This window comes from Coptis chinensis, chromosome 1 (genome assembly GCF_015680905.1).
Source record: "Coptis chinensis isolate HL-2020 chromosome 1, ASM1568090v1, whole genome shotgun sequence".
In the NCBI taxonomy this organism is placed as follows: domain Eukaryota; kingdom Viridiplantae; phylum Streptophyta; class Magnoliopsida; order Ranunculales; family Ranunculaceae; genus Coptis; species Coptis chinensis.
The window spans coordinates 84,666,173-84,738,261 of NC_141456.1; the positions used below are offsets into that span (position 1 = coordinate 84,666,173).

Consider the following 72,089-nt stretch of genomic DNA (forward strand, 5'->3'; position numbering starts at 1 on the left):
TTCGGTCAAAGAGGATGAAGAGGGTAAGTTGTACTTGAGATCATGATCAAATAAAGGTTGGGGAAATCTTAACCCCTAGCTTTTTCCAAAAAAAAAAAAAAAGAAGTAAAACACCAATATGACATTGAGAATGACATACAAACCGTCGCCACTTTTTTGGCCAAATTAATTTTTAATTAAATAATTAAAAAACTAACTTGAGGCCCACTTTTAACAAAAAATAATTTTAAAATAAAATTGGGTCATACTATTTACTTGATTTGGTTGCTACCACCTAGAGTTGGGGACGATTTGTGAGTGACTATTCACATTGGTGGAGACAAACTATGGGGATTTGCCTCCACCACCTAGAGATGCTCTTATGTTATTACAAATGACGTAATATAGGTCTATGTCATTCCAAATAATATATGAGTACTTATGTCATTACAACTGCGTACTATAGGTTCATATCATTCCAAATAGCATATTGGTTCTTATGTCATTACAAATGGAGTAATATATATACATGTCATTCCAAATGATATATTAGTACTAATATCATTACAAATGGTGTAATATATGCATATGTCATTCCAAATGATATTTAAATTAGACTTAGTGCTGGAGAAAAGGCTACGTATGTTACTTTAGAAGCCTTAAGAAGTAAAGTGCCAATATGACATTGAGAATGACATACGACATTATGGATATTTTCATTACCAACAATTTAGAGTCATATGAGACCAAACTTGATGTGGCATTGAAACAAGTCGTACTATGTCATTCCAATTATCATAAGAAAGATATGTCTTTCCAACCGTTATAATAACTGCCTAATATGTTATTGTTTTTATCATACTTAACAATATGACAGTAAATATGTCACATATCATTGATGTCAAAAAAAGAAACAAAAATTGTCATAATATATGCATATATACAATTATCTGCCACAAACCATTTTAAAGACTCTGGTACATCAATCATTTACTCGCACAATCAATTATTTACTTTTGCACAATGCAACCTTATACTCTTAGGGGCCATTTGTTTTTGCCTCTTATAAGACCTTGAGGTCTTATAACCTCTTATCAGATTTTGGACATTTTTTTGGTTTGTTTTTTATCTCTTATAAGACGCATTCTACTAGAAATGTTATATAAGAGGCTCAAATTCTATAAATACAAAAATTGGATCTACTTCAATTCTATAAGTCTTATAACTTGAAAAATGACTCAAACACCCTGTCCATATACCCCTAGTCTCATTTCTCTCTTCTTCCATTTTCATTATCTTCTTTTCCAAATAACTCCATTGTCCTAGCCACCACCACCACCACTGCCGCCACTACCACCACCATCATCACCTCCACCACCACTACCACCGTACTATTAAGACTATCACTACTACCACCACCGTGCTATTAAGACCACCACCACTTCCACTACCACCGTGCTATTAAGACCAATATCATCACCTCTACTACCACCACCACCACCACTACCACCGTACTATTAAGACTATCACCGTACACAACCACCACCGTGCTATTAAAACATCAACCACTTCCACTACCACCACCACCACCGTGCTATTAAGACAAATATCATCACCTCCACTACCACCACCACCGCCAATTAAAATAGTTTTCTAAAATTGATATTCTAATTATCAAAATTGACTTGAAACCGAAAATCAACTATACGCTTGTTTCAAATTAATTTATTCAAGTTAAATGTGGTGTAAAGCAGGATTATATTTGTCAAATAACCATCTATAGGATGTCATGTATTTGTTTTTTCTATTTTTACAAGTGCTTATAAGAGGAACTTAAAATGAAAAACAAACCACTTTATAAGACCATCTTATAAGACCCTCTTATAACTTAACCCAAAAAAACAAATAACCCCTTAGATTTGAGTAGACAAACTATTAGGGGGTTGAAAACGACTGAAGATGAACAAAATGTTCCAATTCTAAGTGGAACAATTAAACATATTCCTGCCTTAGTCAAGAAGAAGTGGGGAAGGTGTCGAGCACTGGTACAAAAAAAAAATCTCTTCTTTTCTCTTTTCTCGTTGTAGTTTAAGAAGATAAAGATGCATCATATTGATTGTTCCGTTAAGAAGGATGCACATCAAATAACAATACTTTTCTATGATTCTTCAAGGCACGAACACCAAGTGCAAGTCTGGATATTAAATTCCTTCAGTGGCATGAGAAAGAACATTAAAAAAAAAGTTAGTGAAGAAAGCTATACCAAACTTGGAAAACAAAAACAAAAAAGTTGCAAATTTAACATAATATGACCCCGATAGGATCTTTCGTACGTTCAACAATAGAAAGAAGCTTAGTTTCCTATAGAATCTACATAAAAATAGTATTCAACAACTGATAATAGGATAAGAAGAAATTAAAGTATATCAAAATACAGTGAAAAGGATGCACCACTGTCCTAAAGAATACGAAGCAAGGGATGCTCAACACAGGGAACAAATACTGGAGATGACAATTTTGAAGACAATCCCCACCTTAACCTCTTGGACCATGTCAAACTTCGTATATCAAGAACCTGAAAATGGCCACAGACTGGGAAAAAGTTAAAAAGCGTTGCAAACCAAATTTTCCAACGGTTATTAACCGTTGCAGAGTGACAATTACTAACGATTAAAAAACGTTGCAAACCAAATTTTCCAACGGTTATTAACCATTGCAGAATGACAATTACTAACGGTTAAAAAACGTTGCGTAGTTTGATCTATAACGATTATTGATAGATGCTTTAATATTTATTTTTTTCTTTACACTGGTTTACAACCGTTACTAATGTGTTGATATGGTAAAATATAATTTTTTTCCTGCCCTAAACCTGCACCTGGTTTCATATAGAAGCAAATAAAATTACTAATTTTTCATACCATTTGACAAGTAAAATAAACACAAGCAAACGCCTGAAAAGAAATATTATATTCATTGAACCATATATATAACTTCAAAAAATATTACAAATTTCTATACGATTTTCCAAGCAATCCCGAATCTTCAAAAATGCAATAACAAGCATTAGTGACGATGACTTCACTCGATGACTCCACAAAGTCTATCTAATTCCAAAAAAAACACAAAACAAATAATGAACTTAGAAAAACAATCATACTAATTAAATTCATGCAATTAATTAAATACTTGACCCCCCCCCCCCCCCCCAAAGATAGAGCATTTGTTGTCTACTCCCATATCTCGATGACATAAACAATAATTATATAAAATCGGTGCATAAAAAGAAAACCTTATAGTAACTTGACGAGTTGAGAATTGAGAAAATAGAGAGTGAGGTTTAAGTTTTTACCTTGACGAGGAGCTTGAGGTGAGCATGACTCATCAGATTGGGAAGTAATTCTTTTGGCCTTCTTCCAAAGGCGCTCCCACATGTCGGTAATATCAGTTGATCCAATAGATGTGTTTTGATGGAGACTAGCAATCCTTCTCTGGAAAAAGGAAATTCATCTTAGATAATATTTGTGACTTGTGAGAAAAAAAAAAAAAACTGTTAGTACCTTAATTAGTTCAACAATCATGACATTCTTGTTGATAGCTCTCCCCATAGCTTTAAGAACAATCTCGTTAGACCCTTTATCCTGAAGAAATATAGAAGCACAGTAAGCTTTAACCCATCAATTTCTATCATACATGATACATGTTCATATTCCAGTCATGGTAATAAGATTAAAAGTGTAGCTATACTGGATTAGAAACTTATTAATTATTATATAGTCTAATAAAACATTAAAATCAGACTTGGAGGAGAGTGGTGGCATAAGTAATGTAATTCCTCATGCGTCCTTGAGTAGTAAAGAGCCATTTATTTTATATACTCTGACATAAAGACAAAAAAAAAAGTAGTATTAAATTACACTAATCAAAAGCAACAAAAAGCTTTCTTACTTTGTAGCTGTTTTGTGAGTGAATGAATTGACCTCAGGGAAAGCAGATGGGGTCTCAAAATAAATAGTTCGTATGGGACACTATAGTGTGCAATTTTCCCACTTAAATCCCGTCTAAATAAATAGCAAAAGTTGCCCAAGTCAACTTAAATCCATATCAAGGGGCAATCACTTCCTATGTTACAAGACATCAACAAAAAGAGTTGACACTAAATCGGCAAACAAAGAGATACCTTTCCAAATAAGCGTGGCTGAAAATGGTACACATCTTCACCAGGGATATCAATTGTAACACTTAGCTGCATTACAAAGGAGGTGGAATTATTTTAAGATCTTTTCCTTGAAATAGGGATGACCTAACAAACGAATGAGCATGATATACATGCACAAAACATAGTTTTTGAATGAAAACATACAATTTGTTCACCGAAGTCGACAACCACATATTTTTCTAGTACACCCTTCGCAAATAGTCACAACTACTTCCTCTCTCGGCTTCCGGTAAAATTCATGCCTGCATAACCATATCATTAAGATCAAAATTTTCAAATAAGTCCGAACCATAAAAAGTTCTCTATATTATATAGCCTATAGATAAAACTACACAAGGACAATGATTACGGTAAAATGGGACTATTAAGTACCTAAATTTTGGTTTAGCGGGGAGTTGGATCGCTGATGGGACAAAGTACTGTTTTTTCATGACTTTTTCCATCAGCCAGAATTGGTTGATAATGAAGGAGATGCAGCAATTGGTGCCACATTGCCCATCTGGTTGCTTTGTCGGATCACCAAGTTCCTCGATTAATCATAAGTTGCAAATTAATCTTAAAGATCGATAAAGTGTACATGTAAAAATGAAACATACTAATTATACTCATATGCTTGGACAATTAGATTCTTCACCACTATTTAGGTAGAAGGGTAGATAAATGAGATTCCATTCTATAAGTACCTACAATCGTTGATCACATTCCTTGATTAAATTGGAGAACCGTGCATCACCAGTGCCAAGGAAGCACTGCTTCAAAGGCGACCTTGGCGGTCTGAAACTCCTCTAGCTTTAAACAAAGTCCCTTAAAAAGAAACAAAATCCTTGTAAGATGGAAGTTGTAAATAGGAAAGGTATAAAAGGCAACAATTGAACAATAATATAATAATTAAGAAATCCATATAAGTATCCAGCTCAATTGCTCTGTTTGCATCAGAAACTGCCTCTGTTCAAATTTACACATGCGTTATCAACTAAGATCATCCCACCATTCCACAAGAAAAAATAAAAGGAAATACTTCTGAACAAATAAAAGGAAAAAACCCAATGCAACAGATACTCACAGTAATAACGTAGGAATTATTTAAACAATGCCCTATGACGGTAAGACCGTAAAACACTATTATATGGCAACTTCTCAATAGAGTATCCTTTTAAGTTTCCTAATTAACATTGACCCACACAAAAATAAATAAATTTCCACTACTTCTAACTTGCTTTCAATAACAAATTGCAAACCCTAACACAATGAAGTCAGAAATAAAGTCAAGAACACAACACAAATCATTCTTGATTCCTCTTATTACAACAACACAAAGTGAGAAACATGACATAATCCCACCAAAACAAAACCCTAACTACTGATACTAATAAGTTAAAGTTTTCCTTCAATAAATTCAAACCTTATTAATAAAGAAAACTGATTTCCAAAATAAATAATCCCGTCCGAATCATCAGGTTTTTCCACTTGCAAAATGTAACCAGCCCTAAGAAGATGTAGCAAAACCTGAAAAACCAAGCAATTGCAAATAATCATGTGTAAAGAACCTAAATAGAACTCCTATTCAAACAACAATAAATATTAATCCTGATATTCTTCTATAGATAGAGCATACAGACAATACAATAGGCAACATTCAGAGGAAAAAAAAAAAGATGACATTCACACAACCAAAATATTAACATGTTAGCATAGAATTGCTTGCATCTGTAAAACTAAAACGCACCATACTGAACTCCAAAGGCTTTTCGCAATGCCACAAGTAATATCTGAATGCAAGGGGGCCAACACCTCCAAATATAAATAACTGCAAGATGAGATCGGATGTTTTCCACACAAAAGAGCTTATACCCTAACATAAAAATACCAAATAGAGAGGGCCTACCATTAGCGGACTTCTCTTTTTTCAACTAGTTCACTCTGAATTGACCTGCATTTTGACATATACAAAAGAAAAATAAGGAGCTTTAAGAAGCGAACATAAATACCTCTAGAATATAAAACCGATATGCAATCTGCATATCGAATGTAAGTAGATTTCCAAATACAAATGACTAGTCGCAGATGTTAAGTCTCATGGTGACTCTACATGCATTGATCAAGAAACTCAAAGCATATACCTAGTTTTTTCTGATAAAAGTATTAATAACCATTTAGAATAGAGAAGAGGACTGGTGTTGCTTGAAGTAGAGAAAAAGAGTTGTGGTTAGAATTGAATGAACAACTTTCTATATAGGTTGGAGAATTTTGTAATACCATCACCATCGACTACGGTTTTACTTCAAGTCAAAGAACAAAATCTTGTGAAGTATCACAATCTTAAAAGGCCTCTAGACTAATGTATCACAAAACACAGTCTATATGAAATCCTTCTGCAGTATATTGAAAGAAAATTCAGACTGAAATATCAAGCAACTATTATTTACAGTTTGAGAGTAAATGAAACAAGATTTCACAGATGATACCAAAAATCAATTCTCTGCCCAAAACAGGTCTTGAAAAAGGTTCTCTGCAACCTTTTGTTTTTTGGTAAAAATGCTTAAAGACTTGAGTTGGGGGATCTCGAGTTAACAAGTCGTGATTGAGGATTTCTACCATGCAATATTTAGGATTGCATAGGATTGTTTAAAGACAGTGTCGGTCTCGTATACGGTGGATACAGATATGTTGTCACTCTAGGCATATTGAAGTATCCAGGCACCATAAATCTTAGCAATATTTTAATATCATCAATTAAAATTGTAATAATTCTTTTCTACAAAATAGTTACTTACTTCATTCAAACAACAGCGGTTTGTGATACTACCCAAAAAGAGTGAAGCTTTCTACACAATGGCGGTCCCGGTTGGTCCTCACCAAAGCCAAACCTGAGCTATGGAAGAGACAGAGAAGCATATATTAGATACACAACTTCAAACTTAAGCATGAATCATATGCAACCTTTGTGACCAATAACGGTGTACCGGATAAATAAATTGCATTAAGGATATGTTCCTCAACCTAATGTCTTTTGGAAATGTCGTGAAATACAAGATAATGATATGTTTATGATGGGTGAAGCATAAGCTAGTTTCATTTTTAGTTTAGGATCTAAGATTTAGACATATTAAATACTTCAGTAGTGACACAAAACACACACATATGTAACACAAAAGAAAAAAAAAGATCGTCTTGATCGAAATGAAACTTTGTCAAAATACAAAAGTAATGCCACGATCGGGACTTACAAAATCTCATCACCCACGGTAATAATTGATGCCGTGGAGAGTACTATTCGATCTTGGGTCTATACTATTCAGTCCATTGCTTACAACCGAACACTTCCGTAGCCCGGAGGTGTATACCTTTTGCTCTCCCAAAATTTTCCAATCTTCCATCGGTAGAAGTAGATAAGCAGGTCTAAAGTGATCTCTCTTGCTAGATTCAATCGATGCACAAGAATCTAATTTGGTATCAGATCATATATACTTCGATAGAAGTGTAATCAGAAAACAGAGAAACCATTTATGATTACCTATGTAAATAAATTCGATAAACCGAACAACCACTATATACATTTAAAACAATGAGAGTCGGTTAAAGTTAAATCGTGGTGCTCACACACGGAGAACTTCCGAGGCATTGACTTAGAAAATACTATAAGCCCGGTTAAAAGAGACTTACCCCCGATCATAAAGACTGCAGTATTGAACTTTACATGTCAAAAGAAATGCCCATACATCCTTGTAAGAAAGATAGAATGATGTTAAAACCTTCATAATTTGTCTGAACCCAAGTCACATTGACACAGATACAGAGTGTCTGACGCGGCGATTTATATGAAGTCGGACACAAGGAAAAAAAAACTTCTTACCATGCTTTAGTTACACAACTAATTCTTGGCTAAAGACCTTACAAAGTGCGTCCTTACAAACAATTACTTATGAAAGTAACATATCATGGAGCTGTAACTATGTTAATAGATTATTTTCCTAGTCATTTAGGGTATAGAAGAACCCCTGGTTAAAAACCGTATGCACAACATGTCCATGTGTCCGACACAAACTTTTTTTCTTCTTCCTTTCTTTCTATTTAATAGATTATTCTTTATTCTTTTTTCTTTTCTTTGAATATGAATATGAATTGATGTTCTTAGGTTTGCACTGCACAAACTAGGAAGAAATGTATATGTATCCCTCCGCTCAAGTAATATGAAGTTGTGAACAATGACAAGCTACAGATTTCCCGCACCAACTTTTGAGAGTCTATGTTCACGTGTAAGCTAGTTTAGTTAGAAATAACCTGTATGACCAATCTAAGATTGGATTCACTCTCATGAAAGGTGGCCATCCAGGCGAACTAGGGGAAAACTGTTCTTGGCCAACCTGCACACAGAAAATAAATGCAAAGGACGCCAATTTATCATGTTGATCCCATTAAAGGTGGTTATTCAATGTGAAAATCTAAGCAAAATGCCTATGCAGCTGTGATAAAAATGAAATATTTCTTTTGAGAGAAAAATAAAAGAGTGAAAATAAATGCATTTACCGCATTGGGGTCGCCTATTCTTGTACCAAGAAATATAGCTTTGGTTGGTTTTTCCTTCAGTAGAGCCTCCAAACCCGATTTGAAATCTAAGCGAATAGTTTCTATTTTCAATCCATAACTGGTCGAACAAGTAAAGAGCCATTTATTTTATATACTCTGACATAAAGACAAATCAAAAGCAACAAAAAGCTTTCTTACTTTGTAGCTGTTTCGTGAGTGAATGAATTGATCTCAGGGAAAGCATACGTGGTCTCAAAATAAATAGTTCGTATGGGACACTTTAGTGTGCAATTTTGTATGTTCCCGTCTCAATCATCAGGTTTTCCCACTTGCAAAAAGTAACCAGCCCTAAGAAGATGTAGCAAAACCTGAAAAACCAAGCAATTGCAAAAAATCATGTGTAAAGAGCCTAGTTTATCGTGCATAAATAGAGCTCCTATTCAGACAAGAAATGGGAGAAAAATTACAGTTGAATCTTTCCCTCCATTAAAGCTAAAGGCAACCTCTTCAAACTTGTTAACCTGATAAAGATACTTATCTGAAAATGTCAGTACTTTTACTTTTACTTTTACTTAGACATAAGCCCAATTATGTTGTCCGTTAAAATAAGCACAAATAACGAAATCTAGCTTCAACGATTTGGAATTCACAGGTTTTGAGTTAAATATACCTTGAAATCGTCACGTCATGCTTCTTCAATTCTCTTTCTGAGCTTTTCTCCTTGAAATTATTCAAAGCCGAAATAATCCCTTTCAAATGAGTGACAAAAAAAAATCAAAACCACAAACCAATTCAAAACAAAATAAAAAATTAGTCCAAATCAATTTAAGAAATTATTACTTTGAATAATTTGGATCTGAAAACTCTTCTTCATCTTCTTCTGAGTTAGTGGAGTTGGTGGAGTGTGTGTGTGGGCAGAGAGGGAGGAGACTGGAGAGTGTAGCGGCGGTGAGAGAGAGAGAGAGAGAGGAGAGAAAGTAAAGTTATGTTTTATATTTCAAGATTTTAATTTGCAACACTTCTCAAACGATTTTTAAGCGTTAGCAATTAATTCCTGAAATTCACTGAAATAAAATAACGCTTTATAACATTGCTAACACTATATAAGCGTTGGCAACTTACTAACAGTAAATAACCGTTGCAAAGCAAAAAAAGTCCGTGTTGCAAATATCCTATTATGGTGTAGTATAAGGATCTACTGTAAATTAAAACATGTCACCATTGTGTATTAGTTGGTTATAACAAATTGGGCAAGCTAAGATATCTGTGTTGGAATTGACTTCCTTCTCATTCTAAGGATAACATAATGGCATGTTAAAAGAGAAGGGTAAAAAGGTACAACCAGATAACCTACATGCTTATACACAGTAAAAAAACCTCCAACGTAGACAAAGACATTCATGTGATGCTAATGCCGCATTATGTGTCTACACAAGGTTCTACCAAATCAGATTATTCTTATCACCAACAATCCATATATCAAAGAAGAAGACGAAAAAACAAAAAGAAACTAGGTAGCAAAAAAATTAGGCTATAAGTCTCATATATAGAACGTAACATCGACTAAAAAGTAAGTGACCTTAAGTTTGATACACTTCGAACGCTTTATACATATTCTTGTTCACAAGTCATTGGTACAGAATGGAAAGTTTTAGTCGATGATCAAAGTATCGGCTTGTGTCATAGAGAATCAGAATTGACCTTTCATTGTGCTTATGGTATCACTGTATCAGCCTTTTCATGGTCATTGAGGCTTGTTAGGCATTGACATTTTTCAAACCAATTAAGCTACTCCTAATTATATGAAAACACAAGATTTAGGATGTAAAGGATCCAATTATATGCAAACGTACAGGTAACACTTAAACACTCATATGTACTGTCAACTACCATACTATGTACACTAATTTTTTTTTCCCTGTAATACTTAACAGTTAAAACTTTAAACATTAAGTGAGACTAATTGGTATAACTTCAAATGAACAAACCAAAGGGGTACTGCAAATTGTAAAACAAGACAAAATATCAAAACAAGTCAGATATTGCATTTAAGTTTTGAAAATACCACTATGAACCATTAATAGTGTTAGATAAAACATCGATCTAACACTAAGTAAATCAAGTCACAACACATGAGAGTAAACAAATATAATAAAAAGAAGCACCTTTTATATAAAAGATGCGTCTTTTATCTCATAATCGAAAGTTGGAGAAAACCCATAAGCAAGAACCCCACTTTTTTAAAAACAATTGATGAGTAAATTAGTTACCTTGAGCAGATCGAATGACAAAAGCAATGACAGCTTGTTTAATTTTTGGGATACACTGAGAACATAGATAAAATTTTAATTAGAACCCCAAATCAATTATTGAAAGAGTATGGAAGAGGAACAAGAAGGGGGTAGAACATAAGAAAAACAAGAGAGAGGAAGAGAGGACGACTTACCTAGTAAGGAATCGAAACCTTGGCCTGCGCGGCAACACCACTCCACTGTTTTCTCTTTTTTCCTTTTCATTCACTTGTTATTGATTTCTCCTTTTTAGGGCATCGGGGTTTAGATGAGCGGCTAGATAAAAAATAATCCCACTTAAGTTTTCGTTATTTCCCGCTTAAGTTTTCCTTATATTTTTAGCAAAGTGATTTTTGTTTTTTACAATTTAATTATTTTCCCTTTTTGTTTATCAACTTTGTAATATACACAAGCATTAGAAAATATGAAAGAAACGTTACATAATATTTACCAACGGATACTTGTATTGCTAACAGTTACTAAATGTTGGTCCATTAACTAACGGATGTATATGTGTTGGGTCTTTAGCAAGATGCTAAGGTAGGATTGCATAAGCCCATTACTAACCAAATCAATTCAAAGGCCTGCAACAATCGTGGGCACAAATTATCACTACTTTCCTTTACATCATGTAACTTAACGAACACTCCAGAGTGAGCTTTTAAGAACAATGCGCAACCAATAATCTAATTGATTAAGGAACATAAGTATTAAGGAAAACACAATTTAGTATTAAATAGATCTAGAATATAAGAAACTTTAACAAGTTTCAATTGTGCAACGCCTACACAGAATGGACCCCTGCTAAGTTTGCCCCTACATATGAATTTATAATTGAATTATTTAGCAACCAAGGAAGCAATAAGCTCAAGTGCAAGACAAGTATATGTGGATATATACCATGTCAGGCCATGATACATTGTAAATAATAAACAAACGCATCTTCGACCAATTGAACCTCAAACAATAAGTGAGTTTCTAAAAGACTAGGCTTCATGGAGCAAAAGACAGCAAGGACTTAGAAGTTGTTATAGAAACTCAAGTGCACTTGGCTTGGCTCGAGCTAAATTAGAAAGCAAAGAATTCACCATTTTGACTCGACACGCGGCAATCTTTCAGCCATAAACTTTCAAGATCCTATGGTTGTCCTGATGAGTGATTTTGTATGTCAAACATATATGTCCCGAGAACCCGTTAAAGTGTAAAAAATCCTCGGTAAATAGATATAACTTTGAGTTATCAATTAATCAAAAGTTTTGTATGCATGTAATATTTTCTAACAAGCAAACACACCTAACATGCAGAATTTGGTAAAAAATATAAATAAAAATGAAAAATTAAAGGGCAAAAGGGACTGGAAATGATGCAACTTTCATCTGAACCATGCATATATGGTAATAACTAAACTAGTGCACAGGGAAGCTCATGAACAGGAAATGAGAATCTCTAGTAGCATTGCCGAATCAGATAACAATTTAACAATTCTTTTCAGACTTCCCAAAACATATCAATTGTCTTCCATGACAATAACTTGGACAGTAAAATGCTGAATGTAAAATAGACATTGGTTATACCTTTTGGGAAGCTTTGCGGCTTCTTCACATTTAAGTAACTCTACATACAAGCCATCGATGGCTAATAGTTCCTCATGGGTACCCATTTCAACAAGCTGTCCTTCCTCCATCACGACTATATAGTCAGCATTTCTTATTAGGCTAAGACGTCGAGCTATGATAATAGTTGATCGCCCCAACCTGAGAATATCTAGAGCCTCCTAAACAGCCCCTTCTGCTTCAAAGTCAAGGCCACCAGTTACCTCATCAAGAAGAAGAATAGATGTATTTGAAAGCACTGCTCTGGCAACAGAAAGTTTAATCTTTTGTTCTTCCGTTAATGCCAACCCAGCTCTGCCCACCTAAAATGCATAAAAATAGAGGAATATCAACAAAAGAATAATTCTTCCATTAATAACTTAATACCAAGCATTAAGATACATGACTTTGCTATGATAATAGTCATTGTTTAAGAGCTCCCCACTTAGAGGTTCTGGGGGTGTTCTTTGTGAGAGTTTTCAAGTTTTTTTGGATTGCACTCTTAACAAGACGGGAATATCTATAATTCTAGGACTTCACAAGTTGATACTTTGTATATTGTCAAGATGGAAAATGAGTCGTGGGTTGCATCTTTACTTTTCAAATATAGTTATACAAAAGTTCAATGAATGCCTTTACTTGTATAATTTTCATCAAGGTTGAATAAAATTTGAACAGAAGAAAATATCACATATATTCTACCTGTGTTTCATAGCCCTTCTCAAGGGAGCTGATAAATGTATGTGCATGCGTTGTTTTAGCAGCTTCCTCGATCTGATTGGGCGTGGCAGATCGTCCGTACCCAATGTTATCTCTAATGCTCAAACTTAGTAAAGCAGGCTCCTATGTGACCAGTCTCATTTGGTTTCTTAACCATTCTAGTTTAAGACTCTTAATATTCTCACCATCCAACAGGACTTCTCCTGAAAGCAGGCCAAAATGCATTCAATATCAAATCTGACAGATGATATAGATTAAACATAACTAAAAATTAATAATAATAAAAATTAAATAAATTAAATATTAAATCATTAAAAAAACATGCCAACAGTGTATGAAAAAATGTTCATCCAAATATACCTAATGTAGGATCATAAAACTTCTCCATGAGAGGAACTATACTGCTTTTTCCTGAACCATTGCGACTTACAAGTGCCACAATTTTTTTAGCAGGCACAGTCAAGTAAAACCCACTTCAGATGGGAATTTCAGGATGAGATAGGTATAGAAACTCAAGTGTAGATGAGAACATTAAAAGCAACAGGCTAGCGAGACTTCCAACTCACTCAACATATCTTTTAATATTATTTGCACCAAACATTTTCTGACCACTCATTCTCAACTAGATCTTGCACACATTTATAGACAAAAAAAAAAAAAAAAAAAACACCTAAAATGGAAAATAAAAGGTCAGATCATATGAAATGTTTATAAGAAAATAAGGAAAATTTCACAACTACTCCATCAAGATATAATAACAATGTATTAAAGAGTCACTCATGCAAATGAATAATTTTCTTTTACTCATAAGGATTTCTAAATGTTTGAGGAGAGATTTTATATTATATTTTTCTTGTTATTTTTAACTTTGTCATTATTTTTTTTATCAACTTTTAATTTTCTTGATAACACAGAGACAAACATGCAACCAATTTGAAGTATATGAATGACTAATTCTAGTAAATATGGTCTTGACATTCAAGAGGTAGAAGTTAAGGTTGAGAGAGAAAATCACTGCTGCGGTTCTGTGTTACCCTTTCCCCCCTATGTGAGAAACTTATTCACCCGTTCATGATATTAAACATGAGTGGCTGAGAATCCTATGCACCGATACACCCCGCGCACTATAGCTTTTCTATTGGTATATAATAGAAGACTTTGTGTTGAATGAAGAGACTCTACTAGTACTGAAGCTATTCTATGAGATGAGTTTTAAAGTAATACACTACTAACATTTGTCTATAAAATGCAGAGAGCTCAGAGGTAAAGTTGGAATGTGGAACAAAGTGTGGAACCACCATATTCATCACAAATATGTTTTTACTTCCCAGAAGTATAAAAATCGGACAGAACATGCAAGCCTTGCTGCTAAAAGTATAGGTGTTATTGTGTCAAAATAGCATTGAGTTGAGATGTCCTTGTTACCAACAAGATATGAAGCCTCTTATGGGAATGTAAATTTGCTAATAAAATATGGGATGGCTATTGAAATGGTTCAAGAATCTAGCAATACTTCACCAATTTCAATGAGGCTATATATCCTGAACTAAACAAATGAGTCTATTCACTTAACAACTATGAAAAGCAGTTGTCTTCCATTCAATGGTGGTGCTATGGAAACGTAAGAATTCAATTATTTTTTCAGTAAGAAATTAAACGTTCAATTGAGTTTTGCCAGAGAATGATTTAATCTCTACTAATGAGTAGAGTTTTCCTAGTTAAGGGGCATTCCTACAACTTGCTTATACACCGAGTTATAAGTTAAAGTTTGAGTAATATTAGGACAACTAGTAGAGCACCTACGCTCACAAATACTATCGGTGACCTCCAATCCACTGATAGGTTAAGTTTAAACTCTGATGACGTACTGAGAAAAATTATTGAATTATTGGTTAAGGTATATATCAGTTTAAGATTATAATGTAATTTCGTATTGGTTATCCAAACAACAACAATTAAAGGGATAGTAAACTCGTTCAAGCATCTTAAACATTCAAAGAAGATGATCCTTGTAATATAACCTATTACAAATCCATACTTAAAACAACAGAAACCATCTAAAGAATGGAACATGAAACCATCTAAAGAATGGAACGCTTAAAAGTACCTCAACAAGTAGGAATTAGAAAACTAAAAGGTTGTAGATTTGTAGTACCTCCATCCGTCCTGGCATTAAGGGCTTCCCAGCAAGCAACTCACCCAAAATGCATCCAGCACTCCAGAGGTCAACGCCAACATCATAAAAAGTGGCACCCAATAGGAGCTCAAGGGAGCGGTACCATAGGGTGACAACTCTACTAGTCATGGGATGCCTCTGGTCAGGATCATAAAAGGAAGCCAATCCAAAGTCAGCTATTTTAAGTACTCCTTCATTGTCAATAAGAAGATTTGAACCCTTGATGCCACGATGCAGAACACCTCGGCTGTGACAATGCTCAAGCCCTGAAAGTGACTGCTTCATATAACACTTGACCTGCAACAGAGAATTAAGGATGACCATTCATTCCTATTTCAAGAAAAAGGACAATGTCTTCAAATTTATATGAAAGGTGTCATATATAGACTTTTAGAAGATACCAAGGCAACTTGCGAATTAAAAGCTATGGCATCCTGAGATAAGGACAGTACAATAGTTTCACTCTCCACCACATGTAGATCATCTCTCTACTCCATAGGCATGCGAGTCACTTTTTAGTTCCCTTTCCTTAACAATTTTGGCAACCCTTTTGCTTTTCTTTAAGCGTACTTACGTTTGAATGTTATTGCATTGAATGAGAGACTGAACCCCCCAAAACAAAGTTTTATAATAATATGTTTTCAATTAAACCCTCTCTACCTTTACCACTCAACAAAGTTTTATTCAGCCCCATATGGTTTCGTTTTGCTGCGATTTATACAGCTAAACTTTTATGAAAGGGAGGGTGTTACCTACTTTGTGAAAAAGTGAAATTTCAGCAAGCCATTTGTGTTGAAACATTTAGGGTTAACCACTATGCAATGTCGATAAGGTCATATGAAGAAAGATTTGATTATTGATCCTATTTGGATTCTTATTAGCATCAAATGGATTAGACATATAAAACTTTTAATTACACCAAGAAATCTGTAGGGAGTTGTCACCAATCCGTTTGAAGAAGTATTCGTCAGGCTACGTTACCGTCTGCCGCAGTTCAGGGTATCATTGACCAATCATCGCTTGTTGTGGACTCCTCTTATCTTAGAGGTCAGGGACAGCGTGGAAGAGGTCGTGGTCATGGAGGTCGAGGGGCCTTGATTTCGGTTACTTGTTCTCACTGTGGGCAATTAATCGGACATGAGAAGTCCAGATGTTATCGGCTTTACTACTTGTTCTCACCGTGGGCAATCGGGACATGAGAAGTCTAGGTGCTATCAGCTCATTGGTTATCCAGTTGGTTTCTTTGAAAGATCTCAATCATCATCCTCTGGTAGAGGCCATGGGAAGAGTCCAATAGCTGCAATTGTCGACCTTCCTTCTAGTTCATTGAGTTCTCCAAGTGTGGCTCCTTCGACTATCCCATCTCCTGCTGCGTATAGTCATATATCGGGACAGATACAACATCTTCAGGGCCAACTTGAGGCTATGTTGGGTAATCGGACTGCACCTTCTTTTGGATCTTATACTGCCTCAGCATTTACTACTCATTCAGGTACTCCATCTGCATATCATGCCTCTCCATCCACTTGGGTCATTGACTCAGGTGCCTCAGAACACATGACTGGTGAGTCACATTTTTTTCCGAAAAAGTCTTCTAGTTTATCTATTGCTCCATCTGTTCGTCTTGCTGATGGTTCTTGTACTCCTATTCAGAACTTTGGATGTGTTCCTTTATCCCCGTCTTTATCTCTATCTTCTGTTTTGCACGTTCCTAAACTTGCCTTAAATTTGTTATCTATGAGCAGTTTAACCAAATCCCTTGGTTGCTCCATAACTTTCTTTCCGGATCATTGTGTCTTTCAGGACCTGAGTTCGAAGAAGATTTTTGGAAGGGAGTATGAGCGAGATGGTCTCTATATGTTCGGAGAACCTCCTACAGCTTTGGCTTCTATCACCCCGGTGTTTTCTGATCCCTGTCGAGTTCCTTTTTGTTCTAGGACTCTACATTTATGGCACGCTCGTTTGGGTCATGCCAACTTTCAGCATCTATGTTCTTTACTACCTGTTTTGAGAAACTCATGTCAATCTAACAAATTTCAATGTGTTGTTTGTGAGTTATCCAAACATACTCGTGTATCTTATATCTAGCACATGCATCGATCTGCTTGCCTTTTTGACTTGATACATACTGATGTGTGGGGACCTTCCCCTGTCACTTCTTTTGAAGGATATCGCTACTATATCACTTTTATTGATGACCACTCTCGTTTTACATGGCTTTATTTGTTGAAATCTCGAATTGAGGTTCTTCCTACTTTTCTAAACTTTATGCAAATGATTTAAACCCAATTTGGTGTTACTGTGAGGTCTGTGCGTTCGGATAATGCTAAAGAGTATATATTTGATGATTTTAAACAACATCTTTTAAAAAAGGGAGTCATTCAACAACTTACATGTCCTTATAGTCCAGAACAAAATGGAGTGGCTGAGCAGAAAAATCGCCACCTTATGAATGTTGTTAGATGTCTCCTTCGTGGTATGCATGTCCCTAAACGTTTTTGGAGTATGGCTGTTCTCACATCCACTTTTTTAATTAATCGTACTCCCAGTAGGATTCTTAATGGCCAGGTTCCTTTGCATTTAGTCAGACTTGGTCTTCCTCTTTTTTCTATCGAGCCTCGAGTCTTTGGTTGCATTTGTTTTGTACAAGATCGTACTCCAAAGAGGACGAAGTTAGATGACAAGGCTATTAAGTGCCTTTTTCTTGGTTACTCTACTCAATCTAAGGGTTATCGTTGTTATGAACCTGTCTCACGTCGTATCATTCACTCTAGAGATGTGACGTTTTTTGAGAATATTCCTTATTATACTTCTCCCTCTAATGAGCTGGAACAACCTCTTCTTATTCCACCTGTACTACCTGTTCCTGTTTTTTCTGAGTCTATTGCACACCTACATAGTCACGGCTCTACGAGACAACTATACGGCAAGGTGTACACACGGCAGCCCAACAGATATTATCCCCCGCCACAATCTTCCTCGCCCTCAGGTACTACTCTCCATCCTGATTTAGTACATCCAAATTCTGCTCTTCCTACTCCTCTCATTATTGATGATTTAGAGATTCCAATTGCTAAACACAAAAGGAAGCAGGCATGTGTAACTAAACACCCTCTTGCTCAGTTTGTCTCTTACAGTGGTATTTCTCCTTCCTATTGTGCCTATCTTGCTGCCACTGATTCTATTAGGATTCCACGTCATATTTCTGAGGCATTGGAGCACCCGTCTTGGAGAGCTGCTATGTTTACTGAGATGCAAGCACTTGAGCAGAATCACACATGGGAGATGGCCTTACTTCCAATTGGTAAACGGGTTGTTGGGTGTAAATGGCCGGTTTTTCACAGTGAAATACAAAGAGGATGGTTCTGTAGAGCGATACAAAGCGCGACTAGTAGCGAAGGGCTTCACTCAAACACCTGGAAAAGATTTTGGTGACACATTTGCTCCTGTTGCAAAGCTTTCTTCCGTACGGCTCCTTATTTCCCTCGCTGCACAACATCACTGGTTTCTTCACCAGTTAGATGTAAAGAATGTGTTCCTTCACGGTGACTTGACCGAGGATATTTACATGTCTCAACCTCTGGGTTTTGCCCTTCAGGGGGAGTATTCTGGAAAGGTGTGTCGCCTTCTCAAATCCATATATGGCTTGAAACAGTCTCCAAGAGCATGGTTTCATCGTTTTAGCACGGTTATCTTATCCATGGGATTTATCCAATGTGAGTCGGATCATACATGCTTTATTCATTGAAGTATAGCTAATCTCCATACAATAGTCTTGGTCTATGTAGATGATATTATCATCACTGGTGATGACACCATACACATAGCAAAGATGAAAACAGATTTGGGCAATTTTTTTGATATTAAAGACTTGGGTCCTCTTCGGTACTTTCTTGGCATTGAGGTAGCTCGCTCACGACATGGTATTTCCCTCTCTCAAAGGAAGTACACACTAGACTTGTTGTTTGATACTGGTATGATGGGATGTCGACCCTCTCGCACTCCTATGGATCCAAATCATCGCATCCATGCTGATATTGGTGATATTCTTCCTGATCCAGGCCATTACCAACGTTTAGTGGGTCGTCTTATATATTTGACTAACACTCGACCATATATTACTTTTGCCGTCAGTGTAGTTAGCCAATTCATGCATGCCCCACGATCTACTCATATGGATGCAGTAGATCGGATCTTGAGATATCTTAAGTCCTCTCCAGGACTTGGTTTGTTGATAGAGCTGAAACACACGAGAGCCATTACTCTTACTGGAGTATGTCTCTTTCAAAGAGGACCATAGGTCATAAACAAAATCATAATATAGAAACATCTGAACAATTGGTGTATCCATGGAGTTAAACAACCAGCTAATAACCATACTATTATGCTTCTTCCATTGAGTGTATTTCTTCTCATCTGTAACAGCAGGGCAAGCGTAAGTCCCATCGACTAATCCTTCTGCACCCTTACTAGTTAGATAATGGACAACAGATCTAGACCATGTCTTAAAGTTGATCCCATTCAGCCTCTCTGAGGTTATAGACTGAAGTGTGGTAGTAGCTTGATGACCTTGTACTGAAACATAACTCTCCCCCAATGTATCCATTTCAAATAAATTATCAGAGTCAAAGTGTAAAGGTGGTACCTTTAAAGAAATTAGCTACTTGATCTCATAAAGGCATAACCTTTATGTAGTTCCAAACATTGATCATTGTAGAAAGAAAGAACCCCCAAAGGGGGAAGATGTTGATGGTTTGATTCTTTGGCGGTGGTAAGAGATGGTGGTAGAAGCAAGTTGTTTTTTTTTTTTTTTTTTTTTTTTTTTTTTTTTTTTTTTTTCTGCTCCGATACCAAGTAGAATAGTGAGAATCTTGGGGAAATCTCTAATGAGATAATTCCCTTTTATATAAATCTAAATACCTGAATTACATAATTGCCCTTAGAGGTTATTACAATATTACTAAATACATAAACTCCCTATAGTTCTCACCTAGAGAAGTACCCTTTTTTCTCGTTGAAACCAACATAGGAACAAAGACCTAGAGGGCTACTTGTGAGAACCCCAAACAAACAACTCTAACCAGGCATAAAGAAGTCACACCACCACCAAGAAAGTCAAACTAACTAAGCAAACCAAGAATACGAAAAATATCAACACCTTCTTCTAAAAGACCAGACAATGGCACAATCCAAATCATGGAACCTATTAAAGTCGTAAATGTCCCAACCAGCTAACAAAGAACATTATCAGCAATTCATGGAAGACATAAACTCCCCATAATACTGTTCTTAGCCCTAAAATGGTGGTGCAGAAATCTAGTTTTGGAGTCACAATAACCACTGCAAAAACTGTTAAAAGGCTTGGAATCTTCACTTCAGAAGGCTTGGAAATGGACCAACTACCTCTGGGTGACCAGCATGAAATTCCCACATTGGTGATCACCTTTTTCGTTCGACTGAAGGAAGTCATTTCTTGCCAAAAATCTAAGTATCCGCAAATGGATATTGCACCCCCACTAAATAGAGATCCCCTCCACCCAACAAAAATCCAACCACTAGGTCACTTGTCTTGCTCCCCACTCTTTTTCTTGTCCATCTAGTTTCAGATAATTGTTACGTCCCAGAGGTAAAAATATCTATGTCGAACTAGACTCAGTGTGGTAGGTGAGTGTACGAAATGAATTAAAAATGTGTTAATGACTATTCCTATCATCATATACTTATGAAATTTATGGATAACATATTCCAAATTCGAAATAAAGTGTGTTTGCCTTTCTACTGATAAATAATTGCCTCGCCACTGAAAACTGGTAAATGGCCTTTGCATTTTAATATACTACAGAAGTCAAATCAAATAAGTAAATCAAGTAGACCGAAAACGAAAACAAAATGTTAACACTCAATGGAGCAAAAAAATACATGTGCCTCAGTAAATTTGAACGCAGTCCAGCAAGATCATGCTCCATATATTCAAAAACCAAGATCAAGTTCAGCAAGATCGAGTTCTTCCAACTATCCAATGGTTCTACCATCTAAAGAAGAACAGGAAGAAGAAATTTCTGCATTACTTTACCATCTAAAGAAGAGAAAATTCCCACTATAACTTTCTTATTCTCTAGATGCGCTTCTCGTATGATTTTCTGAAGTGGGACGTGGGAGTATATCTAATTTCTTTTTTTTTTCCGCTAATAATCCGGAGTGAACAACCGGCTGTAAGTTGTTAAATGAGTGGCCCAAAATGTGGGTAGAAATATAGCTCGCGCACTGAAGAAGCCCTCATATATTTTGGAGACGTTGTTTAGAAACTAATCAAAGATGGCACGAAACGAAGAGAAAGCACAATCTATGTTAAATAGATACATAACAGCAAAGAACGAAGAGAATAAGAAACCTAAAGAACGCCGCCCTTTTCTCGCTTCCGAATACCGTGATCTTTATGATGCTGATAAATGGAGGCAGCAGATAATGAGTGAAATTGGACATTCAAAACGAGGGGTTGGGTGAGCATCGACTTTGCGACCTTAATGACGAGATTAATAAGCTTATTAGAGAGAAAGGGCATTGGGAGCGTCGGATTATTGACTTGGGTGGTCAGAATTATACTAGGCATCTGTGAAGATGACTGATTTGGATGGGAATATTGTTGATGTTCCCAATCCTAGTGGTAGAGGTCCTGGGTATGATATTTTCAAAAGGATTGACGCAAGTTATTATGGGTATCATGATGACGAGGATGGGATTATTGAGAAACTTGAAGGACCTGCTGCGGCTGTGAAGGAATGGCAGATGATGGAAAATATCAAGCTAGAGGCTAAGAGAGCGGTTAAGAGTGGGGAAGTTGCTAATGCTGCCAATATATTGTTTGAAGAAGAGGAAGATGTTGTGGAGGAGGAGAGGAAGGCGAAAGAGGAAGAGAACCAAAAAGAGCAAGAGTTTGGTGTACATGTACCACTTCCTGATGAAAGGGAGATTGAGAAGATGGTTTTGGCGAAGAAGAAGTAGGAGCTGGAGTTGTTGAGCAAATACACTAGTGACACTCTCATGGTAGAGCAGAGTGAGGCGAAGGCCATGCTTAATATTCAGCGATAGTTATTCAGTTGATCCATTTCAGGTACTTGCCTGCACTTTAAAGAATATCTTTTTAATAATTTGTTTAGTTGTTTCAGTCATTGTATTGTCTTCATCGCTCAATAATGATCCCGTTGAACAAATTTTGCATTTCGAGAATTAAGAACTATCTTTATCTATCTGTTACATATTTTAATTGCTCTCATTTGTTGCATATGACTTATACTAAGTCCAAACAGAGAAGCTTATACTGTTTCTACTTCTATAGTTTTATAGAAATGAGTTGCTAAGACTACCATGAGGGGGGTATCTGTTTCTTTGTAAAAGTTAAGTGTGCATGAACCTTTTGTAAAAAGTTTGAAGATTTCCTTGCAAACTTCTGGAACAAAACTAAATTAAGGTAGTCTGGAGTTCGGATTGAACATATCTTCTCTTTTTGACCTTTTTCCAGAAAACTATATGTTTTTGAGTTCATAATCTTTTCGACACTCACCATATGTTTGTATCTTGTTAAAAACGATGTGGTTCATCTTCACATTGTCCGGGCTTATAAATATATATCAAAATATCAAACCGACAACAGTTAAAGTGTTCTCGCTCTGTATTTATCTAATGATTGAACTGTTTTGGAAAGCATCAGATCGATAATTGTATCATTTGGTCAAGTCCCTTCGCTCACCTTGGTTTATAATTTTGTGTTTTTAAAAAGGGGTTGCATAAAGTACACAGATTTTAGGATTTTGCTACAAAGAACCATATCCCGCTCTTTACTAGTTGTCCTTCTTTGAAACTTCTGAACTTTAATTTAATCTTAAACTGGTAACAATTCCTTTATGAAATAGATCCAACCTTGTGTTGAGATTGCTTGTCGGTCTTGGGCCTCCCACCCTGTTTTTGTGGGCGGTTTATATGCAAGCCTTTAGTTGTTTAAGAATCCCAACATCTTCTCTATTATATTGCCTTCTAACATATTAATTTTGAGGTAACGGGCAGTGTAGGGGTATGGGTTGCCTCATAACAATTCCAAGATATGAACTGTAGACCTAATGCATTATGGAATAGAAATCTTTCTCGTCTCTTTAAGCATTGCGGACATAAACATGAATATTTATCTCTTATCTTGCAACAGACGTGAATTAAAAAGTCAAAGGTCAATACAGAAGAGGGAGAGCAATCCTGCTAATTTGAATAGAAGCTGATGTGCTGTTGTTCACATATAATGCCAAACTGATGAAGCCATGGAGCTGAAGTTCTGTTAAGTCCATTGGATCGTTTATCTTTTTGCTTTGTTTAACTTTTTGTGTAATTTCTTCACTGATGAATCGAGGAAAAACATATAACTAACGTGTTTTAGTTGTCATATCTCTTGGAGTTCAATGTTATTTTGGATATAACATGATTGTACTTATGAATATTAGTAACATTGCTTCTTCTGGCTTCCAATCTTTTCAACATCTTGAGATGCACGTATTAGATGATGAAATTAAGATTGGGAAATGCCATATTGATGTGTATGCATTGTCATATATTTTTTTTTGTGAGCATTGTCATCTATATATTGGTGTTTGTGCCCTAACAAATTTTTGGTGCATTGCAGTTACACTTTTGCTTTATTGGTAGTCAATTACTCGTATTTAGGGGCACATGCATTAGCATTACTTGGTGAGTACCTGACGCTCATAGCTTGGATCTATACATACATAGTGTTTATTGTAGAACCCACCTTGGGCCGAACAACTCAAGTGGGGAATATTCAATCTGTACCGGGTAACCTCAAGATGGCTAGCCCTGTTGATCATGCTGAGCGAGCACTTGGCGGGCTTACGATTATGGACCCTATGTTTTATTGTCTGAATCATCCCAAAATTCAATGTGAAAGTCCAAGTATTCGCTCTTGTGGACAGTCGACTTCTTTCCATTTACTGGGAAACTTTTGGTTTCTTACATATGAAGGAAACCAATTCCAGATATTGTTTTAATCCGTGAGCGTAGCGAACTCTTGAGGTCGCTATTCATCAAAACTTTCACGAAAAACCACTTCACACGTGTCACTCTCCCCTATGTCTGTCCGTACCCCCAAATAGCCCTTACTTTGTGTCTGACCGCCCCCCCCCTCTTTTCTCATTTTCCCCTATCTTCGCCTCCAACCTCTCCCAATCTCTCCTGTATGTTCATGGACTAATCTCTCACTCTCGTCTCTCTAACCCACTCCAAAACACAGACATAGAAAACACAAAGAAGAAGACGGCAAATTTTGTGAAAGTTATGTGGGAAAGATTTAGAGTTGTGGAATGTGACAAACTCAGTCGCTCTTTAGATTGCAGCTAGTAATAAAGCCCAACATATTTCAGCCCCATCCTCATTTCCTCACAATTGATCATTCTCCATTCATGGCTTTCGAAGGTCAAGTCATTACTTGCAAAGGTAAAACATGCACATCTCCTTTTTCATCATAATCTTACTTTGAGTATCTTTATTTTTTTATTTATGGTTTTGATTTCGTGTTTATTTGAAAAGCTGCGGTGGCTTGGGAAGCAAACAAGCCGTTAGTGAAAGAAGATGTACAGGTGGCACCACCACAAGCTGGAGAAGTACGAATCAAGATACTCTTTACTGCTCTTTGTCATACTGATGTTTATACCTGGAGTGGCAAGGTATAAATTTTTTTCCTTGTTCCTCAAACTTGTAAAAGTAGGACTATTTTATTTGATGGGCTTTTAGAGATTTGGTTATTTGTTTGTTAATGGCATGGTAACATTATCATATTTTAACTTACAAGTTTTAGCATTTAATTAGATGGAATATAGATGCGATAGTAGGGAGATTGATAGAATAGTGAGGAAGTGGATGATTTAGGAGATTTAATTTGTTGTTTGTTGATAACATTCTTTATTTTTTAGAATAGTGAAATACTTTGTAAGAAACTGAAGAAATGATTGTAATGAATAAACGAGTTAAGAGGGATTATTAAGTCATCCGGAGATGATTTTCGATTCACATTGGGGCCCCGTCGAGGGAACAACTCCAGTAAGAAACAACTTGGCTGTAGCAGAGCGAGGGGCTGTGTTGAGTTCCTCTTTGACTACTTTTAGAGTAGTTTAACTATTGAATGCGAACTGGTGTTAATAAGTGGGTGCAATGGGTGAATTGTTCAACATTGTCTATGCTGTCAAGAGGTCATTGCATACATTATCATTCTGTACACTTCTAAATGGGGCAGTTATTGGTTTACGTTGCACATGCCCATGTTATATTAATTGATTTTTTTCTTATAGTATGGCATTGTGGGAGTCCCAACTACTCCCCATTTTTCAAATGCACTCTTATTCCTAAAGGAGAACATAATAGGCAAAACATAAATATAATAGAATACCTAAGAAGCATAGATCTATGTGGAAACTTTCATGATAGGAGGAATTGACAAGCATATACTTCATAGAACAAAATCTGATTCACTCGATACAGTATCACCAGTTTTCAATCATATAGCTCTTAATGTATATATTTTGTACTTTGCATATTGATTTAGTTTCATTTGTTTTGCAGGATCCTGAGGGTCTCTTTCCGTGTATTCTTGGTCACGAGGCTACAGGGCAAGTATTATTTGCTATGTTGACTAATAGTTCATTTCTGCTATTTGAATGCCGAGGATGATTTGTGGTATATTTACTTGCACAGGATTGTTGAGAGTGTTGGTGAAGGACTAACTAAAGTTAAAGCCGGTGACCATGTTATACCTTGTTATCAAGCCGAGTCACGAGGGAATGTAAGTTTTGCAAGTCCGAAAGACAAATCTTTGTGGGAAAGTCCGTGTAGCCACTAGTGCTTTGGTGTTATGATGACCGATCGCAAGAGTCGTTTCTCAAGAAAGGGAACCCTATCTATCATTTCATGGGAACATCGACATTTAGTCAATACACGGTTGTTGTACATGATGTAAGTGTTAGCAAAACTTTCCCCGCAAATCACCGCTAGATAAAGTATGCTTACTTGGATGTGGTGTTCCTACTAGTGAGCCTTACATCAGTTCTAATTTGTTTACTTTGGATATATAGATAGTCTTCTTTTTACCTCCAATATAATTCTTGTATATTGTCGTTTGGCATACATAAAAACTAGTCTGTTGGGACCATACTTCAGTATTATGCATAGCCAAAACAAACAATTACATATGTATATGTTGGTAAACATGTTAATGCTACACGTTATTGGAAAATATGAAATTTTCTATCCGAAGGCGTTAGGGGTAAACTGAAAGTATTTGGGTAGGGCAACTTTTAAGTTATTTCATAGTTTAAAGCTAAAAGAAGAGAAGAAATGATAGATGAATGTCGAAATGCATTTTCTGAATAACTATGCGTGAGCACTTGGAGTGCTAGCCAAGAACTTGGTTATGGTGTTCCCATTGGCGAGACTTTCTACCCTGACACACTTTCTTAAAATGTTGCCAAGTGTGAAACTTCAGTGTTTTCTGAGAATACCGAGTAATAAATTTTATTTTGCTTTATTTTGTTTTATGCCCCTCAGATTCAATGTTAATGTCTCGAACTCGATTGCTCTGTATCACATGTCTTTCTCTTCCTATTCATGGAATCAAAATCAATATTCAAATTTGGCGTTTTTATTTTTAGGTCTTGGGGCTGTATGGAACATAGCAAAGGTTGAAGCAGATTCCATTGTGGTTGTATTTGGTCTTGGCACCGTTGGTCTTGCAGTAAGTCAAAACATTGTTTCATATTACCTTCTAATACTACACAGGCTATAGTTAGTGTTATTTATTCTTTATTTCTTTGTTTGTTTGTAATCCAATAGGTTGCAGAAGGTGCAAAAGCAGCTGGTGCTTCACGTATCATTGGTGTTGACATTGACAGGAAGAAGTATGATATTGGTACATCACTACATCTATGACTCTATTTTATCACATTTAGCACTGCTTGAAATAATATTCATCAGGAGCTTGATCTGAATAAAAAATCCCGACTATGATCAGTGCTGCAATGAATTTGGCCACCCCTAGAATGCTCATATAACAGAATTGAATACATGCTTTTCAATTTTCAGCTACCTCAACCTGAACATATTTCATTCACAAGACCAGAAACTAGGAGGGAATGCTGTGTATTGCCGTATTACCTTCCTTGTTCACAATCCACCAATATCTTACTTCTTGAACTGTTAAATATCTCCTAACCTCGTTCACTCGCTACTTTCAGGGTAATTTTAGACACATTATAGAAAGTGAACTGGAGCTGATAATTGAGTACAATGGCTGAGTTGTTCAACATGGTCTGTTTGGTACGGAGATCATTGCATACTTTTATGTTTTTGGAAGGGATTGACACCCTTCCCTTAACAAAAACTTATGGCTCCTATTTGGAAACAAATAAGTTTCCATAAGATGGTTATGGTGGATGACTCGCCTTAGGTTGAACCTTTTGTTTGTTTGTTTGTTTGTTTGTTTGTTTGTTTGTTTGTTTGTTTGTTTGTTTGTTTTTTTTTTTTTTTTTTTTCAATCCATAAAGTGAATAATTCCAGTAAAAAAAAAAACCTTATATGATTTAAAACGAATAGGATAGGTGGTTGTTACAACAAAAGTAGGTCGAGATTCGAGAAAACCTACGAGTACAACAAAAGTAGGAAAATTGAATATCAGGTGCCTACCTCTATGCTTGAGCTATAATGAATAGGATAGGTGCTTGTTACTTAACGACTCCTGTCTCGAAGCACAACACACCCAATATGATGGAGGAGTAACCGCGAATACATTTGCATAATTTAAAACAAACAACAAGCTTACATTAGCGTGTCTACTAGCATTTATTATATGTAGGGGGCTAATTAGACTATTTTAGTGACACTTATCTTCCTCACCAGGTTACTACTAACTTAGGTGTGCTCTTCATTTCCTTCCTCACCAAATTTATCTAAATATAAATTTTTTAACCCCTTCATCCTCCATATCCATTTCCACCTCTAACACTGCATCTAGTAATGTTGACATTTTTTGTTTTCTTCTAATTATCTTTGGTGCATTTTTACATCCTCACTGGAAAGACCTTCCTTGCATCTCTTTCTAAGCTCTTTATCATGACGTGTGTTTGACATACTGAAAGATTTTGACCTTTTCGTGGCCTATAACCATATACCAAGAGGTGCCTTAGATTCACGACATATTATAGTAGTATAGCACCCATCGCCCACAAGGAAACCTGCCTTTAGATTATTCCATTTCGTCACTACCCATTGACCTTGTTGATTTTTGGTGTTGGGAAATGTGGTTGATGGCTCCAATGCCCCCATCGATAGCCTTTTGCAAAAAATTTCATTCCTTACAAATATTTTATTTGGGAACACTTTGTAAGGATAGTGAATATAGCAAAGCATCAAGACGGCCGTTGAGAGAAAAAGGAAGACACACCTTAAGACAGGAACCAATGAAGAGACTTTTGTGACTGATGAAAAGTTTGTCTCATATATACTTTGGGCCTCTTAGATTTACCTTATTCTTATTAAATGCATCATCATCCATTCCTCTATTTTCTTCACTTTGAACTTGTTCTACATTTTCTTCTTGAATGGGGTCATGATACATTACATTTTCTTCGTCATCTTCATGTTCTAAAATGGGGTTGGGCTCTTCCATTAGTGTTTAGTGTTATTGTTAGGGTTTAAGGGTTTATGGTTTTTGATGGTGGAAGAGAAGAGAATAGAAGAGAAGGGCTGAAAAGGTTGCAACAAGTCAAATTCACTTTGGTTTGGGAGGTGCCCAACACAAAATAACTTTTGGGACCAATGGCACATTTGTAATAAGTGTTTTAGTTTTTGGGGTCTGCCCAACATAATATGGGTCCGGCAGTAACAAACACCTTTTTTTATTTTTGGTAAAGTTGCTATTTGCTTCCTGAACATCATGCTGTATTTTTTAATGTTAAGCAAGTACTTATAATGTACAAAAGAACATCTGCTATTTCGTGCAGTTATCTATAACTCATGTGGTAATTGATATTTTATGTGGATGATGTTGCTTCTATGACCATTTTTCGTGTGCGCACATGTGGTAAAACTTGTTAATAGTTCATGTCATCCTATTTGTGGACCAATGGATGTGAAGAATAGGATGTAATTGTTAACTATTTAGCATTCTAGGTATTGGTCGGGGTTTTCTAGTTAGGGTGAACTAGTGTTATCCCCCATTAGATGAGTCAATTAGGATTTCCCTCCCACTAGATGGGAAATTAGGGTCTCCCCCCTAAACACACGGTCAACTTGGTTTGACTGTTAACTTTCAAGTCAAACAACTGAAAATGACAGAAATGCCCCCACTTAATTAAAATTGAATATTTTCTTTTTGAAAATAATAAGGGTATTTGTGTAATTTTCAATTGTTTGACTTGAAAGTTAATAGTCAAACCAAGTTGACCGTGTGTTTAGGGGGGAGACCCTAATTTCCCATCTAAGAGGGGAGAAATCCTAATTGGCTCATCTAGTGGGGGGTAATACTAGTTAACCCTTCTAGTTATTAGTGTTATGTGATTCTTCAGTGGAACACAATTAGCATTTATTACTTCGTATTTTTGAGGTCATTTTTGTTAGAACTCAAGACCAAGTGTTGTTGCTTTGTTTGGCCCCCTCCCTACTAAATCAATTGTTAATTTTTTCGTGGTAAAGAATCAATTGTTAATGTGCTCAAGTGAAGGGGTGCATATAGTTTTGAAAAGATTGACATGACGAATTTCAAAGAAGACTCTTATTTAGTTTCCCTTGATGTGGCGAACCTGTTTGACTAGTCAATTAATAAGTTGTATTATCTATGAATTTGTAATTGTTGATGTTACTATGTTACCTTTAAAGCATGTCTGCGGAGGTCTAAATGTGGAAAAAGTTAAAATGGTAGTTCTACTGTCAGGAATCTGGCTTTTTTTTTGGTAGATTCAGGAATCCGGCTTGTACAGCACTTTGCCATTTTCTCCTTTACGAAATGCACCAGCAACTCCATAAGATATAGACATGTTGAAGGAAGCATCAAAAATACTGCAGCGGGCATGACGACATCCTTGACAACATCAAGTTACCGATCTAGGTAGGTATGCTTCGGGGCTTCCCTATTTAGGGGCTTTCCATACAAACTAGAGCATTCTTCATTCTTATTTCTATGAGACCATATATAAAGTGAAATCAGGCAAGGCATATTTTAAAAAAACTTAATTCGTGTTTTAAACGGAACGTTTCGGAAAAAAAACATAAAAAAATGTATAACATAAAAAACGGGTTTAAAACGGTAAAACGGATTTAAAACGTCTAAATATAATAAGTAAAAGAAACAGTAAAAACCGATAATAAATAATACGATAGATAAAGAGTTTGATTTTTTTATAAGAGTAGAAAAAAGAATAGGCACATAAAATAGAAATAATAATAATACAAATGAAAGAAAATTCAAATACATGAAAGTATCAAATTATCAATTACTTATCCAAATACTAGAAGTTTTAGATTCAGTACCAAAACACGACCCCTAAATAAGATATTACTAATTACTAACCATAATTGTATAATCAAGTACTACAAATAAGTGAATAACTTTAAAATTTCCAAGTATTAATAGTCCAAAACAGAATAGAACTGTCTCAATAAGTCAATCTATCGCCCAATCTTCAAAAAGGTAAACTCTAAAACCCATTTTTATTCTTTAATAAAGTTTTAAACGGGAGATTTTCAAAATCTCGGGTTTTAAACGTGTTTTTAAGTTTAAAACGCGATATTTTGAAAAATCCGGGTTTTAAACTGGAACAAGATGCCTTGTCAATTAAACGCGTTTTAAACGCATTTTTTTCCGAATTTGGTGACAATGGTCGGGACAAAATCGTTGCACACAGCATCTACGTGTTATGCAAGTAATCTGTCTTAGAAGGTTTCCAATTGGTGTTCAATAAAAATTAGAATGTGCATCTTACGGAAACGAATGGGAAGTGACAATTGGACAAAGAAAATTAAATGTGGTGATAAAATTGATAGAACAATTAATAAAAAAATACTTACTAATACAAAGCGAATAACCAATAGAAGTGGAGATGAGAGAGAAACAAATATAGTACAATCACTCACAAACAAATTTCGAAGAATTCACAAATATCTCTCATAGATGAAGCTTACAAATCTCACAAGCTAAACTAGTGTAGAACTTCTAGCTTACAAACTTGAGCATATTCTAAACTACACAAAGGGATCAGTATTTATAGAGATCGAAGTCATGAGCGTGGGCATCAAATTGGTATCCCATATGCAATAGGAAACCAAGACATATTTGGTAACCAAGGTTACCAAAACAAATGTGTGGTGCTGGAAATCCATGGTCGGTGCTCTTGCTATTCTAAGCACCCATCCCGCGTGACCTGTTCTCAACAATTCTCCACCTCAGTGAAGATTTCTACTAATCTTAGCCGATCAACCGAATAACAAATCTCCTCTTCAATGCACAAATGTCTAGAGGAACAAACAAATAACAAATGTCCCGAAGGACCAAACATGATTGTACCACATAGTGGCTGCCTACGTACGTACCCTTGTAAAAGGATCAAGTCGATCGTAGTTCACTACTAATGCCCCTAAGAGCCAAATAATCACAAATGAAGGATATGAATCAAGTCCAAGCAATGTTGAAACTTGATTCCATAAACCACTTTGGTTAACATATCAACATGGTTTTCCTTGGTGTCTATCTTAGTGAGTAAGATATCACCCTCTTCTAAAATTTCTATGACAAAGTGAAAATGCACATCAATGTGCTTTGTACGGGCATGATGAATCTGGTTCTTGGCCAAATATATAGCACTCATGCTATCACAGTGAATCTCTAGCTGATCCTGCACAATACCCCAAGTCACCCAATAAACCCTGCAACCAAATAGCCTCAGTCACCATCATATATTATGCCTTTGTCCTAGACAATGCAACCATGGACTGTAAAGTAGACCTCCAACTAACCGAAGCACTAGCTAAAGTAAATACATACCCAGTAGTGGACTAGCGCTTATCCAAATCATCGGCATAGTCAGCGTCCACATAACCCACACATAGCTGACCAATACAATACCAACATCTACAATACTAAGAATGTACTATAGAATCTATTTCACAGCTAGCCAATGTTTCTTTCCAGAGTTATGCATATATCTACAAACAACACTAACAACCTGTGAAATGTTGGGCCTAGTACACACCATCACATACATCAAACTACCAACAACACTTGCATATGGAAAATGAGTCATGTACTCACGCTCCTCATTGGAACTCAGAGACATAGTAGCATAAAGATTACAATGAGGGGCAAGAGGTGTACTCATAGAATAAGTGTTCCCATTAATACCAAACTTTTGTAGTACCTTCTTCAAATATGTCTTTTGAGACAAAGAAACTCTCCCTTTTGCTCTATCTCTCTAAATATCCATGCCAAGAATCTTCTTAGTTTCACCCAAGTCCTTCATCTCAAATTCTGAGGACAAAGTTATTTCAGCTTATCAATCTCAGGCCTGCTTCTTGAGGCTATAAGCATATTATCAACATACAAGAGCAAGTAGATGAAAGAACCATCATGTAATAGACACAATGATCGTAGTGACTTCTTGTGTACTTGAGCTCTATCATAAACCAATCAAACTGCTTGTACCACTGCCTGGGAGACTGTTTTAAACCATATAACAATTTTTTCAGTTTGCACACCAAATCCCTTTTGCCTACAACTTTAAACCCACTTGACAGAGTCAAATAGATCTCCTCTTCTAAATCACCATGTAAAAAAGCAGTTTTTACATCGAGCTGGGCTAGCTCCAAATCATACTGAGCTACCAAGGCTAAAAGGATGCGTATGGAGGAGTGCTTCACAACTGAAGAAAACACCTCATTATAGTCAATCCCCTTCCTCTGAGCGTAGTCTTTAGCTACCCATCTTGCCTTGTAACGCAACTCATCATTTAGAGATCATTCTTTCAATACAAACACCCATTTCCTGCCAATCGCCTTCTTACACTTAGGTAACTTTACAAGCACCTAGATATAATTCGTATGAAGAGATGCAATCTCTTCATCCATAGCTGTCTTCTACCTTTCTGACTTGGAGCACTGGATTGCTCCATAATATAAGGAAGGAACATCTTCATCAAGACATTCAATAACAGGAAATGCATATATAGATAACATAATCGTTTAGCCAATATAATGGGGGAACATTCCTCTTAGATTTACCAGTTGCAATAGGCTCATGAACAGGAGCCAAATGGCTAACATTAATCTGATCCTCTAATTAATAGAGCCACATTCTTTGTATCATCATCTGTATTCACTACTTTTGTGTCTTCAACTAGAACATCAACTGACTGACTACCCATGGTTACCAATCTAGTAGATACATAACCATCTGGATTAGGTGAAGATGCATCAGTCTCCACCTGCTGCAATACTGATGTTTGCACTTTTCAGTCTCTTAGTAATTTGGATTACTTTACCTTACGTGCTAAACTCAATGATTCTTTACTCACTGTTTTTCAGTTTTTCTAGTTTGAGTAGGGATTTCGTTCCAACTCCTAAGACAAGAATCTATGCTATCACAACTGAAATTTATCCTTTAGGGGGAACTAAGTGAAAATGATTTATTAGATAGATGGTATCAATAGATTTCTATTTCCTAAAAATGAAATACTACATAATTTATCTAGAGATTACAAGTTGGTTTCTTAAATGAGATAGAGAGAGAAAGATAGGGAAAGGGTTAACTCCACTCATGCAAGAATTAGTACATCTACTTAGGAATTCAAATCACTACATCTCTAATCCATTTTTGGTTCGTAGGAAACCCCAAACGGACTCGAGTCTTGATCCTTAGCACCATATACTTATCTCTAAGCATATCATGCTAGCATGTCGACTTAAAATGATATCATTCTAACACCTAGTTTCATTTTCCACCGGCCAGACAAGCATAGAATCCAAATTCTCCAGGTCTCGCGTGCGTGACTAGTCTAGGCGTGAAATGGGTCGCATGCGCGAGTTAATCCAAAGCTCCAGGCTCTACTTTTGGTCGGACTCCGTCATTTTGGGACAGGATGTCAAAGAAAACCATAACTTCTATGTAGTAAGTCTAGATTCCTAAAACGTACATTGATCCTCACATGAGCATCCTTAACCCTCCCTTTTGAGGGGAAGGGGGGGGGGGTGGGTTTAGCTCATGATCATTGGAGTTGTATACAAGATATCATGTATGTGTGCTGAATTTAAAAAGAAGAAGAAGAAGAAGAATGTAAGAGATAAACTTTTTAAGCTAGAAGGGAAGAACTTTTATTTAGAACACTATATTACCTTCCATTAATACTATTATACTAATTAAGAACTCACTTAGCAAAAAAGGAAAATTACATAAAAACAAAATAATGGAATGAATGCTTTCCTTTTTCATTTACTACATATGAAAGCATTTCTTTTCTCAATCCCACGTGAAACCGCCTCCTATATTAACTTCCATCTTATTTAAAAACCAAAGCAAATTGACATCTTGCATTTTTTTTCACTATTAGCACCTAAATCCATTTAACTCCATTAATTTCATGCAAGGTGTCCACTTTGTGCCAATTATTTGCACATTTTGTCTTGACTTGCATGATGACTCATCAAATCTTGTGGGCCTGCATAGTGGGTCCACGTGCTGTGTCTAGTGGTAGACTGGTCTTTTGGCATTTTTACAACTTTCCACCTTTGCGTAGAGTTCATCGCACTGATCATCTGAGCAGCTCACTTGCCGAATTCGGAGTATTGGTTCAAGAGATATGAGCTCTAGAAGGTTGATGCTTCTGTGCACGTAATCCCGTTTCTGACTTGATTTTGTCCTGTTTGAGTATTTGGACTTTAGTCTGCCTTTGTTGGACTTCACATGACCTTAATCGGAAAGCTTTACGTATACTCACTATTCCCTGCTTAAATACTGGCTTTATCATCATTTTTCGTTGGTTGCGTAACCCTGCAAAAACACAAAAATACGATTATTTCATGATTATTGAACACATAATTACCCAAAATGGTACGTCTCTTCGGGGTTTTATAATACAGTTTTGGGTGCTTATCACACCACCCCAAAACAGCACATTGCTTGTTCTCAAGCAAAGAAGAGACATTAAAACAGATAAGTGACCAAAAATGTGTAGTCCTAACTAATTCTCGTTTCGCAGAGTGTGGTTGCATTGACCGTATGCAATAAAGCCTTAAACCACTAGGAATTCCCTAGTGGACGAGTTATAGCCTCGTGAGAGTTTTCCAGAGAAGATACTCACAAACTTCATCTATACTACAATGACTCAGTAACAAAAACTTGTTTCCTAAATTAATCTAAGATATCTATACATTTCCCTAGCGGGGAACGAGGATTAATTCCTTTAAAACTCTAGTTAATATGCATACAATAATTAAAACATCTACATATGAACATGCATACAGTAAACCTTACATAGAACTGTACAAGCAGGGCCGTTTCTGGATCCTTTGGAGAGCGTCCCTAAATGGGTTCTCACAGGTATGTGTCGAAACACAAATTTGCTCATAATTTTTCCACTCAGGTTTTGCTAACTCTAGTGTGTGCAGTGGGCACACGTTTCCTCACATACTCAATGACAGTCACAGGATCCGAGGTCGATTAATCACATCTACTACTTAATATCACACCATCCTACTCCTAATTGAGTTAGAAGTTTTTATTAGGTATTATGGGGATTAGGTGGTGGTGTAGAAGAAAATGGAAATGGAAAATAAAAAATGACAAATATGAGAGAATAAGAACTTCATGATATTTACACTAACGAAATCCTTGTTTTATTTTCCTGCTTCTACCTAAGTTTTCCTACTTTGCTCTTAAACCTTTAGACTTTTTTTTTTTTTTTTTTTTTTTTTTTTTTTCAAAAGCTTAAGAAACATAATTCTAATTTTCTTTCCTGAAGCAAGTAACTGACTTTTATTTGGCACAAGTCTTTTTCTTTATTTTTCTACATTTCATCCTATTTCTCATACTCATCCTTTATGTAGGTTATTTTATTTGGGGTTAATAGATGGGTATGGAATTTTTGGTGAAAGTGAGAGGTTTGATGAAAGGTTTAGTGGAGTAACTAGCGATAAAATTTGTAATAGGTATGAATTTTTGGCTATGTCGATCCAAAGACGTCCTAAATTCTCACCTAGGGTTCGGATGGTGATCAAGTAAGTAGACGCGTGATTTTCTCTATTCGAAAGAACTACTTCTATGTGTCATTACTCAGATATCACACAAATCGAGGCTTTTTGGTTAGATTCTCACAGAATTGATAATTTAAGTAGATTAACCGTGAGTTCCAGAAACTTACTGCTATGTACAATCGATGATACTCAGTGCACGAATACTCATGAAAAGATATAAAAACTATTGCGTACGTATTATCTTAAGTTTCTTAAAAACAAATCCTAATTTGAATGCTAATGTGAGATTTCTAGACGATTTTCATCATCGAAAAGGAAACAAGACTTTGTCACTAAGTACATTCACTAACAAGAAAGTAGAAACTATATACAACCTACAAGTTGTCTAATTTTTGCTACAGGTTTAAAGTACCCCCAAATAGAATGATGCTTAGTCCTTGAAGTATCAATAGATAAATAAATAAATTACCTGAGAACCGTGAGCAAAATTATAGCTAGATTGCTGGAACAGAAAGTTATTATAACATGTGGTTTTTTGACTTAACCCCCCACGGATGTACCCCCCTTTTGTGATAACCCCCCATTTTGAGAATCATTATTGATTGCCCCCCACTCCGTCTGTTTTGTGAGTACCGTCAGTTGATATTTTCCATATTGGCCAGTTTACTCCTATTATATAGCGGGAATATTTTGGGTTCACCCCCCCTACATTAAAACATAAAACATAAACACGATTTGTGTAAAACCCCCTAAATGTGCTCTAATTTTATTCGATCATTCTCTCTCTCACTGACACTCTCTAACACTGTTGATCTTCTTCTCGTTCGATTGTGGTCACTTCTCCGTCTTTCTCTTTCGTTCTCACTTCACTTATTTCACTGGTAGATTTCTTTGTCTTTCTCTTTCGTTCTCACTTCACTTATTTCACTGGTAAGTTCACTCTCACTATTTACTTTTTCGTATGAAATTTTTAAAAAAATGAACATTTATGTTCGTCGGGTTGTTTTGTAGTTTGGGGTGTTTATTTTGTGACATTTGGAAGTTTATATTCATGTTTCTTTTGTCATGATGATTGTATGATCAGAAAAATGTTTGATTTGTAATACTGTGTTTCCTGTTTTAGAAGAATGTCTGTTAAAGGGTATAATGTTTTAAGGATACATTTTAATGGAGAATGGAGAGAAGTAACTAGGGATGGTGTTAGGCGTAATGTGTATGTGATAATGTAAAAACAATAGTTTTACCTAGACTTAACTAATTAAACTCAAGAATAAGTAAAACTAAATGAATTTTACTCCATTGATCAAAGTTCTACTCTCGTTATCAATGTAATATTTGGAGTAGAGAATTTGTTCCACTCCTAGTTCGTTTAAACGTAATATTTCCTAGTTCATTAATTCTAACAAAACGATGAGAGTAATGAATTGAAATTATGCTAAGATGGTGATTTAACTAATTCAGATGTTATGATTTAAACTATGGCAATTCAATACTACGATGTGAATATGGGAAGGAATTAGGGGAATTTGATTCCACCTTGATTCGACTTAATAAACTAGTATAGAATTTGTTGTAATCCTAATTTTTACATTTTCACGTAAAGGTTGGGTATTTCTAATCTCTAATTTTCATGACAATCTCTACCAACTAATAATTAGCATGTGAAGCAATTAAACCCATTCTCATGGTGAACTAATTACTTTTAGAGTGGAATAGATTATCACAACAATATCTACACTAACACAATCAAGTCTTCATCAAGGCTTCCTCAAACCCCTCTAATGAAGGTTTAGCCTTGAGTCATCAAACTATCATTCATCATGTAATAAGAACAATAATAACAAGACATTATTAAAAGAATAATAATTACTTTATTAATCTAATTGATGATTCAAAACTATATTAATTAAGCACTAACTAATTAATTAAATCTAATATATATTATGGATCTAATCTAAGATAGGATAAGAGTTTGGCCTTAGTCCTCTTTATATAGAAGAGGCTAGGTCTACAAATTCGTGCATGGGCTTTGGAGCCATGTTTTGGGCCATAAAATCGAGCCCAAAACCTTGTTACTTCAGTCCACAAAGTGGTTTTCTGCTGGAATTGGTTGCAACTGTCTTTTCGTCCACTTTTACTCTTCCGATTAGATCAAGGCCTACACCATTAGAAAGCTCGTTTTGAGCCGGTCGTTTTGACATATGGTAGGTCCAATTCCGAGGTCTGAGTCCAACGATACAGCCTGCGGAAGTTCTGTTGACTTTTGTGGGCTATTTTTGCCCGCGTTGACTTTGGTTTTTCAGCTTTGACCGGGCTTTAAAAAGGCTTTTTCTCCTTGAATCTTGGCCTTTAATCATAGAACTTCATAGCAACCAACCTTTCCTCCTTTATCTCGTAAAAGAGACGCATTTTTTCACATATTCGACTTCAATGCCTAAAATACACAAGAGCACGATAACAGTACTAACTCTTCCTTATTAATCACATAATTGGTCTAAAAGTAATATTGTTAAAGGGTTAAAACTATAGTTTTGAGCTCTTATCAAACCACCCCCAAACAACATTTTGCTTGTCCTCAAGCAAATATGAGAAATTAAAATAAGTGACAAAATGGAGTTCTAACTAATCTCGTTTCGCCGAGTGCGATTGCATTGACCATATGCAACAAAGCCTTAAGCCACTAGGAATTCCCTAGTGGACGAGTTATAGCCTCGTGAGAGTTTTCTAGTGAAGGTACTCACAAACTTCATCTATACTACAATGACTACGAAATAAAACTATTGTTTCCTTACTTATTCTCAGATATCTATCCATCTCACTAGCAATGAATACATAATAGTCAAGTCGAAACCTATGCATAATAATCAATCATCTACGAATAAACATATATATAATGAGCTATGCTATGAAATGCAATAACAGGCCCGTTTATGAAACTTTGGAATAGCGTCCTTAAGTAGGTCATCACATAAATGTCAAGACAAAAACACTATGATTTTTCCGCTCAAGTTTCGCTACTCTAGTGTGTAGTGGGCACACTTTATCTTACAATCTCAATGACTCACAAGGAAGCTGAAGTCGATCAAACACATCTGCCACTTACTATCACACTAACCTATTCCTAATTGAGCTAAATGTCTTTATTAGGTGTTGTGGGGATTAGGTGATGGTTTAAGAATGAAGGAAATGAATATTAAAAAAGAACCAGTATGAGATAATAGAATCTTCATATTATATGCTTTAGAGAAAACCTTGTTCTGACTTTGCTTATATACTTTGTTTCCATCCTTAACTATTTTTTCCTTTTTCTTTTGGCCTTTGACTCCTTTGATTATATTTTTGGAGTTCTAACTTTTTATTTTATTTTATTTTTTATTTTTTTTCTTTTCTTTGGATGGAAACTTTCTTTTCTTTTCTTATTTGAAACAACTAACAAATTCTTGGTTTCAAAGGTCTTTCTCTTTATTCTTCATTTTATCTGTATTGTTAAACTCATTCAAAGATGGGTAGGCTGATTTTTATTTTGTTTTGTAAAAGGGTAAAGGATTTGCGGTTTATGAAAGGCTAAAGAAAGGCTCAGAGGGGCGACTAGCAGAAAATAATTTCATATAGGTTTGAATTTTTGGCTATATCGATCCAAAGAGGGCCTAAATTCTCGTTTAGGATATGACATAGTGATCAAGCAAGTGGACGTGTGATTTCTCTATTCGGAATTTACTTCTCCCTTGTGTCATTTCTCAAATATTTCACTCATATAAGGCTTTTAGGCTATATTCTCACAAGATTTGTAGAATAAGTATACTAGCCTAGATTTCAGAAACTTACTGCCAATACAAACCTAGATGCTCATGCAATATATTTATAGAAAGATGCAAAGATTATTACCTACATATTAACCTAAGTTTCTAAAGACTATTCTAATGCAAAAGCTAACGTGAAACTTCTAGATTATTAAGAGCATAGAGAAAGAAACAACACTAATATTCCTAAGTGCATAGCATAAACTTTTTATTTATATTTTTGAATTTTTTAAATTTTTTTACAAGAAAACAAGTGCATATTGTACATATCTATATCCTAACAGGTGCCTTAAATTACGCATGTTTTTATGCCACCCCTAAACAAAAGCATGCTTTGTCCTCAAAGTATTAAAATAAGAAGGGTAGGAGAATACCATGGAAACACGTGAAATTTTGGAACATCTGCAAAACAAAGTTAAAACATACTAATATAGATAAAGAAAATAGACGCAACTCTATATGAGTTCCACCCATTATGGGGCAAAGAAGTAAATTGCTTGGGACATAAGCAGACATGAACAAAAATAAAACTTACCTCCTATCCAGCCTTTAGGCGTCATTGTCCTCTTCTACATAGAAGGGAGGTTCTTTTGCGTCCTACAACGCCATGATAACTTTCCAAGCCCCTTTCCATGCATCATCAACCCGTGCTAACCTGTTAAGTGTTACTCGGTCTGATCGGGTGTAAGGTGCAACCCATTAAGGTTGTACCCTCCATCCCAGCCAAGTCATAACACGAAATGAAAGAACAACGCAATTGGTGGGTCTCATAATTTCAACCCTAACCCAATCCGTGTAGCGGGTACAAAAATCAGGGAAAAAACAGCACATGATACGACAAACCAAAACAGGCATAAGAAGGTACTTATGCCTCATACTATGACCTCTAGCTAGACTAGCCACTAAAACCTTGGGAATGTCATATAGGAAGCGTCCCTCAGCTAAAGCAAGGAAAACTTCACCAGCGGTATTATGCGCATAAGTATAATGCCAATCCCCTAAAATATTCATCATAATGAAGAACATGGTAAGGCCTACGTTCAGGGACAGGATACCAAGGGCTATGTTATACTGCCCTTGGTCCATTACACGAAAAACTCCTCCCCTATAAGTCTCGTGAAAGTACTCATAGTTATAAAGGTATGCATTATTAGTCAGATATTCCTATGAGTTTGTAGGAACAGGCATAGGCATTCCCACAACAAAAGCAACCAAAAACTTGCTGAAATCCATTGTTGTATCATTAACTACGACAGAGAACACTTGTTCTCCATCTGGTTGACAAAAGAACTTTGAATTATTATATAAATATTCAGTAAGTTGAGGTGAATATGAGTCATCAGGACTTACCATTAGATGTTGCCATCTTGACTGCACGATTCTATCACGGAACCATCCTCCATAGGTGTCACTTCGGAACAAGTCTTCAAAAGACTACTCCAATATGATATGAGGGGATGTCATCACAACAAATACACTCTAGAAGTCCTGAAATCAAGCTCGGAAGAATCAACCAAATAGAAAAAATCAGAAGTGGCTATGGAAGTGCAAGGCGCGTGGTGCGCTCTTGTCTTACTCAACTTCCAGGTACTTGAGGGCGGGGCAAGCTCAGAATTGACCTGTGAATGGCGCGGGTCTCGCTCTTGCCTAACTCAACTTCCAGGCACTTTAGGGCGGGGCGCGCTCCGTATACTTTGAGTGCTCTGAAGTGAAAAACAAAAGTGAAAAAATTGAGAGGTTCAAGGTGAGAGATGCAAAGTGAGAGGTGTGGTTTGTAAGTGTAGAGTGAATCAAGGATTTATAGAGGTTTAGTTTCTAAAATGAATTCTACAAGTTTCCTAAATTGTTAAGGCAATTGACGGAAATAGAATATTTCTAAAACCAAAACAGAAACCGAGCAGGTACATATTCCAAATATAAACCAATAGTTTTTTGGTTTGAAATTAAAATAGCAGCTTCCTAATTCTATTCATTGAAATTCCATCACTACAACACTATATAAACTTAGCCACACCAAATTGGCAACATTCTCACACAACTCATATTTTCACAGTTTGCAAAATTAACTTCTAAAATGGTGGATAAGATACAAGCAATGCTAAAAATAATAATACCACCCCCAAACAATTCGGGAAGGTGGGATTCATGGAAAAATCATCGCATGCTCGGACTAAACCCAAATTAAATTAAAAATTCAACTAACAATCAAATATTTGAAAACAATTACATAATCCAAATCTAACTAATAAACTAAACAACTCGAAATAAAATTCTACTGAAAACAGGAAAATTTCCTAAACACATCACAACTAAACTACGAGCCACGAGATGAGGATGGTTCCGAGTCATCAGTCCTGCGTCGACGACGCTCATGCCTCTCAGACTCGTCATAAGTAGAATTCTGATAGGGTGGCAAGCTTCGTAGAACTTCCACTTGGAACTTCCGCTGACTCTCTAAATATGCGTTCGTAGATTCCTCACGCTTCTTATCTCACTGGACTAGGGTCTCCACGGTAGCTTGGAGCTCTCGGTTACTAGCACTGAGCTCCTCAAAATTCTGATGGATGTTCACCTGGCTAGTTCGCAGATCCACACAAATGGTATTAAGAGAACGCATGCCCCGATGAATCAATGCCATGTGTTCTCCATAAGAAGTAGCCTTTTCCAAGGCATCGGCCTCAAAACTTGCCATATTTTCCTCATCCTCGTCCGAATCAACAACCCTATCCTCAGGCAACCGCCACGGCTTCTGAATTCATTATGAATAAATCTTTGCATTTGAATGCAATTTCAACATAATCCGCTCATATTTTGGTTCATCTCCAAATTGCAACATTATCTTAGTAATCAAAGCAGGGAATGGTGCAAAATGTTCTCTAATGCTTCTAAGCTCAGAAATCAAAAAGTCGAGGATACAAAATTGATACCTCTTATCCTGAAGAATCCAAAGAACGTGCAGACAAGACGAGCCGATGTCACTGACCTTCGAGGTGCCAATGATGTTCTTACCAATCCACTAAGCTACAGCCAGTTGGTTGGTTATCAGAGACGACTGTTGAACGCAATGCGATTTTGGATTGTACTGTCCCCCTCTAAGACAGTCTCTCTCATAGATGCCTCGATCCCACTTCACTACGATTCCTGTAATGTAACTATGGGGCGGTTGTTTGGCTCAATGCCTAGCAACCTAGACAATGTCACCTTACACACTTCTCTCCTCGTACCATTCACCTTAATAAAAATCATCTGACCTTCGATTTCTCGCTTCTTATAAAAATTCAAAACCAAATCCGAATGGTAAAAATCATTCTTCGTATACCACAACATCTGCCAACTCCTATGCCTCATCTCATCATTGTAAAATGGTGCAAAATGGTCCGATGTAAAAACTTATTTCGGGAGAATTTTTCGTTTTTGGGCCATTTTTTTGTTTTTGATTTCGAAAATGGGGTTAGGGTAAGGTGGGGGAGAGTAAAATTGATCAAGGGACAAAATGTGGGTTGAGTGGTGGTTTGATTGGTGCAATTTTTAATGATTTTTTTTTGGTGGTTTAATGAAGGCTGATGGAAATGAACTGGTGTAAGGGTTGAATTTGAGTGGGGGTGGTTTGATTTGAGTGGAAGAAGCGGTGGTTTTTTTTTTCTTTTGATTCGTTAATGGAGGTGGAGAAGAAGATGAACAACTTGTGAAGGGTTTTTGGGTTGTTTTGGACCCTCACGTGTGAGGCACGTGACCGCGAGATTTTGGGCCCAAGCCTAAACAATTTCGGAAAATGCCCATTCTGTCCCTATGTGCGCAAACTTAAAACTAAAATTCTTGACTCGCTAACGGTCCGATTTTTGAGAATGAGCTATGAAAACTATCAGCAGAGAATTTTCAATCCAATGATCCATAAAACACTTTATTCTAACCGTGGTTGACATATAAAAGATGGAAAATGCCTCGAAGTGCGTGAAGGACATAAGTTATGCGAACAAATGAAATCTATATTCATAGATAAAAGTGAATAATTCTACTCCCGAATAAATAATGAATATCAAACGGAAGTAAAACTAACACTATTTTACTTCTAATGTTATCAAAGTTTTTCTACACTCTCGATACTATTGAAGTAGAGTTGGAATAGAAGATTCGTTCCACTCCTAGTTCTTTAGCAATCCAAGTTTTCTACGACTATCAATCCTACCAAAGTCAATGAGAGTTTTATGAAGGGATTATACTACGATGTGAATTCTAAGAACAAGATACTAACTATAATGATTCAACTACGAAATGCTATGGAATACTAAGGTTTGAATTTAGAATAAGAATTAGGGGGGAATTGAATCCAACTTAATAAACTAGCATAGATGGTTGTAATCCAATTTTTATGTTCTTACGGTAAGAATTGGTCGTTCTAATCCCTAATTATATATGGCATTTCTACCAATTCATAACTAGCATGTGAGGAAGTCCAACCCATTCTCATGACAAATCAATGACCTTCTACAGTGGAATAGACTCTTCCAACGATTCTACACTACACAATCAAGTTTTCATCAAGGTTTCATCAAACCCCTCTAATGGAGGTTTAGCCTTGATTCATCAAACTATCATTTCCAATTGAATTAAAACTAGACATCATATAAAGATTCTAACTTTACTAATTTAACTAATCAATAGATTCAAATCTAAATTAACAACTAAGAAATAAAATTGATAACTAAATAATTAAAACTAGATTATGATTAACTAATTAGCAATTGAAGACAACTAATTTATGAATTTAACAATACTAAAACTAAACAAGAATTGAATCAATAAACTAAATCGGAATTAAAGATGAATACTTTATTATAAAAGTAAATGTGATTCTAAATTAATCATTTACTTGTTCTAAATAATCTATTGCAAAGTAAAAACTAGATCTAAAACAATAATTGAAAACTAATTAATTGAAAATAACTCAAAACTAGATCTAGATTATTCCCTAATGGCTACCTTCTATCCTAACCTAATTGATAATTAAGAGCTAAGTCTTGTGTGTGGAAATGGAAGAGACCAGATCCACATTTTTGTGCATGGGCTGAGGGTCCATGTTTTGGGCCGGAAAATCGAGCCCAAAGCCCAATTTCTTCAGTCCACAGGGCTTTTTTCAGCTGGATTTGACTTCAATAGGCTTTTCGTCCATTTCTACTCCTCTGATTGGATCAAGATTTGAACAATTGGAAAGATCTTTCTGAGTTGTTCGTTTTGACATAAGGTACGCCCAATTCCGAGGCCTGAGTCCAAAGATACAGTCTTTGGAAGTTATGCTGACTTTTGTGTCTTTGTTTTTCGCTTTCGCGTTGACTCGACTTTTCAACCGGCGGCTTTACAAAGGCTTTTTCTCCTTGAATCTTGGCCTTTAATCACAGAACTTCTTAGCAACCAACCCTTTTTCCTTTATATCACCAAAATGGCACATTTCTACACATAATTGACTTCATTGCCTGAAATACATAAAAACACGTAATTAGCATTAACTCTTATTTATTACTCGCATAATTGGTCTAAAAGTATTATTGTTAAGGGGTTAAAACTACAGTTTTGGGCTCTTATCAAACCACACCCAAACAACATTTTGCTTGTCCTCAAGCAAATATGAGAAATTAACATAATTGGCTAAAAATGGAGTTCTAACTAATCTCGTTTTGCCGAGTGCGATTGCATTGACCATATACAACAAGGCCTTAAACCACTAGGAATTCCCTTGTGGACGAGTTATAGCCTCGTGAGATTTTTCCAGTGAAGGTACTCACAAACTTTATCTATACTACAACGACTCAGAAATAAAACTATTGTTTCCTTATCTATGGCTCAATTATCTATACATCTGACTAGCAATGAATACAAAATAATCAAGTTGAAACCTAAGCTAATATATGCATAATAATCAATCATCTACGAATAAACATATATACAATGAGTAATACTATGAGATGTACTAGTAGGTCCGTTTCTGAAAACTTGGATAGCGTCCTTAAGTAGGTCCTCACATAAATGTCAAGACAAAAACCACTTTGATTTTTCCGCTCAAGTTTCGCTACTCCAGTATGCATTGGGCACACTTTACCTTACAATCTCAATGACACACAAGGAAGCCGGAGTCGATCAAACACATCTGCCACTTACTATCACACTAACCTATTCCTAATTGAGCTAGAGGTCTTTATTAGGTGTTGCGGGGATTAGGAGATGGTTTAAGAAGGAAGAAAATGGATATTCAAAAAGGACAAGTCTAAGATAATAGATTCTTCATATTATGTAACTAGAGAAAACCTTGTTCTTTACTTTTGCTTCTACACTTTGTTTCCATCCTTAGCCATATTTTTCTTTTCCTTTGGCTTTTGACTCCTTTGATTCTATTTTTGGAGTTCTAACTCTTTATTTTCTTTTATTTATTTATTTATTTATTTGGATGGAAACTTCCTTTTCTTATCTGAAGCGATTAACAAATTCTTGATTTCAAAGGTCTTTCTCTTTTCTATTATTCATCTCTATTCTCAGACTTATTCAAAGAATTGGGTAGGTTAATTTTTTTTAATTTTGTTTTGTTTTGTAACAGGGTAAAGGATTTGTGGTTTATGAAAGGCTAAAGAAAGGCTCAGAGGGGCGACTAGCGAAAAATAATTCATAGGTTTGAATTTCTGGCTATATCGATCCAAAGAGGGCCTAAATTCTCGCTTAGGATATGGTATAGTGATCAAGTAAGTGGACATGTGATTTCTCTATCCGGATTTTACTTCTCCCTTGTGTCATTTCTCAAATGTTCACTCATATAAGGCTTTAGGCTATATTCTCACAGGATTTGTAGAATAAGTACTCTAGCCTAGATTTGAAAACTTCTTGCCAAAGAATCATAGATACTCATGTAACATATTTATAGATAGATGCAAGGATTATTATCTACATATTAGCCTAAGTTTCTAAAAACTATTCTAATGCAAAAGCTACGTGAGATTTCCAGATTATCAAGGGCCTAGAGAAGGAAAACAATACCCATATTCCTAAGTGTACAACATAAACTTTTTATTAATATTTTTAAATTTTTTGAATTTTTTAACTATAAAAACAATTACATATTACATATCTATATCCTAACAGATGCCTTAATTACACGTGTTTCTATGCCCCCCAAACAAGAAGCATGATTTGTCCTCAAAGTATTTAAATAGTAGGGTAGAGAAATACCATGGAAACGCGTGAAATTCCGGAACATCTGCAAAACAAGGTTAAACATACTAATATAAAAAAGAAAAACTGACACAACTCTATAAGAGTTCCACTTGTTATGGGGTTAATGAGAAATAATTTGCTTAGGACATAAGCAGACACTAACTGAAATAAGAACTTACCTTAACTCCCATTTAAACGTCATTTTCCTCCTCATCTTCAATAAAGAAATGAGGTTCCTTCACATCTTGCCACGCCATGGTAATTTGCCAGGCTTCACGCCATTTATCGTCTACTATAGCTAACCTGTCAAGCGCCACTTGGTCGGATGGGGTGTAAGGCGCAACCTGATGAGGTTGTATCCTCCACCCTTGCCAAGTCATTGCATGGAACGATCGAATAATACAATTGGTGGGTCTCACAATGTCGACCCCAACCCAATCCGTGAAACGGACATAAAAAACAAGGAAGAAACATAGCATTATATGGCAAATTAAAACAGGCATAAGAAGGTACTTATGCCTCTTGCTATGGGCTCGGGCTAAACTAGACATTAGGGTCTGGGGAATATCATAGAGTGTACGTCCCCCAGCTAAAGCAAGGAAAATATCACAAGTTTCGTCATTCACAGAAAATAACGCCATTCCCCTCTAATGTTTAGCATGATCCAAAACATAACAATGCCCACATTCATAGACAGGCTACCAAGGGTGATGTTGTAATCCCCTTGGTCTTCTATCCTAAAGATTCCTGCCCCGTAATGCTCATGCAAATCCTCATAGTTATACATGTACATATTATCTACCAAATATGCCCAAATTTCGGGCATGCCCACAAAGGCTAGCAAGAACACGGAAATTTCCATCTTCATCCCGATTTTTCTCCATCTGGTCTATCAAAGAACTTACAATTATCATAAAAATACGATGTAAGTGAGGGAGAAAATAGTTCATCAGGACTTACCAATAGTGGCTCCCAGCCTGCTAGAATGATCACTTCGCGAAACCACGCACCATAGGTGTAACTTTGGAACAAGTCTTCAAAAGACTGTTCCGGTATGATACGAGGGAATGTCATCCCCAATAAACTCGTTGGAATAGCTGCATAGGATCCTGTAACAACCCACAAAAAATTGGATTTTTTTTACCGTGACGACGGGGTCAAGGCGCGGGGTGCGCTCTGAAGAATTTCGAGTTCCAACCACTTGGGCGCAGGGCGCGCTCATTTTTTGCCTGGAATGGGCGCAGGCCGCGCTCAAGATGAAAACTGGAATTCCAGTGTGTTGGGCGCAGGTCCCGCTCAGCTCTGGGCTTGGTAGGGCGCGGGTCACGCTCTCATAAAATTCTGGCTGACAGTGCCTAGGGTGCAGGTAGCACTCTATTGGGGCGCAAGTGCGCTACGAGCTGCTGAGTTGCTAAAATGGAGGAGAAAAATGGGAAACGTGGGAGTGAAAGGTAAAAGATGAAAGTGAGGTGTAGTGTGGATTGTGAGTGTAGAATGAATGAAGATTTTATAGGTTTTAAGTTGCTAAAATGAATCGGGAAGTTGCCAAAAAGCTTTAAGGCAATTGTCGGAAACAAAAAATTTCCAAAACCGAAAATGGAAACAACTCATATTCTTGATTCTAAAACAACCATAATATCTTTTAGAATGAATTTAGGATAATAACTTTTAAACTCTTTTAGATTTCATCCTATCACAACATCTAATTATAAGTATGGCCATATCGGCAATATTCTCAACCATCACTCCAAAGCAACTTATAAAATGGAGGATCATATAACAAATCATGCTAGAGTAAAAAATACTACCCCCAAACAATTTGGGAAGGTGGGATTAACAATAAAAACAATACACAATTTGAAAAGAACCATATTATATTAAAAATGAAATTCAAATACAATTAACTAGCGAATTTAAATTTAACTATGGAATATAAAAAACTTAATATCCGAACTAAGAAAAACAATAAAAACAACTAAATAACATCGAAACCACATATTTTTAGAAAACCTAGCCACGTGATGAAGATGGACCCTGAGATGGAGATTGGGCCTGGGATGAAGATGGGGCCTGAGATGAAGAAGGGCCCGAGCCATCCGTCCTTTGATGACGACGTTCATGCCTCTCAGACTCATCTGAAACAGAAACCTCTAAGGGTGGCATGCGTCATAGAATCTCTACTCGGAATAGGCATTGTGCTTCCATCTCTGTATAATGCGCAACCTGACGCTGTAGGAGTGTCTCCATGTTATAATGGAGATCCGACTGGCTCTTGTTGAGCATTTTAAAATTCGTCTGAAGGGTATTTTGTTTTATTCGAATTTTAATCTACCTATCTCGTATATCTTCACAAATAGCATAAATGCAACGCACGCCAGTATGCAACACTGATATGCGTTCTGAATCAGACGTACACCTCTCCAAGGCATCTTCATCCAAACATGTTATGTCCTCCCTTTCCTCATCCGAATCAACCATCCTGTCCTCCGTTAACATCCAAGTCTTTTGGATACACTCCGTATAAATAATTTCGTTTGAATGCAATTTCAACATAGTCCGCTCAGTTCTTGGTTCCCCCCCCCACATTATCTTCGTAATTAAAGCAGGAAATGGTGCAATACTCTTCCCAACTCCTCTAATCATATTTATCAAAAACTCGAGGATACAGAATTCATACCTCTTCTCTTGCAATATCCAGATAACGTGCAGACATGTCAAACCGATGTCGCTCACTTTCTCCTTCCCAATGACGTTTTTACCAGTCCACTAAGCTACAGCCAGTTGGTTGGTTCGCAACGATGACTGTCGAGCATAATGAGAATTCGGATTGTATTGACCCTCTATGAGAGTGTCTTTCATCAAAGCAGGAACTCCAGTATACTGGGATTCCTGCACGGTGGCTTCGAGGTGGCGTGCAGGCGTAATGCCTACAATCTCAGGAAACTTCTCTCTTGATAATTCTCTCCGTGTCTCGGCCACCTTAACAAAAATCCTATTCCCATCCAACTCCCTCGTCCTATAAAATTGTCGGACCAAATCTTCGTGGTAGAAATCATCTGTCGAGTACCACAACCTATTCAAATTCCTCCTAATCATCTCGTCACCATAAAACGGTGCGAAACAGTCGGCCATAAAAGCATGTTTCGGTAAAATTCTTTGTCTTAGAGCCATTGAAAGTTTTGAAAGGATTCGAGGGTTTGTAGAAGGTGTAGAAAACAAGGTAAAACAAGGTGAAACAACCTTACAAAAAAAAAACGATGGTGGTGGCGCGTGGGTGGCGCGGCAGTTCAAATTTTGTTTATTTTTCAAAATTTTCTAATGTTTTTGGTGGTGGAAATTGGTGGGGGGATGATTTGGAGAAGAAAATATGTTTTGGGAATGAACTTGGGCGTGGGCTAAGTTAGGGTTTTTTTTTTTTTTATTTGGTTAGGGTTTAAAACTTGTTAATGGCGGTGGTGGGAGATGGAATCGCGAACTGTTGGTGTGAAGGAAAGGGACGCACGTGCATGGCACGTGCGCGCGAGTTTGGGCCCAAGCCCAATTTGATTTTTTAATTTTTGTCGAGTTTTCGCGCAACTTCAAACTAAAATTTCCGCCTCATTACCGGTCCGATTTTTGCGAATGAGCTATGGAAATGATCAGAAGAGAATTTCCATCCAATGATCCATAAAACACTCTATTCCGACCATGGATGAGATATAAGAAGATGGAAAATGCCTCGAACTGCGTGCATGATGTAAGTTATGCTAACGAATGAAATCTAATTTCATAGAGAATGTCAACCCTAGTCAGAATACGATTAAATGGCCTAAGCAACACAAATGGAAAGTTGAACAATCCAGTACAGAAATGAACACCCTACCCCCAAACAAATTTCAGACAACAGCGTTTAGAAAATTTGTTTTTAACAGTGGGTTTTATAAAGTCAGATTCCCGAGACTTCCTAAATTACTATGTTTGTGATTTTAACAATTTTTATTTTTTTTATGAAAAATATTTAATATAAGAAAAACAAGAAAACAATAAATGCATAATTCACATCATAGAGGAACATGACTCAAAATCTGAGAAAATATGCAAGAGTGGAAAACGTAAATTATGTTTAATGTGGACTTAGGATCCAGTACTTATAGCCACACACTCCATAGGGAGGGCCCAGTTATCTGAATGGTGCACTTACCAATATATGGAATTGTAAGGAAGTACACCAAACAACAAAATGAGCCGTTTATAGTTAGATACTCAAGACTTTAACAAATAACAATATATATATATACTGCAGTTTTCCATAAAAAGAGTTGTGGGTCTTCCCATAAATAAATAACATGGAATGCACCCCCAAAAAGAATCAAACACCAAGATTTCCTACGACGCAACTTAGTGAAATGGAAACGAAGTCTGATAGATCTAGAACGTAATTGCGCATGCACCTTCTTTTTCATCTTTGAACGAGAGGGTGTCCAAGTGAATGATCGTGAGAAAATGGATGTTTGTGGAAGATATGGTGGATATGGATGAATTTTAGACGTAAGGAATGGAAGAAATGAGAATGTGGGTTTGGCACAAAACTCATTCATGGTGTAGGTGGGAACTGTCTTAATTCTAAAAATGAAGGTGTTAAGTGCCTTTCCTTTGAGAATTATTTCTGTATTAAGAAGATTTAGAAAATCATTAAGCACCGAAGAAACAAGAGGGTCAAGCGCAAACTCCAGGTTCCGTTGAAAAGGTGGAAAGTGGGGAAAATTGGTGATGGAAAATGAATGAGTGTCAGCAAAAGCTCTCAGGTCTAGATCATTAGAAGCCTTTAGATATGCCAGACATTTCTCAATAGGTGGGTCAAAAGAATCACTGGGATAGAGGGTGAAAAATTCATCTTCCATCATAGCGTCAAGGAATAAATGGATGTTGGCAGGGTGGGACTCACGAGGTGGCAGGGAATAGTTGCAAAAGAGTTGAAGGATCTCTTCCTCAATTTCATCTACGTCCAAGGAGTCCTTGTCGAAGTTTGAGCTTCCAAAGGAAAGGAATTTGTGCATCTGGTCATCCGAAATGTGGTTTTGAAATAATAATGAGCTAAGCTCTCGATCATGGTAACCTCTCTATCGATATTCATATCAGGAAACTATTTGATTGTTTTAAAAACATTGACCTCAACGGAAAGATGGCCAAAGGATAAGGACATCGACCCATCGCGACAGTTTATAAGCGCGTTGGCGTTGGTTAGAAAGAAAGCCCTAAAATGATTGGAACAAAATCATTAGCGACTTCTGTATTGAGGATAACAAAATCTGCAGGATAGTAGAAATCCTGAACCTTAACCAACACGTTTTCCACTACACCCTTAGGATACTTGATAGACCTATCAGCTAATTGCAACGTCGTTATTGTAGCTTGCATTGCCTGTAGACCTATTTGTTTATATAAATAATAAGGGAGTAAGTTAACACTCGCCCCGAGGTCTAATAAAGAAGTGGTCATGTGAGTATCCCCTAAGGTGTAGTGTACAATAGGACGACCATGGTCATTGTACTTAACGATTCCATTGTGTTCTGTTAAAGTTGGAAACTGTTCAGTTAAAAAGGCGTTTTAGGAATCTTTGTCTTACGCCTAGTAGTGCACAACTCTTTAAGAAACTTAGCATGGTGAGGTAACTTTTTAATCACTTCAAGAAAAGGTAAGTTTATCATTAGATTTTTAAAAACTTCCCTAATCTCGTCAAAATTTGTATCCTTGTTTAACATGGCTAATTTCTGAGGAAATGATGGTTTCTCTCTATATTTAGCATATGGATCAACAAGATAGTTAACCTTGCTTTTCTGTTTCTTAGGCTGTGGTTTAACTGGTACCTCTACAGGGGTAGGATCTTCAGTTATTATTTCAGTATCTAGTTCGATATCCAGTGTAGGGATTACTGGTGGGGTAACTATAGACATAGTTACTTTGTTATCAACCACTCTGCCAGAACAGAGAGTGGTGATGGAATTTATCTCACCTACGTTTGTATTTTCGTTACTAGTATTACCGTTTACCTCAAAGGCTGTGTTTGGTGTTCTAAGATTAGGTATCGCTTGTCCTAGAAACACACCTTGGGTTGTACTTTCTCTTAAGCTAACTGCTGTAAGAAAAGTTGGATAACTTGTAAAATCTGTTGTTGAGATTGCATAAAGGTATCGAAGCGATCTGGTTGTGGTGGAGTGTTAGCTATAGGTTTTGTGACAGGAACTATGTCACGTTGATTATTAATGGGTAGATTTTGATAGTTATTATTATTAACTGGAACGATACCTCTATTAGTGTTATAATTATTATTGTTATAATTATTATAATTACCCTGACCTTGTCCTTGTCGTGGTTGAGCTTGGTTGTTATAATTATAATTACCCTGACCTTGTCCTTGCCTTGGTGGACCTTGGTTGTATTTGTTTGTTGGCCTAACATTTGGGTTAAACAACCTTGGAGGTTGTTGATTATTTTGCCAACTGAAGGTTGGGGTTTTGTCGCCAAGCTGCGTTAGGTTCGCTATTAATGGAACAAACATTATCTTGTTGTGATTGTTGTTGTTCATAGGCGAGAGGCCAATAGGAGTCTGGATGCTTAGGACTCAAACAGAAATTACATGGATTGGAGTTGACATTCATGATAGGAATAGGTTGTTGTTGAATAGAAATAGCCTCTACCTTTTCAGTGAGAGATTCGATTAAATTTTTAAGTTCCGGATCGGGTTTCATCTCAAACATACCGGCGGCCTTAACTGTTGTAGAAGAACTAGCGGAACGAGAGATATCGTCACTACCCCCCCAGTTATTATTACGCTTAGTTTGATCTTCTAAAAATTTATAAGCCTCTGAGGCTCCCTTACTTAGGAAACTACCCCCATTCATTATGTCAAGCACCTCCTTGTGGTGGTTTAATAGTCCCTTGAAAAAGGCACAAACTTGTGTGTCTTCCGCGAGGTTATGGTGTGGACACTCTATAAGTAGATTGGTAAAATGATTCTAAGCCTCTGAAAATGATTCATGAGGATTCTGTCGAAAGAAATGAATCTTGGAAAGCATTTCATCGGTCTTCAGTGGTGGGTAAAAATGTTCCATAAAAAGTTTAACAAGTTTAGTCCACGAGTCCATTTAAATTTGGCGCTTTCATGGGCGTTAACCAAGGCGCCTTATTGGCTAATGTGAAGGAAAATACCCTCGGTTTAATTTGTTCAAAGACCAACCGTAGGATGGTGGAATGTAGTAAGGACTTGGTCAATCCTACGCGATGTCGATAAGGTTTTCATGGTCTAACCCATGAAAAATGGGTAACAAATTAAATATATTTGGGGGGATTCGGAAATCCCCCACTAGGTCTGAGAGAACGATGCAAGATTTAGGGCTATCGTTCAAGGCTTTATAGAAGTCAGAGAGAGGAGACTCTCTTTCTTCAGCCATTACTTCAGGTGGTGTATGTGGTATATTAGCTAGAGGTGTAATGAGTGGTATACTAGAAAGGCATGTTTGTTGACGTTGCCGGTTGATTACGTTAGGCATTTTTCTTCGGCCTGACCTTAATCTTATGCAAGGCTAAGCCAATCTTAACAAAACACAATAACACTCAAAACAATCCTGATATACTAGTATGAACCTCTAACAGGAGATACGAGGTGTGGAAGAAAAGAGTACCTAAATGCCTCCTTGCTTCGCTTATGAATAACGTCTTATTTACGTGTGCTCAGTGTGTATAACAAGTTAGAACACTGAAAACTTTGAAAGAAATGGAAGTTTGAAACAAACCTGTGGAAATTGGGCAGTTTCATTAGAGGGGTAGGTCGTGCTCAGGTGAAGCTGGAGTTCCAGGCGTTTTGGCGCGGGTCACGCTCGAACTTTGCCTTGGTAGAGTGCGGGTTGTGCTCAGGGTAAAACTCAAGGTCCAGGCACTTTAGCGTGGGGGCGCTCGTGTTTTGCCTTGCCAAGGCGAGGGTCGCGCTCAGCCAAAAAGTGGAGTTCCAGGCATTTGGGCGCGGGTGACGCTCCAATTTAGCTTTCCTAGGGCGCGGGTTGCGCTCCTTGTAATTCTGCGAGGAAAATTTTTAGTGCTGAAATGGACAACCACAGTGAGAATCAAACAAGGGTGGGTGGGTTATGGGACTTTGGAAAACTAACAATTCTAAAGAAAACAATACTAAAAGGAACTAAGATGGCATCGGTGCCATTTGATAAACGGATAAAAGTGAATAATTCTACTCCCGAATAAATAATGAATATCAAACGGAAGTAAAACTAAAACTATTTTACGTCTAATGTTATCAAAGTTTTTCTACACTCTCGATACTAATGAAGTAGAGTTGGAATAGAACATTCGTTCCACTCCTAGTTCTTTAGCATTCCAAGTTTTCTACGACTATCAATCCTACCAAAGTCAATGAGAGTCTTACGAAGGGATTATACTATGATGTGAATTCTAAGAACAAGATACTAACTATAATGATTTAACTACGAAATGCTAATGTTTGAATCTAGAATAAGAATTAGAAGGGAATTGAATCCACCTTGAATCCAACTTAATAAACTAGCATAGATTGTTGTAATCCAATTCTTACCGATTGGTCGTTATAATCCCTAATTATATATGGCATCTTTACCAATTCATAACTAGCATGTGAGGAAGTCCAACCCATTCTCATGGAAAATCAACAACCTTCTAGAGTGGAATAGACTCTTCCAACGATTCTACACTACATAATCAAGTTTTCATCAAGGTTTCATCAAACCCCTCTAATGGAGGTTTAGCCTTGATTCATTAAACTATCATTTCCAATTGAATTAAAACTAGACATCATATAAAGATTCTAACTTTACTAATTTAACTAATCAATAGATTCAAATCTAAATTAACAACTAAGAAATGAAATTGATAACTAAATAATTAAAACTAGATTATGATTAACTAATTAGCAATTGAAGACAACTAATTTATGAATTTAACAATACTAAAACTAAACAAGAATTGAATCAATAAACTAATTCGGAATTAAAGATGAATACTTTATTATAAAAGTAAATGTGATTCTAAATTAATCATTTACTTGTTCTAAATAATCTATTGCAAAGTAAAAACTAGATCTAAAACAATAATTGAAAACAAATTAATTGAAAATAACTCAAAACTAGATATAGATTATTCTCTAATGGCTACCTTCTATCCTAACCTAATTGATACTTAAGAGCTAAGTCTTGTGTGTGGAAATGGAAGAGACCAGATCCACATTTTTGTGCATGGGCTGAGGGTACATGTTTTGGGCCGGAAAATCGAGCCCAAAGCCTAATTTCTTCAGTCCACAGGGTTTTTTTCAGCTGGATTTGACTTCAACAGGCTTTTTGTCCACTTTTGCTCCTCTAATTGGATCAGGATTTAGACCGTTGGAAAGCTCTTTCCTTGCCGGTCATTTTGACATAAGGTACGCCCAATTTCGAGGCCTGAGTGCAAAGATATGGTCTTTAGAAGTTCTATTGACTTTTGTGTGCTGTTTCTACCCGCGTTGACTATGATTTTTCAGCTTCTGATTGAGATTTACAAAGGCTTTTTCTCCTTGAATCTTTGCCTTTAATCATAGAACTTCTTAGCAACCAACCCTTGCTCCTTTATATTACTCGTAAGTGGCATATTTCTACACATAATTGACTTCAATGCCTGAAATACATAAAAACACGTAATTAGCATCAACTCTTATTTATTACTCGCATAATTAGTCTAAAAGTATTATTGTTAAGGGGTTAAAACTACAGTTTTGGGCTCTTATCAGATAGTGTCAAACCAAATCAAAATACTATTAAACGACATAAACAACAAGAATAGGAAGTTGAGAGATGAAGAAAATGAAAGACCAACACCCCACCCCCAAACAAATTTTATACAACATAGTTTAAAAAATTTGTTTAAAAATGTGGGTCTTTTAAAGTAAGATTCCCGAGACTTGCTAGATTACTATTTTTATGGTTTTAATATTTTTTAGTTTTTATGAATACAGATTAATATAAGGGAAAACAATAAAGCAATAAAGACATAATTCACACCATAGAGAAACTTGACTAAAAAATCGAGAAAACATGCAAGAGTGGAAAATGTGAATTATGTTAAATGTGGACTTAGGATCCGATACTTACAGCCACACACTCCATAGGGAAGGCCCGGTTACTTGAATGGTGCACTCACCAATATATGGAAGTGAAAGGAAGTACACCAAGCAACAAAGGTCAGTCCTCAAAGACAGGGTCCTTTAAAAGGACATCCTCCACATCAGGGGACATTAACTCGTGAAAATGTTTTAACCGATGGCCATTGACTTGGAAGGTACTGTTGTCCTTGGGATTTACCAAGGTGATTGCCTCGTAAGGGGTGACTTCAATAACCAGAAAAGGACTAGACCAACGGGTTTCTAATTTCCCTGGGAAAATATGCAAACGGGAGTTGTAAAGCAAGACCTTTTGACCAACCACAAACTCTTTGTGCAAGATTTGTTTATCATGAACACATTTCATGTTAGCTTTATAATCCTTTGCGAGATCATAAGAATCACTACGGATTTCTTCAAGCTCATTTAATTGCAATTTGCGCTTGACACCCGCTTCATCAAAATTGAAGTTAAGACTTTTTATAGCCCACAAAGCACGATGCTCTAATTCAACAAGCAAGTGATAAGGTTTCCAAATACAAGTCTAAAGGGAGACATACCTATAGGAGTTTTAAAAGCAGTCCTATATGCCCATAAGGCATCAATTAGATGCTTAGAACAATCTTTCCTATCAGGATTTATAGTTGTTTCTAATATATTTTTTTAATTTATCTATTAGAGACTTCTACTTGGCCACTAGTTTGTGGATGATAAGGAGTTGCCACCTTATTGGTAACTCCATACATTTTAACTAGAGAAGCAACAACTTTGTTGCAAAAATGTGTTCTGCCATCACTAATGATGGCTTTAGGAATGCCAAACCGACAGAAAATGTATTCCTTAACAAAAAAACACAACTGTTTTATGGTCATTGCTACGGCAAGCCATGACCTCTATCCATTTAGACACGTAGTCCATGACAACAAGAATATAAATAAAACTGTGGGAAATAGGAAAAGGACCCATGAAATCAATGCCCCATACATCAAAAATTTCTATTACCATGATGGGATTTAATGGCATCATATTACGCTTAGTGATTCGCCCAAGTTGTTGGCAACAAACACACGTCTTGCAATGCACTTCGGCATCTTTAAAAAGGGTAGGCCAATAAAATCTACATTGCAGAACTTTAGTTGTCATTTTCATTCCACTAAAATGGCCACCACACTCTTTGTCATGGAAGAACGGTAGAACCTCATTATATTCCCACTGGGGAATACAACGATGAATAATCTGATCCGCACAATACTTAAAAAAGTAGGGCTCATCCCAGTAGTATAACTTAACTCTGGCCAAAAATTTCTTACTTTAATTTCTTGACCAAATATCAGAAATAATATCAGAAGCTAAATAATTCATAATGTCAGCATACCATGGTGCAGAAAAAATAGCATACAGATGCTCATCAGGAAAAGAGTCTGGTATGGACTCAGAATCACTATCATCGTTGTTTGTAAGTCTAGATAAGTGGTTGGCAACTACATTTTCGACCCCTCTTTTGTCCTTTATTTTTAATGTGAACTCTTGCATGAGAAGAATTCATCGGATTAATCTCTACTTAGCATCCTTCTTTGCGAGAAGGTACCTAAGGGTTGAATGGTCCGTGTAAACTAAAGTCTTAGTACCAACCAAATAAGGACGAAACTTATCCAAAGCATAAACGACAGCTAAAAATTCTTTTTTTGTAGTTATGTAATTTCTTTGAGCATCATTTAATGTTTTACTAGCATAATAAATAACAGTGGACTTATTATCTAGTTTCTATCCCAACACAACACCAACAACATAATCACTAGCATCACACATGAGTTCGAAAGGTTTAGACCAATTGGGAGGCTGTATGATCGGTGCAGATGTTAAAGCAGCTTTTAAAGTTTCAAAAGCCTATTTGCAGTTATAATTGAAATCAAAGATGGCATCTTTTAAAAATAGATTAGTTAAAGGCCTAGCTATTTTTGAAAAATCCTTGATAAAACGGCTATAAAAACCTGCATGGCCTAGAAATGCTCTAATGTCACGGACAGTCCGTGGTATAGGTAGAGACGCTATCTTATCTAATTTGGCGTTATCTACTTTGATGCCATCACTAGATACAATATGACCTAGCACTATTCCTTTTTTAACCATAAAATGACATTTTTTCCAATTTAAAACCAGACTTTTCTCCTCACACCGTATCAAAACCTTAGACAAGTTAGATAGGCAGTCAGTGAAAGAGTCTCCATAGATAGAAAAATCATCTATGAAAACTTCCATAAAGCGCTCTACCATGTCACTAAAGATATGAAGCATACACCGCTGGAAGGTACCAGACGCATTACAAAGGCCAAAAGGCATTCGTTTATAGGCATATGTTCCAAAAGGACATGTGAAGGTAGTCTTTTCTTGGTCATCAATATCGATAATAATCTGAAAATAGCTAGAGTAGCCATCTAAAAAATAATAATAAGCATGACCAGCTAGACGTTCGAGCATATGATCGATAAAAGGGTAAAGGAAAATGATCCTTTCGTGTCATGGCATTTAAACATCTGTAGTCAATACAGATCAACTTCTGTACTCAATATAGATCCTCCATTTCATAGGGACTCGTGTGGAAACATATTCACCCTTAGCGTTACGCACCATGGTAACCCCCAATTTCTTAGGAACTACATGAATGGGACTTACCCATTCGGTATCAAAAATAGGATATATGATACCCGCATTGAGTAATCGTAAGACTTCTTCCTTGACTACCTCTTTCATGGTAGGGTTCAAGCGACACTGAGGTTCGCGGGAAGTCTTTGCATTATCCTCCAAATGCATACGATGTGTGCATACATTAGGGTCAATCCCTTTAATGTTGTCTAGGGACCAACCAATCGCTGAACGATGTTCCTTAATTAATCACCCAAATCAAACGTGCCTCTTCATCCGCAGACAACAGAGAAGATATAATTACCGGATGACTACCATCCGGATCAAGTTGAATATACTTCAACTTAGGAGGAAGAGGTTTAAGCACAGGGGTGGGAGAAATGTCGATAAAGGCTTTTGGAGGTTCCTCATCATGAATAGTGAAGACTTGTTTAGGTATCAAATCTTCATACTCGATAGATGGAGCTACATAAGGATCTAGGATAGGTGTAGACTCGAAAAGGGTGTTGACTTCCTCTACGTAGGAGTCATCATCAAAATATGAACTTTCGAAAGAAAGAAATTTATGCATCTGCTTTTCTGGAAATGTGTTATTAAAATAGTCTTGAGCTAAGCTCTCGATCATGCTAACCTCCCCATCTATAGACTAATTTGGTAATTGTTTCATCATTTTAAAAACATTTACTTCAACAGAAAGATGGCCAAAATACATGAACATCGAACCATCGTGGCAGTTTATAAGCGCGTTGGCAGTTGCCAAGAAAGGATGCCCTAAAATAATAGAAACAGAGTCGTTAGCGACTTCTGTATCGAGGATAATGAAATCATCCAGATAGTAGAAATCCTGAACCTTAACAAGCACATTTTCAACCACACCCTTAGGATACTTCATAGACCGATCAGCTAGTTGCAACGTCATTTTAGTAGGTTGCATCTCCTATAGGCCTATTTGTTTATATAAATAATATGGGAGTAAGTTAACACTTGCCCCCAGGTCTAATAAAGCGGTTGTCATGTGGGTATCCCCTAAGGTGCACTGTACATTAGGACGACCAGGGTTCTTGTACGTAACGATTCCATTATGTTCAGATAACGTGGTAAACTATTCAGTTAAAAAGGCGTCTTTAGGAATATTTGTTTTATGCTTAGTAGTGCACAACTCTTTTAGAAATTTAGCATGTTGTGGTAACTTTTTAATTGCTTCAAGAAAAGGTAAGTTATCGTTAGACTTTTAAAAACTTCCCTAATCTCGTCAAAATTTGTATCTTTATTTAACATTGCTAGCCTCTGGGGAAACGGTGGTTTCTCTCTATATTGAGCATATGGATCAACCAGATGTTTAACCTTGGCCTTTTGTTTCTTAGGTTGTGGTTTAACTGGTACTTCTACAGAGGTAGGTTCTTCAGTTTCTATTTTGGTATCTAGTAATGTTTCATTTGTTATGACTACTGGTGGTGTAACAATGGGCATATTTACGGCGCTATCAACCACTTTGCCAGAATGGAGAGTGGTGAGAACATTTAACTCACCTACGTTTCTATTTTCATTACTAGTATTACCATTTACCTTAAAGGCTGTGTTTGGTGTTTTAGGAATAGGTATCGCTTAACCTGGAAACACACCTTTTGGTTGTACTTTCTCTTGTGTTAACTGCTGTAAGGAAAGTTGGATGGACTATAAAATCTACTGTTGGGTTTGCATAAAGGCATCGAAATGATCCGGTTGTGGAGGAGTGGTTGTTACAGGTTGTGTGATAGGAACTATGTCATGTTGATTATTAATGGGTGGGTTGTGATAGTTATTATTTACCGGAACGATACCTCTATTAGCATTATAATTATTATTGTTATAAATATTATAATTACCTTGTCCTTGTCCTTGTCGTGGTGGAGTTTGGTTGTAATTGTTTGTTGGTCTAACATTTTGATTTTTATACCCTGGAGGTGTAACTTGTTGATTATTTCTCCAACTGAAGTTGGGATGTTGTCTCCAAGAGGCGTTAGGAATAGGATAGCTATTAATGGAGCAAACATTATCTATTTGTGATGTTTGATGCTCGTAGGCGAGAGGACAATAGGAGTCGGGGTGCTCAGGACTCAAAAAGAAATTACATGGATTAGAGTTGACATTTATGATGGGGATAGGCTTTTGTTGAACAGAAATAGCTTCTACCTTCTTAGTAAGAGATTTGATTAAAGTTTTAAGCTCAGGATCGGGTTTAATCACAAACATATCTTGGGCGCCTTAATCAAGAAGAACTAGCGGAGCGGGGATATCGTCACTACCCCCAGTTATTATTACGCTTTGTTTGATTTTCTAAAAACTTATAAGCCTCTGAGGCTCCTTTACTGAGGAAACTACCCCCATTCATTATATCTAGGACCTCTTTATGGTGGTGTAAAAGTCCCTTGAAAAAGGCACGAACTAACGTGTCTTTCTCAAGGTTATGATGTGGACACTCTATAAGAAGATCAGTGAAACGATTCCAGGCCTCTGAAAAGGATTCATGAGGATTCTGGTGGAAAAAATGAATCTTGTAAAGCATTTCATCTGTCTTCAGTGGTGGGTAAAACTGTTCCATAAACAATTAAACAAGTTTGGCCCATGAGTCCACTGAATTAGGTGCTTGGGCAGTTAACCAAGATGCCGCCTTATCGGCTAGGGTGAAAGGAAACACCCTTAGTTTAATTTGTTCCGCACCTACCATAGGATGATGAAATGTGGTAAAAACTTGTTCAATCCTACGCATATGCTGATAAGGCTTCTCATGGTCTAACCCATGAAAAACTGGTAACAAATTAAATATATTCTGGGATTCGAAATCCCCATCGGGTCTGCAAGAACGATGCAAGACTTAGGGCTATCGTTCAGGGCTTTGTAAAAGTCAGAGAGAGGAGTCTCTCTTTCTTCAGCCATTATTTCAGGTGTAGTATGTGGCATACTAGATAGGTGTGTGTGTTGACGTTCACGATAGATTACGTTAGTCGTTTTTGCCTTACCTGACCTTAATCTCATGCAAGGCTAAGTCCAATATTAAAGAAACACGACAACAGTCAAAACAACCCTGATATGCTAGAATAAATCCTCTAACAGGATAGGCGAGGAGTGGAAGAAGGAGTACCTGAATGTCTCCTTGCTACGCGTTTGAATAACGTCTTGTATATGGGATTTCAGTGTAGTCAAGCAGATAGCAACACTAAATATCTTGAAAAAAAAAATGAAAGTTTGAACTAACCTGTGAAATCGGGCTTATGCAGAAAAGGCGCGGAGCTCGCTCGGAATTTGCCTAACAAGGGAGCTGGTCGCGCTCTTGCCTGACTTCGAAGTCCAGGCACTTTAGTGTGGGGCGCACTTCAAATTTACCTAACAAGGGCGCGGGGCACGCTCTTGCTTCGGACGATGTCCAGGCACTTTGGCGAGGGGCGCGCTTTAGAAATAGGCTAATAAGGAGCGGGGCGCGCTCAGTGTATTTCTACGAAAAAAAATTAGTTTCTGAAGCAAACAACCACAGTTAGAACCAAACAAGGGTGGGTGGGTTTAATGGGATTTTGGTAGGATTAACACTACTAAAGGAATTGAATCTAAACAAAACTAAGATGGCAGCGGCGCCATTTGATAATGTAAAAACGATAGTTTTACCTAGACTTAACTAATTAAATTCAAGAATAAGTAAAACTAAATGAATTTTACTCTATTAATCAAAGTTCTACTCTTGTTATCAATGCAATATTTGGAGTAGAGAATTCATTCCACTCCTAGTTTGTTTAAACGTAATATTTCCTAGTTCATTAATTCTAACAAAACGATGGGAGTAATAAATTGAAATTATGCTAAGATGGTGATTTAACTAATTTAGATGTTATGATGTAAACTATGACAATTCAATACTATGAAGTGAATATGGAAAGGAATTAGGGGAATTTGATTCCACCTTGATTCGACTTAATAAACTAGCATAGGATTTGTTGTAATCCTAATCTTTACGTTTTCACGTAAAAGTTGGGTATTTCTAATCCCTAATTATTCATGACAATCTCTACCAACTAATAATTAGCATGTGAAACAATTAAACTCATTCTCATGGTGAACTAATTACTTTCTAGAGTGGAATAGATTATCACAACAATATCTACACTAATACAATCAAGTCTTCATCAAGGCTTCCTCAAACCCCTCTAATAGAGGTTTAACCTTGAGTCATCAAACTATCATTCATCATGTAATAAGAACAATAAGAACAAGACATTATTGAAAGAATAATAATTACTTTATTAATCTAATTGAAAGAGTCTAATGATTCAAAACTGTATTAAAACTAAGTACTGACTAATTAATTAAATCTAATCTATATTATGGATCTAATCTAGGATAGGATAAGAGTTTGGCCTTAGTCCTCTTTATATAGAAGAGGCTAGGTCTACAAATTCGTGCATGGGATTTGGAGCCATGTTTTGGGCCATAAAATCGAGCCCAAAACCTTGTTACTTCAGTCCACAAATGGGTTTTCTGCTAGAATTACCTTTAATAGTCTTTTCATCCACCTTTACTCCTCCGATTAGATCAAGGCCTAGACCATTAGAAAGCTCGTTCCGAGCCAGTCGTTTTGACATATGATAAGCCCAATTCCAAGGTCTGAGTCCAAAGATACAGCCTACGAAAGTTCTATTGACTTTTGTGCTCTATTTCTGCCTGCGTTGACTTTGACTTTTAATCTTTGACCAGGTTTTAAAAATGCTTTTTATCCTTGAATCTCGGCCTTTAATCATAGAACTTCATAGCAACCAACATTTGCTCCTTTATCTCGCAAAAGGGATGCATTTCTTCACATATTCGACTCCAATGCCTGAAATACACAAGAGCAAGATAACAATAATAACTCTTACTTATTAATCACATAATTGGTTGAAAAGTAATATTGTTAAAGGGTTAAAACTATAGTTTTGGGCTCTTATCAGTATGTGGGTGGGAACACAGTTGATATAGACATGATTGATGGTGATGTAACAAATATGGTTGAATTGGTTGCTTGGATCACATGTAAAATTGATTGTCCCCCAAACCTTATACTTGAGATTAGTTGGGCTGATGGAGAAAACAGAAGACAAATTGTGTCTGATGCTAATTTGTTTTATATGTGGGGTCATGCAAGTAGAGATAGGAGAGGGTATAGCCATTTGTATGTCAAAGTTATTGAAGTGGAAGAATCGAAAGTAAGATCGATGATGAGGATAATTCTAGTCAGTGCCCACCCACAGACTATGAAGCAGAAGAAAGTGATGATGATGTCATATATGTTGAAGGCATACCATGCAAGAAAGGACAAGATTTTGATCTTGATGAATGGCCAAGAGTTGAAGAAGTTGATAGGATGATGGACTTGACAAGTGGCTCTTTTAAGGGTAAAAAATTGTTGGAATATAATATTGTTGGTGATGGGCTTAGGTCTGGGTCCAATACTGCTAGTGTTGGTGATGGGCTTGTGTTGGTGATGGGCTTGGTGTAGGAGATGCAGAAAAGTCTCAAAGCTCTACCCAAAGGAAGAGGAATAGTAGGAGAAGTTCTCACTCCCAAAGATCTTGTTCTCAAGTTGCAAGTATGTTTTGTTCTTTATTATCTTTTTTCTTGAGATGTCTTCATATTTCTGAAAAATGTTTCATTGATTTTAGCAGATAAAATAGGCCATGGTGAGTTTGATGACACTTTAAACTTTGACTTTTTGAACTTTGGAGTGGAACAGAATATTGCTCAAGCTGATAATGTGACAACAGACAATGGTATGTTACATATTATTTTACATATTATTTTTTATTTTGTATTGTACAAGAAATAGGTTATCATATATACTTACTAGATCTATTTGATAAACCAACAAGGCTAGAAAGACCACAAGTTGATGTGAATCAGATTGATGCAGAAGAGGAATACCACAGTTGTGAATCAACAGATGAGGAATACATCCCTTCTGAAGGTGATAGTGATATTGAATTTGATGCCTATGTTTTTGGAGAGCATGAGCATGAGCTTTATGAAGATGTAAGCAATGCTGGTAGAGTTAGTGATATTGTAAATAGAACATTCAACATACCAACTGATGAAGGTGTTACTAGTGGTGCAAAACCATTGATTTTGGAGGTTGGTCAGACTTGGAAAGACAGGTATGAATTAAGGGATTACATTAGACTTTATGCTATTAGTAATAAGTTCATATTGAAGCAGACAAGAAATGACAGTGATAAGATGGAGTGGAAATGCAAGTTGCAGGATTGTAAATGGAAGTGTTATGTCAGGGTGATGACAAATGGTCATACAATGAAGTGTAAAAGCATGAATGATATACATACATGTGTTGGTGATGCAGAAGACAGGAATCCAATGGCAAATGCCCACTGGATAGCAAGTTGAATTGAGATAGAAATGAGGCTGCATCATAGGAGTTTTACTCCTAATGACATCAAATAAGAAATGACGCATACGTTTCAGGTAAGGATTAAGTATTGGCAGGCTTGGCATGCAAGGACCATAGCAATAGAGAAAATACATGGAAGTTATGATCTTTCATATGCAAAATTGCCTGAGTTGTGTAGGCAACTTGTTGCTTCTAACCTTGGAAGTGTTGCAATACATTCTAGGCATGAGAATTTCCATACTTTTACAACTCTGTGTGTTGCTTTCAAGGCTGCTCTATATGGATTTGTACAAGGGTGTAGGCCTATGATAGGACTAGATGGTTGTTTCTTGAAGGGGAAATATGGAGGTATGTGTCTATCCATCATTGCTTTGGATGGTAAAAATGGAATGTTTCGATTGCCTTCTATGTTTGTATTGCAGAAAACACAGAGTCATGGACTGATTTTTTGGATAAGATGGCACCACACTTGAACAAGCATCATAACAAGTTGACTATAATTTCTGATAGGCAGAAAGAATTATGTAAGGCAGTGTAGACTGTTTTCCCCGACTACAACCAGAGGTTCTGTTTTAGGTATATGGTCCAGAACATGAAGATAAAACATAGAAAAGTTGACTATGAAGCTTGGTGTGCTGCCGAAGCATTTGCACAAACAGAGTTTGACAAGTTGATGCAGGACCTGGAAAAACTTGATAGTGGAGCTAAGGAGTATCTGATGGGTGAAGACCCTAGGCTGTGGGCAAGATCATACTTTGATCATGTGTCCAAGTGTGAGCAGTTGTCAAACAATTTTTTTGAAGCATGGAATAGCTACATACTGGATGCTAGGGACAAGCCCATTGTGAAGATGGTGTTACAAATGAAATTGTTGTATGATAGAAAGGAAAAATGTGAGTTCTGGGGTGATAATGAGTTGGTGCCAAGGGTTAAAGCAATCATAGATGACAGATGTAACAAGATTGAAAACATGAGTGTCAGTGGTTCTCAAATCCAGGGAAAGTATTTAGTGAATCATATATATGGTAAATGGTGGAATGTTGACTTAAACTTGCACACATGTGATTGTGGTGAATGGCAACTCCCTGGGATTCCTTGTCTTTATGTTGTAGCAGTCATCAAGCCAAGAAGATTTCAATGGCATGAGTAAGTGTGAGCAGTACATATTGTCTTGTCCTCTATTAATGATGATACATGTTAATAATTCATACATTATTGTTATAGGTATTGTAGCCCTTACTTTACTGGAGCAGCTTATAAAAGAGTGTGTGGTGGTCACATCACACCTTACTTGCATGAAGATGAGTGGGCAACAGTGAGAAACTTACCCCTAATTTGAAATAGGCTTTAATATGTGAATCTTCAGAGTTAGCCCTAATATTATAATTTTTTTTGTAACAACCAACTGAAGCTGAGTTTATCTTTCCACCAATCAGAAAAAGGCAGCTTGGGAGGCCAAAAGTGAACAGAAGAAGAGGTGCAGATGAATTAAATGCAGTAAGATGTTCAAGGTACCAAGCTTATGGGCATAATGTCAGAGGTTGTCAGGGAGGTGCAGTGGGAGACAATGCCAATGCAGAAGCAAATGCACAAGCCAATGCAACTGCAGCTACCAGAGGCTTTCATAGAGGAAGAGGAAGGCCTGGGAGACCTAGATTAATCCCACTACCAAACCTTTTTCTAATCAGACTAATCAATGCTGCTGATGGGAGTCAAGTTCCTGAAAGTGAACTGCCTGCAAGGGGAAGAGGAAGTAGAGGTAGGGGAAAGGGTAGGGGAAAGGGAAGAACTGCTGAGGATGGAAGCCAAGTACCTCCAAGTGTGGATGGGAGCCAAGTCCCTCCAAGTGTACCTGGAAGCCAAGGAACTGCAAGTGTGGAAGGGAACCAAGTTCAAGAAGAGGTAGATGGGAGCTAAGGACCTGTAAGAGGGAGAGGAGGCAGAGCAAGAAGAGGAGCTGGTAGGGGCAGGGGCAGAACCAATGTTGAATATGAACCCATGTCTTCAATGGAAGAGCTACTATTTGGAAATTCACAGGGTCCCCCATAGCCCAGCCAATCTACACCAATTTAAACTCAAGACAATGTGAATATACCTCCAATGCCACCAATGGCACCTCCAAGAAAGAGATCAAGGAGGTCATCCCAGGCTTCTTCTGTTGCTGAGTCTTGAATGCAGTTATTCTTGTCAGCCTTAAGTTAGATTTTGTCATGTCAGACTTGAAGTGTTATGTTTTGCTATGTCATGTGCTTTGTTTTGTTATTTTGCTATGTCATGTGCTATGTTGTATTGTTTTGTTAATTCATTTGGCTTCATATGCTATGTTTTGTTGTAAATTTGAGAATTTCTATTAAATGTAGACTTGAATATAATAGGTAGAACGTAACAACCACTCTAATTGTCATAAATCACATGTTCAGTTTCCTTACAAGCTCAGTTACATCAGATACATTGCCTTCAATGTGCATCTTTATAGGACTATCAATACACAACTTAAGTTTACCTTTCCCTTTCTTCTCATCCTCTTTGTCATTCACAGCAACAACCTTTCCTTTTTCTTTCATATCAACTTCCAAATCCATCCATTTGAAACCTCCATATCTTGGTGCTCCCTTACATCTAAGAAATCTCTATCCAAAACTGCATTCTTTGGAAATCCATCGAACAATCATAGTATCTCCACATCCCTTAACACAAGGAAAGTTAAGCCAAGGGAATTCAAACTTCCAATGACCAACATCCCCACACAGAAAGCATGATTCTCCTTTGTTAGTTGATGACATTGTAGTTGGTACCTAAAAAAATTGACATATGTTGATTGATAAGCACCCAAAAGTGTATTATGAAACCCAGTTGAGATATATAAATTTGGTTAATTATGTGTTTAATAATCATGAAATAAATATGTTTTCATACTTTTGCAGGTATTTGCAGTAAACATGAAAATATGGTTTAAACCTGCGATAAAGCACGAGGAACGACATATATATGAATTCTTCCAAATCCGCACAGAAGCATCAAACTTCCGAAGCTCCTACCTCTTGAACTAGGATTCCGAATGCAACAAGTGAGCTGCTCAGACAATCAGGGCGATGAACTCTACGCATAGGCGGGAAGTTGTAAAATTGCCCAAAGATCGGACTGCCACTAGACTACAGATAGGACCCACTATGCGGGCCCATAAGATTGGATAAGTCATCAATCATGGAGCATGTCAAGACAAAAATGACAAATTATTGGTGCAAAGTTGACACCTTGCATGTAATTAATTAGATTAGGTGTTAATAGTGAGAAAAAGGCAAAGTGTCACTTTGTTTTAATGTGGTGGATAAAAATGAAGTAAATGTGGTTTGATGTTTCACATGGGAGGAAATGAGATGTCTTTCATATGGAGAAGAAAACAAAACAAGGGGGACACTCCATTTACTCCCTTGACTTCTTTTCCTTACCTTGTATTATTTTAGTTCCTTAGCCATTTTTATTATTTAGTTTTAGTTTTGTAAAAAAAGCTTGTAATAGTTTTAATGGAGGAAACTTTGGTTTTCTTCTAAAAAATAAATAAAAATCAAGTGAGTTTAGATAGTTAGTTTTCTTTTTCCTCTATCTCTCTCTCTTTTTGTATTTCTAACTGGTAGTCCTTTGTCCCAAGGATCATGAGCTAACTTCCCTTCAGGGGAGTTAATCCAACTCATGTGAGGGAAAATATTTATTGTTGGGTTGGTTAGTTGTTTAGGAAGAACAACTAGACCTACATCCTATCCCAAAATGATAGTTGGTGTAGTGTCTAGTTAGGAATCAAAGTGATGAGCTTAGAGATAAGTCATTGCGTGGTTCCACTTGCTAACATGTATGAGCTTAGAGATGAGCCATACATGCTAGGGATCAAGTTTTCTTCCATTATGGCTTGTCTATGAGTCTAGGAAGAGTCAAATGAACCTATTCAAATCAACATCAAAAAGTTAGTTTCACATGAGGAGGATTGGCTCTCCACCTTTTTCTTTAGCAATTTGTATTTTGTCTTAGTTTCATGATTTCTAATCTTAATGTTCTTCTTTAATGTTTGTGTAGGAAAGAAACTTAGTATTTGTATTAACTTACTCACTAGTTCCCTAAGAGTAAAAACCAAATTGTAGTTGTCCTAGACTTTAGGTTGGTTCGAATCATTATTTCAACTTTACGAACACGAAGATCGTGAGTAAGGAAACTTTGAATTCACTCTTTCGCCAAATTAGAGAGTCAATCTCTAACGTAGTAAAAAGCTAATAACAAAATGGCGCCGCTGCTGTTATAAAGGCATATGACTTGTGCTACAGATTGGAAGTTGCATCAAGGGGGAACCCACAATCTCTTCCTTTCTTCCTTTTCGTTCTTTCTTACGTTTTTTTTTTTTTTATTTTCGTATTTTGTCTCGAAAACAACTTGTTCGCTCACGGATTTTTGGCAGTACTTCTAGGTACCAAAAGTTAGGACTGGGAAAGTATACTTCAGGCGATTATAAGAGTTCTGTAAAAAGTTGAACTCATTGTGACATCAAAGACACGCGTGCGCGGTATTGGACACGCGTCCGCTGGTCTAACCCGCGTCCGCGGGTGTATTTGTTCTGTTGGTGCTAATAATTTACATCCAGCATCCCCTGATCTATCTTGATCCATATCCAGGCCTCAATCTCTGGACCTGTAATTGAAAATTTGACTATTCTATTGGGTTTAATCACGTCGACGAATTGAAACGTTTTTTTCAATTTTTTTGGCGGAATAGTGGGAAGCAACAGGTTCCAAAGTTTTACTGTTTTTTTTTTATTTTGTTGCATGAATGCCATGTACGTAGTTATTATAAATTAGTTTATGGATTATTATTTATTAGTTTATGGAATTATTAAATTTTATATCTTAGGCTATGAATTGTATATTAATGAATATGTACATACCAATGGTACGTCTATTATTGCATGTTTAATATTTATAATAAGTCGATTTTGTCAAGTTGGTATGATTGTATATTAATGTATATGTACATACCAATGGTAAAAATTTCAAAAGTTGGCCCTCACAGATTTGATAGATGTTTTGCATGGTTATCTATATTTTTATTTTTTTATGTATAAATATTT

At 36.6% G+C, this 72,089-nt stretch overlaps 1 protein-coding gene and 2 pseudogenes across 10 annotated transcripts; 2 read left to right on the plus strand and 1 right to left on the minus strand.

Moving 5' to 3' along the window:
* Positions 1-2,264: 2,264 nt before the first annotated feature.
* Positions 2,265-4,442, minus strand: LOC147525552 (uncharacterized). 8 transcript variants are annotated; one of them, XR_015198251.1, is made up of 6 exons: positions 4,343-4,442; positions 4,160-4,225; positions 3,781-3,858; positions 3,540-3,620; positions 3,332-3,468; positions 2,265-2,554 (listed from the first exon to the last, which is right to left on the minus strand). XR_015198251.1 is itself a non-coding variant. In XM_086565297.1 (6 exons), the coding sequence occupies exons 3-6, from the start codon at positions 3,817-3,819 to the stop codon at positions 2,438-2,440; spliced, it is 393 nt and encodes a 130-aa protein (XP_086421423.1). In that variant the 5' UTR covers positions 3,820-3,858; positions 4,160-4,225; positions 4,343-4,442; the 3' UTR covers positions 2,265-2,437. The 8 variants fall into 8 exon arrangements, 6 of the variants coding, with proteins under 6 accessions (XP_086421423.1, XP_086421429.1, XP_086421433.1 ...); XM_086565297.1 differs by having other exon boundaries at positions 2,265-2,571; positions 3,332-3,470; XR_015198249.1 differs by lacking the exon at positions 3,781-3,858.
* Positions 4,443-21,419: 16,977 nt separating this feature from the next.
* On the plus strand, positions 21,420-24,015 carry LOC147525553 (uncharacterized; annotated as a pseudogene). The gene is made up of 2 exons (XR_015198256.1): positions 21,420-22,615; positions 23,702-24,015. The product of XR_015198256.1 is annotated as an uncharacterized LOC147525553 (transcript).
* A 238-nt stretch (positions 24,016-24,253) lies between these two features.
* LOC147525554 (alcohol dehydrogenase class-3-like) lies at positions 24,254-28,020 on the plus strand (annotated as a pseudogene). Its single transcript, XR_015221970.1, has 6 exons — positions 24,254-24,996; positions 25,090-25,226; positions 26,119-26,165; positions 26,251-26,583; positions 27,204-27,286; positions 27,385-28,020. The product of XR_015221970.1 is annotated as an alcohol dehydrogenase class-3-like (transcript).
* The last annotated feature ends 44,069 nt before the right edge of the window (positions 28,021-72,089 follow it).

Excerpts from the sequence above, each read along its gene's own strand:
- LOC147525552 (XM_086565288.1), bottom strand. Across the intron at positions 3,621-4,159 it reads AGCCACGCTTATTTGGAAAG|GATAAAGGGTCTAACGAGAT; the intron begins GTATCTCTTTGT and ends ATATTTCTTCAG. Across the intron at positions 3,471-3,539 it reads TGATTGTTGAACTAATTAAG|AGAAGGATTGCTAGTCTCCA; the intron begins GTACTAACAGTT and ends TCCTTTTTCCAG.